The sequence below is a fragment of the Citrus sinensis genome, chromosome 8 (genome assembly GCF_022201045.2).
Source record: "Citrus sinensis cultivar Valencia sweet orange chromosome 8, DVS_A1.0, whole genome shotgun sequence".
Lineage (NCBI taxonomy): Eukaryota > Viridiplantae > Streptophyta > Magnoliopsida > Sapindales > Rutaceae > Citrus > Citrus sinensis.
Window position 1 is genome coordinate 18,815,126 of NC_068563.1, and position 60,948 is coordinate 18,876,073.

The following is a 60,948-nucleotide window of genomic DNA, read 5'->3' on the forward strand; positions in this document are numbered from 1 at the left end:
TTTTTTTTTTAAGTAAATGACTAAATAGTTATTTACAATGCTTTAAAAGAGAAAAAATTCCAAAACAATCATCTTCATTTTCGTCTCCAAGAGAAATGAATGGCTCTTCATCTTCATCTTCATCTTCGTCTTCAGAGGTGTCAGCCACTAATGACTTTGACCGGGAGGCGAGGAGCTGTTCCATGGCTTTGAAGTATTCTTCTTCTGTTTTGGCACCTGCCAATAGTGATTGAGCTTTGGATTTTTGGGTCAAAAAGGTTTGTTGGGCTTTGGAATGTGTCATGGTGGGTTGAAGAAGGCCTTTGGCAGAGAGCCAATCTCGGACCAAATTTTCAGTCAATTTTGACTGTTCGTCAAATTTGGACCACCATTTTACTTTAAAGGTTCTTTGAAGGATGAGTTGGGAATCTTGGGTATGAAGCCTAAGGTTCCACATCCATACCCATGGAAGGAAGAAATTTGTACAGAAACAGAGAAATGGGGGAAACCTTTTCTCGGAATCAGAAGGAGTATAGTGGGCTTTGAAGAGGTTTAAACAATGGGTGGCATTCTGGGTTAAAATTTGTGGTATTGGGCCAAAAGTATTCCACCAATGATGGAACCAGTTTGGAAGGCTTTGGACGGTTATTTTTGGGTTAAAGAAAAATAACCAAGAATGGGATTTTTTGGGATTTTGGATAAAAAAGGTGTTATACCAGGCTTGTTGGTAATCCCAGTAGGAATAAGTCCGACAATGAGGTAAACGTGTTTGAAAATTTAAAGGGAAAGTTTTAAAATTATGGAGTAGGTCACCCCATTGGTTTGGGCTCAAAACTTTTAAAATAGTAGCCGTGGAATAGGCTGGTTCTGAATGAGATTCACTGAGAAAGAAATGTTTGAACTTAACTGAATCAGTGATTTCTAAAATGCTTTGATAGTAGGACTGGGGTTTTGTTAAATCCCATGGTTTAAAAAACCAGCCCTTAGGGAAAAACTTTGAAATTGCTTGGAAAGGATCAGCATGGTAAAATCCATCTTCTAAAGAAAGAATATTTTGAAAATGGGTTTTATCAAACCAATCGGAGGTTTTCTTTGAAGCTGATGGTTGGGAAAGCACAATTTGGGAAGAAGAGCTTTCACCAGAGACAATCACATTTTGAGAAGAGGGTTTTGAGATTTCTTTGGAGATAGGGTTTTCTTTTTCCTCTTTTGAGAAAATCTGGCTTTGGGAAAGGTTTTGTAAGGCGAGCATAAGCTCAGGGGACTTTGTAATGGAACTCATCCATTGTTTTACTTGGTCATCAGAAGAAGTGGTTTTGTAATGGACACCATGTTCTTCAACCATTTCTATCCAAGATTTAATAGGCATGGCTGAGGAAAGTAATTTGTCTTTAGAAGGGGTAGCTTGGGGTTCTTTAGAGGTTGCTCTGGATTCATAATCTTTAAGAACAACTTTACCTTTGTCTTTCTTCTTTGGCGGCATTATCTGTTTTGAAGAAATTCCCGAGTTAGAAAATCAGGAATAAAATTTGTATCACCTTTAATATATTCAATATCAAAATAAAAAACACTTAAAATGGCTTGCCATCGTGCAAAAATCTGTTTTGATGCAATATTTTGAACATCTTTTTCCAAAACATGTTTTGCAGCTTTGCAATCAATCATAAGTAGAAATTTTTGATTTAATAAATCACTTTGAAATTTTGTAATGCATAAAACAATGGAAAGGATTTCTTTTTTGATAGTAGAATAATTTTTCTGGCAATCATTCCAATGTGCATAAACATATTGTACTATCTGTTTTTTATCATTTTCTTTTTGCTTTAATATGCCTCCATAACCTAAATCAGATGCATCAGTTTCAACAATTTTAGGTAATGCAGGATTAGCAAGATATAAACATGGGATGCTTTTCACAGAATTCTTTATAAGCTTTACAACCTTGGTATGTTCATCTGTCCAAGGAACAGGTTTTTTCTTTAATCTATCATGCGAGGGTTTAGACATCCTATTAATGTTAGGACAGAAATCAAGAACATAATTTAAACTTCCAAGAAATCTTTGTAATTGGGTTTTGTCAAGAATTTTATCAGGAAATTTATCAGCAAACAAAAGAGATCTCTCGATTTGAGTGATTGTTCCTTTAGAAATATGATGACCAAGGAATCTGACTTTTGTTTGAAATAAAGAAACTTTAGAACTGGAAATTACCAATCCAGCATTTCTGGTGGCAAAATAAAAAGTCTTTAAATGTTTGAAATGTTGATTGATAGAATTTAAAAGTATCAATACATCGTCAATGTAAACAATGCAAAAATCAGAATAAGGATTATAAATATCATTCATAATTCTTTGAAATTCTGAGGGTGCATTTTTTAAACCAAAGGGCATAACAGTCCACTCATACTGTCCAAATGGAATAGTAAAAGCAGTTTTGTAACGGTCATTAGGATGAATTTGAATTTGCCAAAAACCAGATTTCATGTCGAATTTTGAAAAAATAAGAGCAGAACATAGTTTTTGGAGTAAATCCTTTTTATTAGGTATTGGATACCTAATCCATTTTAGAGCGTTATTAAGAGGTTTGTAGTTTATAACTAATCTAGGAGTGCCTCTTTCAATTTCAGAATTTTTATTAACATAAAAAGCGGCACAAGACCATGGGGACCTTGACTTAACAATGAGTCCTTTTGACTCTAAATCCTTGATTTCATTTTTGCAATGTTGTTCCAATTCTATGTTCATCTAGATTGGACGTGCTTTAGTGGGGATTTGTCTTTCATTAAAAGAAGTTTCATAAGGTAGATCTACCATGTGTTGTTTTCTGTCCCAAAAAGCAGAAGGTAGATCAGCACAAATTTCTTTTTCAATGAGAGTTTTGAAATCAGAAATCTTTCTTTTAATGAAATCACTTTGTAATTGGCTTTCAATTCTTTGTAAGTTTAAATCCTTTTGTAAAAACATTAGATCACACTGTTTTGATTTAAGTAGGTTATTTATTCTGTTTTGATAAACAAAACAGGCTTTAACAATATTCAAATTCCTTGTTTTAGGTTTTTCAATAAAAGGGAAAACAAGTTTCTTGTTTTTTGCTTTGAAGGATATACTATCATAATTGACAGTATAAGGAGTTATAAGATTTATAAAAGGAGTTCCCAAAATGATGGCATGATGAATATCATTTGTGAGGACAAAAGAAGTTTTAAAATCAAAACCATTATTATGGATTGAGGCTTCAACCTTGGAACTGACATTCAGTTTTGAATTATTAGCGGCAGAAAGTATTTCTTTTATTTTTTCATGAAAAACCTGAGGAGTCTGAGTCTTCCTCTCGGTTTTTATACAAAGGTCTTTAAACTGTTCACTGTAGCGGGATTTTAAGTGCACAGTAAGCTCTGGAAATCTGCACTGTTCACTGTAGCGGAGCTTTAAGTGCACAGTAACATTTGGATCGTATCTTTGAATAGTTGATTCTTTGTACAAAAATTGAATTACGATACGGGTGAAGAGACATGTGCGCTCTCACTTGTGTCCAGAGGACCACCCGAATATACAGGAATTTTTTTTTTAAGTAAATAACTAAATAGTTATTTACAATGCTTTAAAGGAGAAAAAAATTCCAAAACAATCATCTTCATTTTCGTCTCCAAGAGAAATGAATGGTTTTTCATCTTCATCTTCATCTTCGTCTTCAGAGGTGTCAGCCACTGATGACTTTGACCGGGAGGCGAGGAGCTGTTCCATGGCTTTGAAGTATTCTTCTTCTGTTTTGGCACCTGCCAATAGTGATTGAGCTTTGGACTTTTGGGTTAAAAAGGTTTGTTGGGCTTTTGAATGTGTTATGGTGGGTTGAAGAAGGCCTTTGGCAGAGAGCCAATCTCGGACAAGATTTTCAGTCAATTTTGACTGTTCGTCAAATTTGGACCACCATTTTACTTTAAAGGTTCTTTGAAGGATGAGTTGGGAATCTTGGGTATGAAGCCGAAGGTTCCACATCCATACCCATGGAAGGAAGAAATTTGTACAGAAACAGAGAAATGGGGGAAACCTTTTCTCGGAATCAGAAGGAGTATAGTGGGCTTTGAAGAGGTTTAAACAATGGGTGGCATTCTGGGTTAAAATTTGTGGTATTGGGCCAAAAGTATTCCACCAATGATGGAACCAGTTTGGAAGGCTTTGAACGGTTATTTTTGGGTTAAAGAAAAATAACCAAGAATGAGATTTTTTGGGATTTTGGATAAAAAAGGTGTTATACCAGGCTTGTTGGTAATCCCAGTAGGAATAAGTCCTACAATGAGGTAAACGTGTTCGAAAATTTAAAGGGAAAGTTTTAAAATTATGGAATAGGTCACCCCATTGGTTTGGGCTCAAAACGTTTAAAATAGTAGCCGTGGAATAGGCTGGTTCTGAATGAGATTCACTGAGAAAGAAATGTTTGAACTTAACTGAATCAGTGATTTCTAAAATGCTTTGATAGTAGGACTAGGGTTTTGTTAAATCCCATGGTTTAAAAAACCAGCCCTTAGGGAAGAACTTTGAAATTGCTTGGAAAGGATCAGCATGGTAAAATCCATCTTCTAAAGAAAGAATATTTTGAAAATGGGTTTTATCAAACCAATCGGAGGTTTTCTTTGAAGCTGATGGTTGGGAAAGCACAATTTGGGAAGAAGAGCTTTCACCAGAGACAATCACATTTTGAGAAGAGGGTTTTGAGATTTCTTTGGAGATAGGGTTTTCCTTTTCTTCTTTTGAGAAAATCTGGCTTTGGGAAAGGTTTTGTAAGGCGAGCATAAGCTCAGGGGACCTTGTAATGGAACTCATCCATTGTTTTACTTGGTCATCAGAAGAAGTGGTTTTGTAATGGGCACCTTGTTCTTCAACCATTTCTATCCAAGATTTAATAGGCATGGCTGAGGAAAGTAATTTGTCTTTAGAAGGGGTAGCTTGGGGTTCTTTAGAGGTTGCTCTTGATTCAGAATCTTTAAGAACAGCTTTACCTTTGTCTTTCTTCTTTGGCGGCATTATCTGTTTTGAAGAAATTCCCAAGTTAGAAAATCAGGAATAAAATTTGTATCACATTTAATATATTCAATATCAAAATCAAAAACACTTAAGATGGCTTGCCATCGTGCAAAAATCTGTTTTGATGCAATATTTTGAACATCTTTCTCCAAAACATGTTTTGCAGCTTTGCAATCAATTCTAAGTAGAAATTTTTGATTTAATAAATCACTTTGAAATTTTGTAATGCATAAAACAATGGAAAGGATTTCTTTTTTGATAGTAGAATAATTTCTCTGGCAATCATTCCAATGTGCAGAAACATATTGTACTATCTGTTCTTTATCATTTTCTTTTTGCTTTAATATGCCTCCATAACCTAAATCAGATGCATCAGTTTCAACAATTTTAGGTAATGTAGGATTAGCAAGATATAAACATGGGATGCTTTTCACAGAATTCTTTATAAGCTTTACAACCTTGGTATGTTCATCTTTACAACCTAACATCCTATTAATGTTAGGACAGAAATCAAGAACATAATTTAAACTTCCAAGAAATCTTTGTAATTGGGTTTTGTCAAGAATTTTATCAGGAAATTTATCAGCAAACAAAAGAGATCTCTCGATTGGAGTGATTGTTCCTTTAGAAATATGATGACCAAGGAATCTGACTTTTGTTTGAAATAAAGAAACTTTAGAACTGGAATTTGCCAATCCAGCCTTTCTGGTGGCAAAATAAAAAGTCTTTAAATGTTTGAAATGTTGATCGATAGAATTTGAAAATATCAATACATCGTCACTGTAAACAATGCAAAAATCAGAATAAGGATTATAAATATCATTCATAATTCTTTGAAATTCTGAGGGTGCATTCTTTAAACCAAAGGGCATAACAGTCCACTCATACTGCCCAAATGGAACAGTAAAAGCAGTTTTGTAACGGTCATTAGGATGAATTTGAATTTGCCAAAACCCAGATTTCAAGTCGAATTTTGAAAAAATAAGAGCAGAACATAGTTTTTGGAGTAAATTCTTTTTATTAGGTATTGGATACCTAATCCATTTTAAAGCGTTATTAAGAGGTTTGTAGTTTATAACTAATTTAGGAGTGCCTCTTTCAATTTCAGAATTTTTATTAACATAAAAAGCGGCACAAGACCATGGGGACCTTGACTTAACAATGAGTCCTTTTGACTCTAAATCTTTGATTTCATTTTTGCAATGTTGTTCCAATTCCATGTTCATCTGGATTGGACGTGCTTTAGTGGGGATTTGTCTTTCATTAAAAGAAGTTTCATAAGGTAGATCTACCATGTGTTGTTTTCTGTCCCAAAAAGCAGAAGGTAGATCAGCACAAATTTCTTTTTCAATGAGAGTTTTGAAATCAGAAATCTTTCTTTTAATGAAATCACTTTGTAGTTGGCTTTCAATTCTTTGTAAGTTTAAATCCTTTTGTAAAAACATTAGATCACACTGTTTTGATTTAAATAGGTTATTTATTCTGTTTTGATAAACAGAACAGGCTTTAACAATATTCAAATTCCTTGTTTTAGGTTTTTCAATAAAAGGAAAAATAAGTTTCTTGTTTTTTGCTTTGAAGGATATACTATCATAATTGACAGTATATGGAGTTATGAGATTTATAAAAGGAGTTCCCAAAATGATGGCATGATGAATATCATTTGTGAGGACAAAAGAAGTTTTAAAATCAAAACCATTATTATGGATTGAGGCTTCAACCTTGGAACTGACATTCAGTTTTGAATTATTAGCGGCAGAAAGTCTTTCTTTTGTTTTTTCATGAAATCTTTTGGGGACGATGTGTTCTCTAATGCAATTTAAATCGGCGCCAGTATCAAAAAGGGCAATGGCGTCCATTGCAAAATCATCAGAAAAGATTAAAGTGACTTTAATCAAATACTTTCTTGTGGTGATTTGCTTTAAAACAAATAGAAAATCATTGGGTACTGACTCAATGTTTTCTACTTTAATATCATCACCATCATCAGGATTAAATTCATTGTCTGAATTATCCTGCAATTGTTTTTGTAAAAGAAGTTGGATAGTATCAGAATCACTTTTTTGTTTTTCTTTTAAATCTCTGATTTCACATTTGATTTCTTTTATCTCTTTCTGAAGATCTTGGATATTAGGAACTGTCTTTTTTGTTTTCTTCTTATCCAAAATTTGAGTAAGATCATAAGAATTCTTTTTAACAATTGGGACTTTAAAAGTATCGGCTTTATTAAAATCTAAAGTTTTCAAAAGTTTATCAAGATATTCTTTTTGAAGATTTGGATCAGAAATATGCTTTACAAGTTCAAGAAAAGTTTCTTGGTCTTTAGTCAAAACATTGATTTTCTTTAAATATGAATCAGATTCAGATTCACTACTGCTAGATACAGAGTCATCTGAGTCAAAAAGCTCATCAACTTGATATGGATCACTGTCTCCCGACATGGAAGATTCGGAATCAGAAGATTCGACAAGAAGGGGGGCTATTTTGGAAAGGATCTCTTCATCGAGGTCAAGTTCATGAAGCTTTTTGTTCATCCTGCAATAATTTGCAGTATGACCTTTCATGCCACATTTATGACATATAGCTTCTTTGTAATTGAAAGGAGTCTTTGGTTTGGCTCTAAACTATTTTCTTTTAGAGAATTTGGGTTTCTTATAAGGCCTCGAAGGTTTCTTATAAGGAAGTTCTCTAAAATTACGAAAGGGTTTCCTAAAATTTTTTGATTTGTAATGTTTCCTGCGGGTTTTAGTAGAACACTCGCCATTTCATAATTGAATTGTTTACAGAAACCGCCTAATTCTTGTTTAGACTTCTTAAGCTCCCACTTAAGTCGTTTCTGTAATTTCAAATCTTGACAAATCTTTAATCCTTCTTTATTGACAAAACTGACGAGTTCACCATAGGTGAGCTCATCATAAGGAATACGGTTATCATAAAGGGCTTTAATGGAATTTCTTACCTTTTCACCTAGAAGAGTAGGTAATCCAGCGAGAAATTTTTCTTTCCAAGTTATATGATTTGCATCATCCCTTAGAAATAGTCTGGTAAAAAATGAGGTTTTGTAACTTTGAAATTCACTAAGTTTCCTACATCTTAAATTATGTAGTAACTCAGCGTTTTTATCACGAAGGTGTGAAGGGTCACCAATGAAATGGAGGGAAATGGTTAAAATTAGAGTAGCAACAGCATCCTGAATTGGATTGTTGAACTCATCAAAAATAGGGGCTCCATTTTCATCGACTTGAATGGAATTTAGAATGTCTAATTGTTGCTGATTAGTGAGAAGATGATCCCACCAACCTTTTAATTGACCAGTAAAACCGGTAATGAGGATTTCTGATATGGCACGATCAGAAGTTCCTGCTTGGGTTTTATAGGCATTGGCTGCCATTGTCATTTATTGCAACAATCCTAGGATATTGTATTCGGACATGCCGTCAATATTCCACTCATAGACTGAAGATGCATTATATCGGGATTGATTTAATGCACTTGGTCTATTATCTATTGCTAGATCCGGTGGAGTGTTGACAGTGGGAAGGGCTAATTCCCAATGAATTTTGTTGGCTTTAGGAGTAGAAGGTTCTTCTTTGAATGCTTCTATATCAGAAGAGGCTATAGACATTTGGTCATGTTCTAATACTCCAATCTTGCTAGATTGAGGAGTATCAGGGGCTATCTGAACTTTGCTAGATGAGGAAGAAGCAGCTTCTATCCTATCTAATTGTTCTCTAATGGCTTTAGCAAAATCTGATTTCGACTCTTGAACAAGCTTTTGGCTAGTTTTCGAAACCTGAAAGGGTTTGAAAATAGGTTCCTTAAGCTTTTTGTCAGAATCCGATTTTGTTGGAATAGGAGAAATTGATGGAACAGTAATAGTTGACTTCTGAATTTGGTTTTCTATCCTAGTCAACTGCTTTTCGATAGTATTTAAGTTAGTATTACAGAAATTATTCTGTTGGATAATACTACTTAAATTTGCCTCTGAATCATTTGGTTTTGGAATTTTGTAAGGTGAAGCTCGAATTTGGACAGGAGGTTCACCGTGATCAACGGTTACACTCCGAAGAGGTGGGTGTTCAGACTCTATAGTTCTTTCACTATCAAGAAGTTTCCATTCAGGAACTTTCTTCCTAATAGTAATAGGGTTTGACTCTTTAAAAGGATAAGAGATGTTGTTATCAGAAGAATATATCTCAAACCAATCAAAAAACAATATATGAATTTTATGAAAATTCACAAATTCATAGTAAGTTTGTTGGATTTCTTTTCTTTGGTTTAAAAAGTGTTTGAAAAACCAAAGTCTTTTTTCTTTGTTTAAATCAGAATAAAAATCATTATGCAGAGAAGTTTTATCTAATTCAAATTCTTTTTCAATGACATTAATGACATTTTCTGTAACAGCAGAAAATGTAGGGGAAGTTGGAGGAGAAGGTTCATTCTCTTCCTGACTTTGTACATGTTGATTACTAGTGTAGATCGGATGAGGAACACTAGTTGTGTAATCAACTGATCGGATGGAGGTACTAGGTATATCTGAAGTAGAAAACCTAGGTTGACTTTTTATGGACTGAAAAGGGAGATTTATAACAGAGGGTATTTTTGTAAATTTCCTTTCTAATGAAGGAATGCCTGAGCACGAAGCTTTATCAGAAAATCTGGATGAGGTAGATCTCCTGAATGACAGTTTGACTTTACCATCAGAATACTGAGTCACATTTTGCAACTCTGTATTGGGCTCAAGTTGTTTCAGAATCGCCGGTGGAGCGGCTCCTTCAAGGATCCATTCCTCTGGAAGATTTACATCTTTCCATTGGATTGGTTTAGGAATGACCGTGTTTGCTTTGGACAAATTAGTCTGCAAGAGAAGGGTCTCATCTCTTTTCGACTGGTACTTATGCTGTGTGCTAAATGCAGAAATCATAGCTTTGTAAGAAATTTTAAAAATTAATGCAACTGGGATGGATCCCTTAATCATATAATAATTATGGGTTTTGATTTGTAAAATCATGCTCTTTAAAATATTTTTGTCTTTAAGAGAAATTATTATATTTGGATAACAATCAAAAGATATGGGACCTTTACATAGACTAGATTCGATACTACTTAGTAAAGAATCATCAAAAGAGATGAATCGCCCATCTCTAAGGACAGCAAGGATAGAAGTATCCAGGCCTTCTTTGGTCAAAGGTTTTATTCCTACTTGGATTAAACCAATGTGAATATATTTAAAATTCTTTTCTTTTAATTTCTTTAAAGATTTTTCTGAAAACAAATAAATTGTTTCAAAAGGCTCTGAAAGAGTTATATCACGTTCTTCAGTTTTTATAATATAATCATACTTTAGAAGATCAAGCATTTTTGTTTTGTAAATCTTTTCTTTGGAAATTTTTGGAAGTTCCCAACAATCAATTGCTTTATCAAAGTTCTCAATAATGAATTCTTCTGAACTCACAACATGCTTTGACTCACTAGTCTTCCCGGAAGAAGAGCTAGAAAAGGACGATGTTCTACAGATTGAAGGATCCATGGTCAAGACCTTATGGTCTATTTTTGGTTTGGTCAATATGGCTACAGGTATGGATTTACAGCCCTCAGCGGAATCCTTATCCTAAAACGGGACTTACAACCAGTAAAGATTCACCACAAAACAAAACTTCAAAATAAAACACAAGATCATTAAACACGAAACTCTAAACAACAAAACACTTTCCTCCCCTTGGCTCTGATACCAGTTTTATTAAAGCATTTGTAATTTTATTTAAAGCAATTTCATTTCCGCACTTTAAATTTCAGCAATTTAAATTTCTGCAATTTAATTTTATGTAACATTTAAATTTCCGCAATTTACATTTAAAGCATTTAAAATTTCAGTCTTTTAAAGCTTTCTATGCATGCTCTGCAGACTGATCTGTATCAGATCTGCCATATAAATTGTACGTTCCTCTGAGGCAAAGAGACCAGATCTCGATCCTCAGTTGTAAAATCTTCTTTTCTCCCTCCATTCCTTCAGAGCACCATTTCCGAGAACCGAATCTGGTACTGTGTTTGTACCCAAGCCTTTAGTTGTATGTGTTGCTAGGCTTGCTAAAGAATTTAATAAAGAATTGGTAAATTGTTTAAAACCTGACAACCACGTTTAAAGAACTTAATTATTATCTGGTAAAGCAAAAGTGATTTGGTATATCAGCTGGAATACTCGAGAGTGAGGGCTACTGGTCCAAAGGGTTATTAAAAATCGACTTTAAAATAACTAAGCCGGAACCATCTCTCAGATAACAACGCTACGTACCATATCAAGTTTAAAATTTTGACTAGCCGTGTTCCGTCCAAAGCAAAGCAATTGCATTTAAAGAATCTAAACATTATTCGGTAAAGCACTCTGTATAAAACGAATCAACTTCGCAATTCCATTTCATTTTAATCAAAGCAATCCATAAAGAATTATTTTGAAAGCACATCCATCCTTCAATCCTATTTCCTTCTGGTATCAGAGCCATCCAGGGTTCGAAACTCGGGGGGGAGGAATGGGCTTAATATATTATCCCAGTACTGGAACTGGGGCCCGCACCCTTGTGGTGACTCCTGTAAGGCCGATGTGGGGTCACGATGTCGTGGCATAACGTGGAGACGTTACCTGGTTTGGTCCGGGTGGTATATATATATATATATATATATATAAGTATATATATTGAAAGTTTTGGAAATATTATGGTTGGCTGGTAGGTCCATGATATAAGCATTGTTGTTGATTTTCTGTAGGATGTGAAATGGCCCTATCTTCTTTTGCTTAAGCTTGTTGTATTCTCCAATAGGAAATCTATGCTTTCATAGATGAACCATCACTTGATCTCTTATAGCAAAGGATTTGAAGCGCCTATGCTTATTTGCATCTGTGTTGTATTTAGTAGCAAATTTTTCTGATTTCTTTTTTACTTCCACATAACATTGATTACTTTGTCTATCATATGATCAGTAATGATGCTCATTTTATGTAATTTAGGCAAAGGAACCAAATCTAAATGATATAAGAGATGTCTAATGTAGAACAATCTTAAAAGATAGCTTATCACTTGATTGATTAGGCACATTATTATAAGTGAACTCTACTTAAGGTAAAACATAATCTCATTGGCAGGGATTTTCTTGAATCAAGCTTCTTAGAATATTGCTTAATGTACGATTAACAACTTCAGTTCGCCCATCTGTCTGTAGATGACAAGTACTACTATACTACAAGGAAGTATCTAGTATTCTCCATAAGGTTTTCCAAAAGTAACCTAGGAATTTACTATCTCGATTAGAGGCAATAGTCATAGGTAATCCATGCAAGCAAACAATCTCCCGAAAGAACAATTGGGCAATAATTCTTGCGACATAAGTCTTTTTACATGGAATGAAATGTGTCATTTAAGAAAATCAATCAACAACCACGAAGATAGAATCTATTCCTCATTGGGTTCGTAGAAGTCCCAAGATGAAATCCATAGACAAATCTTCCCAATGAACCTCAGGAATGGGGAGAAGAGTGCATAAACCCGTATTTTATGTATGGCCTTTAGTTGTCTTGCATGTGTAACAATGTTTAATGAACTTCTGAACATCTCTTTTAAGATACAACCAACTTTATCATCCTTCTACTAATGCAATGCTTTTATCTCCACCCATTTGTCAGAGACTATTTTATTCTTGTATCTATTGTTGTATACTTTAATTCGAAAACTAAAATCATCCTCTCATATAAGTAAATTCATTATTTTATACGTTTAATTTTAAAAGTAAATTGATTTTAATTTCTTTCTATTTTTAAGTAAACATGTAACAATACATGATTATATATCACTTTTATTTTGTTCCTGGATATGATGCTACCAAATTATTTAAAAGGTATTAATTTGGAATTTAAAATTTTCATGTTATAATAAATTTATATTTTATTTTGATAAGTTTAATTTCAAACTTTATATATTTTTATTTAGTTTTAAATTTTCAATTTACTTTCAACCCAATCAATGTAACCCAGTTCAATGATTGGGTTGGATTAAATATATTTATTTGATTGGGTTGGATTAATTTTATCTCAACCCATTTAACAATGGATTGGGTTGAATTTTCACAAATCCTATTCAACCCAACCCATGCACAACCCTTCTAGTTATCTAAGACTAATCCTTTTTCATGATGTAGGAAACTTAAGGGAGTTTGTGTTGCTGCTTATATGGCATTTTTTTTTCACTGAAACCAGTGTATCCAACGTATAAAGGCTCAATTTTTGTTAACATCACCCATAGCTACCCTATAAGTTTTCATTGAGTGGTGATTGACGAAAATGAGAAATAATAAGCACTCATTTAATGATGGTTAAGAATAACAACCATCATAAAAATTTAATGAAAAACTGTAATAAATTATCGTTGTTTAAATAACTATCGTTAAAGGTATTTTTTTTAATAACGGTTTTATTGAATTTTTTTTAAAACTTATGTAGATATTATAAATAATGGTTGTTTAGTAAAATAATCGTTGTCATAAATACACGTTTAATGATAGTTAATGAACCATCATAAAAAGAATAGCATTTTTAATGTTGCTGCCTAAGATGATGATTTTTATATAATTTAAAACTATTATTGTTGATCAATTTTGTCGTAGTTTAGAGGAATTGCTAGAATTTATCATATCATATTAACCTTTTTATTTTACATTAATGATTATAAAAGACTAAGATCATTTGCGCGCTGTGTCTGAGCTCACATGTACCCTATTGCACTAACTTCACGACAAACTTACTTTATTAGTTTAAAAAACTTGACAAAAATGTCCAATGGAGGTCCCTATTTGACTTTATTCGTAACCACTGCTCCAAATTGCATCACATTGGCGATAAATCTAGACCATTGGATTATATCATTAAAACTCATCTAAAGGTTCTAGTTGCAAGCTCTAGAGAATTACCATGCAAATGTTCACACTTAATAAAAAATCAGAATTTGCTTATATAAAAGGTAGGGTAGTTCAACCTTTGAGTATGGAGTTGAGGTACGTTAAAAAGTTTTTGTGTGAATTTTAGAGAAAAAGTGTAGTTAGTAACAAGAGATTTTTCTTTTCTATCTTTGCTTTCGGTTTCTTGGTGTTGCATTTTCACAATTTAACTTATCAAATAAACTGAGTGTTTGGCTTATAAACACGAGTGATTAATTTTCTAAGTTAAAGGAAAAGGTAAAACTTAAGGTTTTGAATTGTAGATTTAATTACTCTTTCAAGTGAGTTCAAAGTTTATTGGTTTTTCATTACATGTTTATAAGTTGTATTTTCTACCGTATTATTTTGACGACACATTTATTGTAGTTTTAGGCACCCTTAGATCTATGTGGGAGTTTATACCTTATGTCAACACTCTAATATGTTAGTGAGAACATTCCATATGACTGTGGCGCATTATGTACTTAACCTTTCATATTTCTTCATAGAGTGATTAATTAAGAACCAAGTCATATCACATCCAAACTAGTAAAAAATGAAAATTATAAATGTAAGAGAGTAGTATGTCCATGATTTGAATATCAAAAGTTGATTCCATAACCTTAACACTTCTTTTATTTAGATTTTTTTCTTAACTTCTTTTTGTTTAATTATTTTTATTTAGTCATTGACTACTGAATTTTTAAATTATCAATGGTTTAATCCTAAACTTACCAGGTTATATTATAATTAGACACTCTTATACTCATGAGTAATCAATCACTTTTTGAGTCATGTCAATATTCTTCCTTAGAATTATAAGAAGCTGAAACATGGCTTTTTTTTAGCTTGTTATAACTTCAAGAAGGATGTGGGCTCAATTTCCTGAATCCATTCAAGGGGACATATCAGTAATCACAAAAAAGCTCCTACAACTATTATGTTTTACTTGTAGTATTATTCACAATTAAATGTGGAATAATCACATTGTAAGGGTGATTTTAATTTGTAAAACAACACCACAATTTATGTAAATATCTTATAATAACACCAAAATTATATTTGATTAATAAGTAATATAAAGAGGGGTGTATTTAAAAATAATAATAATAAAGAAAATCATGTATTATTTTTAAATGTGAAAACCATATAAAAATAGACATAAGAAAAAAATATTCTAGTTCCACCATTGCTAGTTATATTAATGAATACAGTTCCAATAAATTGATAAAGTTTATAGAATTGATCGACTAATATAAGAAAGGTAATCATTATTTTAATTTATTACTGATAAAAAATGCCCTCAAGGGCTTAGTCTAGTGTTTTTTAACCAGCTTTATTTTATCAGCTAGTAGAGTGTCTCACTGAAGGTAGAGAGTTATAAAAATAACTTTACTTACCTTTCTACCATTTTTAAAAAGAAATGAATAAAATATAATTATAGTAAAACCACGATTAATTGATACTTGATAAAATGATAACCTTGATTAGATAATAATTTTTGCTGGTCTTAACAATCTGCTAAATTAAAAATTTGATAAATTTTTAAAATAATCAATTTTTTAAAAATTCATATTTACTATAAAAGCCATATCTATATAATAATAATAATAATAATTTCCTAATTTGAAACTAAATCTATATGACATATCTATATGGCTTTTGCAAAATATGTATATACATATTGGTCTTTAGCGACAATTTTTTTTAACAAGTGCCTTTTAGCCAGCAAACAAAAATTTTTGTTGCCAATTTCTTAGTAAAAAAAAAAAAATTAATTGTCATTTTTAGAAACAAAGTATTCATCAGTAAAGAGGACATACTGCGACGAAAAATTTTTTCATCATGAAAACATTTAAGTGGCAAAGACAATTTGGCCCCCAAAACTTTATTGACAAAATTTTATATATTATGACAAATATTTTTGTTGCAAAAAGTACCCATTCAACGACAAAAATTCACTAAATAGCAATGATTTATTTCATCACTAAAGATAACTATAGTGACCAAAAAAAAAAAAATGGTCGCAAAAGATGGTTTTAGTGACAACCTCTTTGTCACTGATTATGTATTTGAATTAAATTTTATAGCGACGAAGAAGAGTCATTGTAGAAGCACACTAGTAAAACAACTTTTTGTGGGAAAGTTTTTCATTGCAAAAAGAGTTTTGAAATAGACTCTTTTAGCGACGAAAATTAATTCATCGTAAAAAAGTTGTTTTATTGATAAATTATAGGTAATTTTACAACGAATATGTTTTCATCGTAAAAAATCTTTTTATCAACGAAAAGGATTTCGTTGCAAAAAGGAAGTTTTAGTGACGAATATGTTTTTGTCTCAAAAATGGCATATAGCAACAAAAATATATCATTGCGAAAAGGCAGTTTTAGCGGCAAATATGTTTTCATCACAAAAAAATCCTTTTGTGACAAAATGGATTTTGTTGCAAAAAGTAAGTTCTAGTGACGAATAATGAAAATTTTCTTTTAGCAGTGGAATAAATATGCTTCACATGCTAATTATCAATGGCAGTGAACTAATTTTCGTTGCTAATTGCTTTAGGAGGAACTGATATAATGGCGTCTTATTTTTAAATATTAGAAAAAAAAATTAGCGCCAATAGTTTCATCGCTCATGCTCATTTTTTGGCACAAAATTACTATTTCATCGCTAAAAATCTAGTAAATCAATACAATTTTACAAATTTCGAGTGTGTTTTCAATTAATTTAATAAGTGTTCGTGATTAGTCTTTTTATAATTAACAAGTAATATAATTTTCATTGTAATAACAAAAAAACTATCAATGTTATGAAAAATTGAGAAAAATAAAATGTGTTAGTTGTTAATTATTTTGTTTTAATTGTTATTGATTTGATTAATTTTTGTAAAATTAAGTAAATTGACGTACTATTACTCTCATTTTTTTTTATTAAAACTTACAAATATACTTTGATGAGAGGCTTGTGATTACTCATGTCATTGTACTTTTAACTATAAGTGATGAATATCTAATTTGACCGCACGCTTCTTAATTTTAATATAATAATTGAATGATAGGTAGTTCAATTTAACTGAAAGTTGAAATACTTGCATATGTTATGATTAAAATTATGAGCTTGTATATAGCATTGTATATCTTTTAAAGGTTAAAATTAAAATTGACCTGTAAGGTCGATACAATATATAGTTAAAAACATGAGCCATTATAATGTCACTAATTTTGCTTTGAAAACAAAATATAATTTAAAAGTTGAAATAAAAATATATTTTCACATACGATCCATCTAAAATATAATTTATTATGTAATTGTACTTCATCTATTCAATTTAATTGATTAATATAAAAAATGCAATTTAATTTTAAGAATCGATAAAAACGAAACAGAATTAACAAAACTAGGTTTTACATAAAAAAATAAAAAACTAAAAATCTAAACTGCCCTTTCAATCACTATAAGAAAAATGATATTTTATTACAAAAAATTTAGTCACTAAAGATAACAAATTAGTCACTTTATATTTTTTATGACAAAAAATAAATCGTCACTTGTTAGTCGTAAAAAGACCGTCTTAAAAGGTTCTAGTGACAAAAATTATTTTTGTCACTAAAAAATGAACTTTTTATGACTAAACATTTTGTATCAAATTAAAGTTTTAAGAGTCATAAATAATATTAAAAAACGAAAATTTACAACCGTCCACCTGTTTGTTTTATCTTTTTCAAAAGTACACAAACACTTTTTTTTTTTCAGCGTGCCACCTGAAGTTTACTTTTTGTTGCATTCTTCCACTTCCATCTAATTTCCGTTAGCAAATTTAACGGAATAACCTTTTTACCCCTCAAAATTACAATTTAACCCAAAATAAATAGAAATTGGAGATAAATTGGATGGATTTAATTTTTTTCAAAGGTGGATGCTAGAATTGAAGGAAAGTAATGTTTGTTGCTTGCTAAATTTAGAAAATTTGTATTTATTTTTTTGGAGGAAAATAGTGTTTGTTACTTGCTAGATTTAGAAAATTTGTATTTATTTTTTCTCTTTCAAAAAAATGAATACAAATTTTCTAAATTTAGCAAGCAACAAACACTATTTTCCTCCAATTTCTAGCATCCACCTTTGAAAAAAATTAAATCCATCCAATTTATCTCCAATTTCCATTTATTTTGGGTTAAATTGTAATTTTGAGGGGTAAAAAGGTCATTTCGTTAACATTCCGTTAAATCCACTAACGGAAATTAGACGGAAGTGGAAGAATGCAACAAAAAGCAAACTTCAGGTGGCGCGCTGAAAAAAAAAAGTGTTTGTGTATTTTTGAAAAAAGCAAAATAAACAGGTGGACGAGTGTAAATTTCCCATTAAAAAATGACAAAATAGTGATTTGAAATCATATCCATAACAATATTTCTTAGTCAATGAATGTTACTTTTGGTGATGAAAACTAATTGTCTCCAATTGTTAGAATTCGTGACTTTTTTCTTTGTTGTAGATTATAATCACTATAGTCTTGTATGCTTTACTAAAATTGTAGGTGACTAATCTTTTTTGTCATTAAAAAAAATCACTTGTGACTAAATTTGATAGTCACAAAAAGTTACATCAAATTAAATTTAATGACCAAAATTTTTATTTTAGCAATTATTTTCTCAATATTAATATAAAAAAAACTACAAACTTTCACAAGTAAGAATGTACGAATGAACAAATACTTATAAAATTAAATAAACAAAAGTTGATGAAAAATTATAATATAATCAAATAAATTCAACTACAAAAATTACAAATATCAATTATCTAAAATAAAATAATGAGAAAATTAAAAAGGATTACTAATTATCTTGGTCCTTGGTAATTATTGATGAATTTAAATACCGTTTCTAGTTGTCATGAAAATTGATTTGAAATTGTCTTTCATTGTCTTCTTCAAATGCTTCCAGGCTTGTAGATTATAGACATTGGCCTCAAAGTTATCCTACAATACATATTTTGACATGAATAACATTATATACGAAGAAATTTTTTCAAGTGAAAATTAAAATAACAAATAATTAATTTGTAACCAAAAAGTACAACCTTACAAATACTATAATAGCAAATTATATGTTATTCTTTAAGCCAATATATTTCTCTGTTACTTATCTGTACTTGAAATTTCACAAGTATCCGTTGGCCATAATAATTGAAATCAGGTGCATGCAACAAACTAGATAATAATGAAATTAAATAGAAAAAGAGAAAGTTTAAATAAAACTTTTGTCTTCTCTAATTTCTCAGCTATTACTTTCTTTTCAGCTTATATTTTCTTTTACCTCCTTTCTCTTCTCTCTTGTTCATGCTTGAAAGAAATCACATGAAATTTATGCACCTAAGAAACTTGACAAGCTGCCAATCTTAACAAGACACTAGAAGGTGGTCCACATAAATAAATATTCTCGCAATATTATTAAGGCTATATGGCTCACCAAATACAAGAGATGTTTGATCTCACAATTCAATTGAAGATTCAAATACTTCAATAGAAAATTAGCTCCAACTACAGTCTCTCGAACAAAAATCCACTCTCAATTTTCTATCCAATTAAAGCTCCAGTCATGGCTCCTATGAAGGTGCCCACTACATGCAATATACAAACGCCAAATAAAAACCTTACTTTTGGACAGAATTAAAGTAAAAAATAGAATGTCCAAAACCTTTTTTTAATATGCTCAATTGATTCCACAAAAATTAAAATTCTACAACAATGGCATTCATGATGCATAAATAAAATTTAAATTTCATTTACATACAATCAAACTAGCCATATTTATGAAATCCCAAATTAAGCAAAAAGCCACATCAAAGAACATAATCAAATATAAGAAAACATATACCAGTCAATAAAGAAAATTAACAACCATTAATGAGAATTCACAAAGCAATTACATAAATGAGAATTTTTTTTCATAAAAAAATATATATTGCGAAATTGCAAAATTCTTTAAGCCTTTCAAAAAAATTGTCACGCAAATACAAAGATGACATAAAAAATGAGATGGTCAAGCGTCATATTCCATTATTAATTTCTCCCAAAGCAAATAGTTGTAACAATTCAATTCTTTGTGCAAAAATAAAAGGCTCAAATGAAGCACTTTATTTATAAAGAAAAGAGATGAATTTTCATAAGGATACAAATACTTACAGTAAACCATATCTACAAACTCCCCTGTCCTGTACAGTGGCTTCAAGCCGTTTCTTGGCTATGGTGTAAATAACAGAATCAAAAACACATGTCGTTATGCGAAGCTTCCTTAATCCTTAGTCAATAATCACCAACTAACCACTGTTTGAATTTGGATCCAATGGTGCTGACTTTATTATTAAAAAAGCCGTTGTCCCGTTTAAACTCAATCACTCCCAGAAACTATCACTTTAATCAAAACTCTTTGTAACTTCACTAGATTTTCAACAACCATGTCCATAAATTTGCAAACCCAAACCTTTGTAGGCAATCCTATACGATCCAAGACCCCTAAATCAATTGACCCATTTTCTCCAACCTCGGCTCTTAGATATAGTGAGCGCGAGTTTTGCTTACCAAATACTACAACTCCTGATTGTGGCCACTGGAAATCAAATCAGTGTTGAGGTTGCTGGTTGGCTAGAGCAATTGGCTATTAAGCATCCAGGGTTTTTTATTTTTAAGCTATCCATCTCCTTTCTTTGTTTTTTTTTTTTTGGTTCTATTCTCCCTTTTTCTTTTTATTGTTTCTCACGATCTCTCTCTTTTTTTTTTTTTTGCTTTTTGGTTTTCTCTTTTTACTTTTTTTGTATTTTAATTACCGATGTTATTAAAAAAAATTTAAATGACTGATGTTATAAAAAAAAATTAGTTACTCGTTTCCAAATTTATTTTTCTTGTTTAGTCACTACAAGTAAGTATTTATGACAGCAAAAATGGTCTTTAAATTAGTGGAAATCAAAACTACTAGAGTGACTAATATGTTGTGTCCCAATAAACATTATTTAGTTACGAAATATAGTTGTTGCTTATAATTATATTTAGCAACCACATATTTTGTCACAAAAGGTTATGTAATGTCTCAAATTACTGAATTTTCAAAGCAATTATTTAGCGCTTAAAAAATTGCATCATTTTGTGACTAATCTATCATTTGTCATAAAAATATTAATTTAAAGACCAATTAATGCATCTAAAAAAGAGAATTACTGTTTGTAAAATACAACTTTAGTCAAGACGAGACTATTAGTGACGATTTCAAAAGTTTGTCACTATAATTACTATTCCATGACCAAATTTTCGAATGTCATAAAAAAATTGTCTTAATCATGATCCGTCTAAATTAAACCCTAACACCTAACCTCTCTCGTACAACTCATCTCTCTAATAACTTTCCCAACTGCTGTCATCCCTACGCAACCCCACTAGCCTCTATTTGTGCTGTTAAGGTCATTATTTATAGAGTTGGCATTTTATGGCAAGTCTAATTAAAGTGGAAGTTTATTTATTGCATATCTTGTAATAGAGATTAATTTATTAATTCCCTAATTTAGTATATTCCAATTTAGTAGGAATATTTGTTTCCTAATTTAATTAGATGTCTAATTTAACAAGTCAATTGATGGTGAGATTCTATAATTGGCGCATGAGATCTATTTAGAGCAAGAAGTTGGTTCAAACAGGAAGTTCATTAAATGTTCTAGATATTTCTTGGGAGACAAACAAGGCAAGAAGATAAGATTTATTCCTATTCAGATTCATGGGAATTATAAGAGAAAAGAAACTCTTATTTGGAAAGAATCCAAGTCTTTTAAGACTTGCTATTTTGGTGAAACCCTAGTGTCTATATAAAGAGAGGTATTTCACAACTGAAGTCGGATCACACAACACAGAGCATAAAGTAGAGAAGCAAAATTCGGCCTCCTCTCTAGAGAATCTAGATTTGGCGTATCATGTTGTGTTGATTTGTTTTCTTATTTTCTTTTCATCTCTGTGGAGAGTTTATGTGGATCTTGGATCACTAGACATTGAAGAATTGAAGAATTGAAGAATTGCTATTGATCACTTTGCGAAGTGCCTTAAGGATCGTGGATCAAGAGGGGTAGCAATTATTCAAGAGAAGCAGATTCATTCTAAGGTTGAGTAAACTGTTTGTTGATAAACTGTAAGTGAGAGTCTTAAGTTTGGTAAATCCATAGGTTGTAACATCTCAACTTAGTGAATTGTTTTTCATTGGGCGTGGCCTCGTGAATGTAGGATTGATTAATATGAACCACGTAAAAATCTATGTGTCATTTATTTTCTGCATTTTATTGTGCTTTTAGAAAATTAATATTTTTGATGCAGATGAACAGTAATTGTGAATAGTAAACGTGAACAATAACTGTGAACAGTTGTGGTGAACAATAACAGTGAACAGTACTTCCAAAAAAATTAATTAAGTAATTAATTTTTGGTTTTTAATTGTCTACATCTATTTTCGATAGATCTAAATTCCTTTCATGTGCCATGCAATGCTATGTCACCAGTCCACCACTGGCTGTCTCTCTCAGCGATAAGCCACTCGCCTTCTACTTAGGGGTGGGTATTTGGATCGAGTTAAATCGAATCGAACAAAACTTGAAATTTATTTTGGGTTTGATTTAGTTTGGTTTAACTTTAAAAACCCCAACCGAATTTAAATTTAAGAACTGATTAGTTTTTATTAATTTGAAGAGGACAAAGACCAATGTACTAACTTAGATGGTTATGTTGTCTTTATGTCGCAAAAGGATAATTTTGATGAACAATCGTTTGGTGGGGATGATGTTGCTGCAGATTTAATTGATGCCCAACTTGTGCAAAAATCTCTATGTGATGATGAAATTATTGCAAATTGTGAACTTGTACAAGATTTAGATGACTCTAATTTAGACCAAAACAAACCTGAAGTATATACGGTATATAATTTCGTACTTATTTTCATTGTTGAATTAATCTAATGTGGCTAATTAATTTTTTTCTTATAGCATTTTTTTTTTTAATTTTACTCTTCTCTTCTAATTTACTATAATCTAATTTATTTTTAAATGACATATGTTATCTTTCAAATGGCTTCGGGTTTGCATAAATATTCCTTGCATCTACTTCTTCTGCATATAGTACTCTAACTTTGCTTGATGACGCAATTCCTCTCACAATGGAGGATTCGCAAGATGTGCGGAGTAGTATAGATAATAAATTATAAACGTAAACTATAGGCTGTCTACCTTATTCTATTGATTAATCTGAATTTTCTATCTTGCTTTGATAGAGAACTTTGAGATTATTGATGTTGAAATTTGTTTTAATTGATTAATTTTCTACTAGCCATTGAGTTCAACCCACATTCTTGTTAATATTTCCTTAACTATTGTGTTTGTGTGATTGTAGTTTTGTTTTATTGTGTAATTTTTTCTTTTATATATGTTCACCTCCAGAAGTGCGAAGTTCTCGAGGATGTACACAAGGTCTTAATACAATTGCTATAGTGAGGTTAAAGGGTTGAATAGCTATCATTATCTTGCCAATTATATGGAAAAAAGAAGGAACATATTGTAAAAAATTGATTAGCAGCTGTGATACAATTGTTCAAACGCACGCTCCACTTGGTGTAGCCTCATGGTGGAAGGATCCTTGGGACGAGAGAGTGGATTTTTCAAATGTTTACTTTTGTTCAAAGTTTTTTAACAACAAGGTTATAGTTGACATATTTGTTACAACCACATCTTAATACAATGGCTATGGTGAGGTTAAAAGGTCGAATAGTTATACTATCTTGCCAATTATAGGGGAACATGAAGGAACACGTTGTAAAGAACTAATTAGCAACTGCGATTCAAACTCGCGCTCCATTTGGCATGGCCTCATGGTCAAAGATTCCTTAGAATGAGAGGGTGGATTTATTCAAATGTTTACTTATATGCAAACTTTCTTAACAACAATGTTATAGTTGACATATTTGTTACTATTACATCGTAATAATCTTATACAGGAGTGGTTTGATTTAGACCTAAATAAACTGCATGTTTTGTGCTATTTGAATAAAATAATGGGTGAACAATATTTGATTATCGATGCAAAACATTAAAGAAGGCCTATAAAAAATTATTCACCAAGTGAGGCATGTAGACATCCACTAAAATATGTCAAACAAGGGGATTGAGACAAATTATGTGATCTTTTGAAGAATGAGACTCATGAGGTATGTACTCAAACCAAAGTTATTTATCATATATTTTTAGTACTTTTAAGTTATATTTTTTTTTTCAAAAGAAGAGAAAGAATATAATATTTGATGGCAGGAAACTTTTGGAAGTTTGTGTTGTGGAGAAAGTTAAAAAATATTATTTGTATTGAACAAAAAGTAGAATGAAAAATACTTTCATGTTGGTTTTATTGTAGAAGAGAAAAATAATATAGGCATGTTATTTCTTGTAACACCTTTAGTTTCTTAACTAGAAGTTGTGTTATTCTTTTTTTAATCAAATTTATTTTCCTTATTGCTTTAACAACAGCGACTACTAACCTTTTGTTGGGAAAATATGCTCTTTAAAAGCATATGTGTTTATTTAATTGTAATAAACAATTTTTCTGATTAATAAAATAAATGAGGTATTTTATTCAAATATCTTAGTTGCATTAATATTTGTATTAAAGTCCATTTAATCATATTATATGTATTTATGTGATCACCATGTGGATTCACAGAAGACATAAATACAAGTTATCTTATGATTAAATAAATTTAGTTCGCAGTTGATAAATAAAGTTGGGCACTTTATTTAGGTATAGACTGTAATAAATTTATTGAATGATTTGTCTTAATCATGTATGAATTTATTGATGTAGTGCGACTACATTGAACAGGATCACATATGAGATTTAATTAACTTTGTAATAACTGTCAGACTTATTAAATCTCATAGGCATTGATTTTACTGTAATCTTAATCTTGAGTTAATTATGATTTCATGATTGTAATTGTTATTCCATTTGAGTTACCAATGGGCACGACACATACTTGTGGTCAAGATTATCCGGTATCTTGGTGGGAGCAATTATGAATATTGGAGTTATGGATTAACAATATAGAATTTGTACAACACATCTCTTGATGGGTTTTCGGCACTTGATCATAGAATTCTCTGGCCAGAGTGTGTCAACATATTTAGTATGTTGAAAATGATCATTAGAGAAAACCAGTAAGTATCAAGGAATAAGATGTTATTAAATTGATTGGACAGTTGAGATATCAATTTAATTAACGATGTGGTACAAAGGACTGTGCAGTAAAGAAATCAATGTGGGTTGGGACGAATTATTATTCGAGCATACAATTATGGAAGTCAGTTCCAATCTTTTAGTGGAGTAGATTTGGAATTAAATAATTGGGCTAGTTTAATTACAGACCTAATTATTGTAGCCACTATTGTATGTTCCCAAATGATCCCCGGGTTAGCTCATTTAATTGACTGCACCACTACTGGACTAATAACTAAGATAACTAGCTATTTGTGTCAAAAGTCTAAATATATCATTTAGTGGGAGGCTCCATTTAATTAGCTTTTGTATAAGGGGCCTTATGTTATTTTACAAGGTGGGTTCCCTATTGAAAAAGAAAATAACGTGAGTTTTATTTAGGGCATTATTTGGAGCCTAGGGTTTTCACTAAAGAGAGATATAAAAGGCTTATTTTCTCAAAAGAAAAGTGAGAAGCCACTTTATACAAATCGGAGAATAAGATTTTTCTCTCTATTGTTGAGAGAAAAATTTTCTCGTGCTAGTTGCTTTGGTAGTGATAAAGGCACCCACACGTCAAGTGCAGATCGAACCTGAGTCATAACTTGGAAGATCATTGGTGACAGTTCGTAATCTAACAAGCGTGGTGGTGACGGATCGTGATCTAACAGGAGTGGTGGTGGCGGATCGTGATCTAGGAGCCTAAATCACTTCAGCGGAAAAAGCCAACTCGGATTTTCAAGGTACAATTTCTGAATTACAAATTCTTATATATTATATGAGAGCGATCTTCAAAAGATTTTATAAAAAATTTAAAAACCTAAATTTTCCCCAACAATTGGTATCAGAGCCATCTCATATTAATATATAAGAATTTCGTATGAAATCATTCTTGAAATTTATGTATTATAGTGGCACAATTTATTCAGATATATATTATTTGTTTAATATATGAATAAAGCATGTTTTGGTTTGTCTTAATTCATGGTTAGATTTTCTGTTGTATTTTTTCTTTGGATCTGTAACAGGAGGGGTGGTTTTTTATCACCATGTTTCCCTCTTGATTTATTTTACTGTTATAGAATTTTTGTAAGCCAAAATTGGCCTAGGAAATTTGTAAATTAATCTCGGATTTTCAAGATCGGAGCGACGGAGGCTAGAAATTTTGACAGCCGCAACCAGCAGCAAGCAGCGCGCGGCCAGCAGCACATGCTGCCAGCAAGCGCACGCTGCACGCGCAGCGGCAGCAGCGCGCGGCTCGCAGCACACGCTGCCAGCAGCAGCACGCAGCAGCCAGCGCTCGCGGGAAGCGTGGCTTGTGCGCGCAGCACGCACTGGCACAGGCTGCTCGCGCAGCAAATAGCGTGCGCGGCCAGCGTGGCCAGTAGCGCGAGCTGCACGAGCAGCAAGTTGCGTGCGCGAGTTTAGAGCGTTTCCGGCGACATGGCGGCGGGTGGTTCGGCGTCGGAGATGGCTGGAAATTGTGAACAGTGGCTGCCCTGGTGATGGCGGCTGGGGAAGAAGAAAGAAAGAAAAATATGATTTTAGGGTTTCATGGTTTTTATCATGGAGGGCCCTATGGTTTCATAATTTTTTCTTTAGGTAGATACGTTTTAATTTTTTGCATTTAAGTCTAAAAACAGTTTTGGGCTTAAAGAATCCTAGTTTTAGGCCCAATTGTAATTTGAGCTTAATGGATTAAAATGCATAGATAAAATTGAACACATTAAATTTATTCTTGGGTCCAAAAGTTTTATTTTAATAAAAAAAATTTTTTATTTATTTATTTCCTTCCAAAAATTAAAATTGGACCAATTATAAATTTAAAAGCCCAATTTCCCCTAGTCCATTAACAAAGACAAGATTATGAAAAGATGGACATTGACAAGAAGCCAAATGAAGATTAGGCTTAAGTTAATGTATTTTTTCATTATTAGGAAAGCCATGAATTAAGATTATTTAATTGTTTTTCTATATGTTTTGTTATGGATGATTACATGCTATGATAACATGTCATATAGAATAGGTAGTGCCACTCTATGCATAATGATACATGTCATTCATTAATTATGAATTTCATTATATTGTTTGAAATTTGCCTATGCTTAATAATATTGGATATCATCTAGATAATATTATAGGAAGCATGCAATTAACAATATGTATGTTTTAAAAAGGAAAAATCAATTTTAAAATATTGAGTGGGAGAGGGAAAATTCAAGATAATTTTTCCCACGGGCTCCATTGTTAGTTCAATAATAAAATTATATATATCCCTCGACTTCATGATACGGTGATGCTCCCTACGGAGGGTATATATATTAGATATTTTATTTGATGAACTTCTTCAAAGATAAAATTGAAATATTTTTTCAATCGATTGTTCGCCCCAACGGTGACTATTGATATGAAAAATACGTAGATTGAAACAATGGTTATACACTCAACTAAAATTTGTTATTAACCTTCCCAACGAAGCTCTGTTAACAAATTTAAACCCAAAAGGATAACGATAATTATTTATCATGTTTTTACATGAAAGTAAATAATCTAATGGATAATTGGGTCTAGTAAGTGTAGACATGACTTCCCCAACGGATAGCTTGTCGAAGCGGTACTACATTATCGTTACAATAAATTAAAATGTATTTATGATTTTTTGCATTTTTGTCATTTATTGTGAATATTGTTTCAAAGTATTTATGCATGTGTATTTTGTTTTTTTTCAGAAAATGTCTTCCATCAACCCATTATTAATTATCCTTGTTAAAAATGAACTCATTGGCGAAAATTATTTAGATTGGAAACGCAATCTATTTAATATTCTCACTGTTAAGGGAAGCAAATATGTGTTGACCCAGCCTTGCCCTCCTGAACCATCGTTATACGATTATAGAAATCAGAGGGAGCCTTACGAGAAATGGTGCGAAGCTAACAAAATGGCTAAGCGCTATATATTGGCTTTGATTTTTGTGGAACTGCATAAGAAACATCGGAGCATGGAAACAGCCACTGAAATAATGGCTAGTTTTCATCAGATGTTTGGGCAAAATACCCATTTTGCCAGAGAAGCAGCATTGAAACGTATTATAGATACTAAGATGGAAGAGGGCACAAAAGTTCGTGATCATGTCCTCAAAATGATGGACTATTTGAATGAGGTAGAGATTCATGGTGTTCAAATCAATGATAAATCAAAGATTAACATGGTGATTGAATCTTTACCTGATACATTCAAAGAGTTTAAGGTCAGTTATATCTTAAACAATAAAGATATGACCTTAATTGAATTAATGCGCGAACTACATGCTATAGAAGAATTTTATCATAGCAGAAAACTTCCTGAAAAAGGATTCTCTTCAAGGCTTAAGTCAAAAGACAAGAATGAGCAAGCAAGAGTTGGGATCGGCAAACTGTCCACTAAAAGAAGTGGCAAGCCAAAAGGCAAGTGTTACAAATGTGGACAGAAGGGTCACTGGAAGAAAGATTGTCCTAAGATTATTAAAATCAGATATAGGAAATCTTTAAGCTTCCTAATTAGTTCAGATTTCTATTGCATTATACAATAATGAATTCTGAGATAACTAATCTTATTTGTAATTCATTTATTTGGTTTTCAGGAAACCAAGAGATTAAGTGAAAAAAGCATCAAACAGCAGTTGAGGACATGCTAGTTTATATCAATTGAAAGACTAGATCAATTTTACAAGACTTTAGTTTTGATATTTATCTTTATTTTTTGAATTATTAGAGGAATTTAATTTTGGTGGCTTGTTTTAATAAACAGGAGTACATTGTTATTTTTGGATCCTCTGTTTATTACTTATTTTGGTTATTTATAAAGACAATTTATATCATAAAAGTATATTGATCTATTCAAAGTAAGATATAATGATAAAAAGTATATGCATTTATCTAAGAAAAGAAATGTTTCTTCTAACCAAAAATCACCTATGATATTTATGCTTAAGTCATATAAACTATAATAAGATTTTAAGAAAATGATTAATGATAGACTTGTTGGCCTATTAAGATTGATCATTGTAACTCTATAAATCTTATTTAGAAAAGTAATATGACAAGGATGCTCTTTTTGAGCTAAAAAAAGCATAACATTGTATTTGATGATTTAGCGCATGCAAATGTATACGGACTAATCAGTTTACATGTTATAAAAGGTTATGAGTATTCTATCAATCTTGTTGATGAATATTCATTTTATTTATGTTTGTCTAAATGCGTCATAATTCCATTGCTTTTGAAATTCAAAAGAGTACGTGGATAAGACAGAAGCAATTAGACAGGAACATAAAAGAACTTCGATATGATCGAAACAAAGAATATCTCTATGGAGAATTTAAGCATTATTTGGTTGTCAATGAACACTATGATACGATAGTGTAATTAAATGGAGAAACAAGATTCTTTTGGATAAGACAAGACATATACTAAGTGGTTTATCATTTACCTTTTTTATTCCAGATACTAGTATTTGAAACTACAAAGTTTTGTTGAACTTAGTTTCATCTATCTCGGTGTCTACTACTCCAAGAAATTATGAAAAAGTCACAAACATGGTTTGAGACACATTCGTATTTGGAGTTTACTAGTATTTCTACTAGAATCAGAGCTAGAGAAGATGGATTCGTGTTCAGAAGCTTGCATGTTTTAGGTATCTTAAAGGAATAAGGGAAAGTTTGAATTATAGTCCTCAAGATAGGAATGTATTTATAGAAATATTCTTTACTTTCTTTGAGGAAGACTATATAATGACTTATAACCTAAGAGTAAGGTAAAACTAGAGAAATAAAAAAGATCAGGTTGATGCTCAGCTTTCAACACCTGTTATAGAACAGGAAGAACAGCAACAACCAGCTTATCAGCACAGGATTATCCTTGAACAACCATCACTTTTAGAACCTCGTCGTAGTGGGAAGGTAACTAGGTTACCTGCGAGATACATGTTTTTGGGAGAAACCTATACGGCTATCTCAGATGAACATGTACAAGATCCCATTAGTTACAACGAAGCTCCAATAGATAGAGATGTTGAATTTTAAAAAAGGCCATGAATCAAGAAATGGAATCTATGTATTCCAATAAAGTTTGGGAACTTGTAGAGGCACCAAATGGGGTAAAACCTATAGGGTGTAAGTGGATCTACAAGAGAAATAGAGGAGTAGACGGAAGAGTGGAAACATTTAAAGCAAGATTAGTAGCCGAAGGATTTACTCAGAAAGAAGGAATCAATTACGAGGAAACCTTTTCTTTGGTTGCTATGCTTAAATCCATCAGGATTCTGCTCTCCATTGCTGTAGTGCTAGATTATGAAATTTAGCAAATGGATGTCAAGACTGCCTTTCTTAACAGGCATCTTGAAGAAAACATCTACATGCAGTAACTAGATGAATTTATACAAAAAAGCCCAAGAACACATGGTATGTAAGTTGCAGAGATCCATTTATGGATTGAAGCAAGCATCCCGGTCATGGAACATCAGATTTGATCAAGCGATTAAATCGCTTGGATTCATTCAGAACATTGATGAACCATGTGTGTACAAGAAAATTCAGGGAAAATTTGTAGCCTTCCTAGTTCTTTGTGTGGACAATATTCTCCTGATTGAAACGATATAGGAGTATTGACTACAATAAAGATTTAGTTAGCAAAATCAAGTTACTACGAGACCGGAAGAATAAAACTTCAGCCTTGTCTCAAGCGGTCTATATCGATAAGATATTGGCTAGATTTAGCATGGAAAATTCCAAGACTGGTTTATTACCATTCAGACATGGAATTACATTCTCTAAGGATCAATCACCTAAAACATCTGAAGAGATAGAGAGAATGAGACAAGTTCCCTATGCAGAAGTTGTGGGAAGTCTCATGTATGCCATGCTTTGCACTAGGCCAGACATCTGTTTTGCGGTAGGGATGGTTAGCAGATATCAATTTAATCCTGGACCTCAAATACTGGACTGCAGTCAAGCATATAATGAAGTATCTGAAAAGAACTAAAAATTATATGCTTGTGTATTCCAGTGATTGTTGTGAAAATTTTAATGTACTCGCAAGCGCACGAATCTATTGTAGTATAGATCAATGGTGTTGAGTGTCGATCCCACGAGGAGGTGGATTTTAATTGTGTATCGAATTAATTTTGTGAATGAGTGGTTGGATTTATGGTGGAAATGATTTGGAATATGTTAAGACTTAAATTAAAATGGCGAGAATAAATTCTAAAATTGGAATTGCAATGACGAGAATAAATTGAAGCGAAATCTATTGAAATGACGTACTTGGGTATCTGGATCCGTATCAACATGCATCATGGGCTAAATAATCCGTATTAATGCCAATTAAATCATGAGGGGGGAATCCACACCTCATGAACCACGCTCTAATCAATATGGTGCTAAGGGCTTATCGTGCCAAATAATAATAACCTTACACTAGAGAGCCGGTGTAACCAAGGCGGTATCTAGACAAGATTATTATTATTTGTCGACGAGAAGTCAAAACATCCACAAAAAATAGAGGGGAAGAGAAAATAAATTTACCAAATTAAGCCCATGACACATGTTGAGACTTCACCTTCAACCTAAGCTTGAAAGAAAATTAGCCACTCATAGTTGAACTAGGGGCAAAATGGGAATTTATTAAAATACGAAGAAAATACAAGATGGAGAAGGAATTACAGAAAATGGATCCCAAAAATGGATTCAGAGATATCAAATTAGGGGGGAGAGGCCCCCTTTTTATAGATACATGGAGTAAATCATGGCCATCAGATTAAAAACAGTTTGGACGCTCAGGATTGCGCCACGTCATCAGTCAACAGTCCACGGTTTGACCACGCGGATGAACAGTAACACGGTTTGACCCGACTTTGAATAGTAACGCGGTTTGACCCGGATGAACAGTAACGCGGTTTGGTTGAAAATAATCCTGTGTGATGCATGCACCGTACGCGAGATTTTTCGTCCACTGATATGCTGCCACGTCACCATCAACAGTACATAAGAATTTTAGTCCAACAGGATCGTGACACCTCATCAGTCAATGCCACATCATCGGTCAATGCCACGTCATCGATCCGTCTATGTGAACAATGCCGTGAACAGTAACGTATACAGTCCCGTATACGTGAATAGTACCGTACATGTGAATAGTGTCATTTTTCCTTTTATACTCCTCCTAAGGTTTTCGACCGTCCTGAGTTCAAAAGTGATGTCCGTTTTGCCGTCTGATCTCTCTTTTATTGTGAAATGACTATAATACCCCTAAAATACATAAATTACTTAATTAAAATAAAACACACGTAATTAAATCACAAGAATGTTAAATACATAAAAGTAAGGGTTGTTAGTAAGACTTGAAATGTAAAATGACGGTTTTCTCCTTTATAAATATGCATTTTCTAACACTCAACACACCCCCCAACCAGCTTATTGCTAGTCCCTAGCAAATAAAGCGAAAACAAAATTCAAATTCAAAATGATTTTTTTTTTTTTTTTATAGAAACACTTGTGTTTATTCAATCAGATTAATGATAGCAATCAAATAAAAGTATAAGCATTATCTCTAGTCTAAAGCAACATCACACCCACATCAACCATCCACATGAATCAGCCCAGTAGACTTTGTTATAGTTACTTTCAAGAATGACATGTCAAACCCCAAAATCTCACTGGAAGTAGTGACACTCTTACAAATAAATTAAACCCAATAAAAATAGTCACTCCAATGAATGGTAATTGAGAGAAAATAATGAAGAAGTGATATCACATGTTCTCACCAAAATGAAATAAATATGCCCTCAGCTTAAAAATAATACGATCTCAAGTCAAATAAAAACTGTTAGTCAACCCAATTTATTTATTTATTTTTTTTTATGCACCACTACATCTTTTTAGCCCATATAACTAGCTTCTACTTCAGATTATAGTTCCCTAAAATCAGGAAGGACTTTTATTAGGATGTAACGTAGGCTAGGGACATGGTTAACAAAGAAAGGAAATAAGGAAAACAAAGTGTATGTTTGAGAAAAATGCAGAGAATTTTTTTATTTTTTTATTTTTTGGAAGTTGCAAGGTGGATTTCACCTATTATTGTTATTTTTATTCTTTTGAAACAACAACTTTTGTTTTGTTGTTTTTTTTTTGTTGGTATAACTTCACTGAACAACATAATTATTTACATTTTCTCAAACATAAATAGGTGATGGAACTTATAAGATATCGGATAATACTCCAAATCGGAGTGGGTCAAGATGATAAGTTGACAAAGAAAATGTTTTTTTTTTTTTTTAAAGGCTCAAAAGGGTTAACTATGGATATTTAATAAAAGGGATGGCTAGAAAGGCTCAAACGGATCAAAGATGACCTTTCCATCGTCTTTTAGGGCTCTAAATAACCTTCCATATCTACTAGTTAGATGGGCCTCCAAATGTAACAACACACTTTTTTTTTTAATTTTTTTATTAAGGGTTAACTCAAAAGAAATCTAGAGATCGTGTATACAATAATAAACTGTTAAGCTGTATAAAGAATGGGCAAAAGGGTTACTCTCCAAGAAAAATGATAGGCTCAAAAACTCACTTGGTACTTATTATGACATGTTCATTCCTTCAAGCAACGCATATTTGTCTCCGACATCAACATGTAGAGTAGCAAACATAATGTAACATCACTTAAGACCAAAGATAATACAAATACTAAAATTTGAAATTAATCATGTCATCTAATGTTAAAACAAATCACATAATTTTTTTTTTTAAACAACATTCTACCCCCCAACCTATTCTAAACATGAAAGGAAAATATGTATGCAGAGATATGAAAATGATGCATAAAAACTAATTAGAAAAGTTACACTTAAAATGATAGAAAACGAAAATGGTTTTTTTTTTTTTTTAACTTAGAAGATGCGTTTCTAGAGGCACTACTCTCCATATTCAGCCATCTTCGACTCAAAAGTTGGAAAATGTATATTTATAGAGGAGAAAATAAAAAGAAGAAGAAAAATGAACATCAAAACTTAATAAAGAAAAAGAAAATTTTTTTTTTCGAACAATGAAGATGCATTTCTAGAGTAACTACACTCCATATTCAGCCATCTTCAACACAAAAATTTAGCAACAGTTAGTTTCTACAACAAAAAATTAGTAAAAACTTAACCAAGATTCCACAATTGTCGACTATTCCCTCCCCCCAACCAGAACGAAACATTGTCCTCAATGTTGTAAAGGAAAAAAGTAGAGTTTAGAAGACATCACCTGGGTGGTGCAACACAGAAGAAAATATTTACAGGCGGAGAGTTAAATCTAATTTGTACTTCTTACTGCGACTACTGTTACCATCATTATTTGGTCGCTCCAACACAAAGGTCCAAGGGTCTGGCTCCGGTTTATAAGCTTGTAACATATCAAGTAGCTCAGTAGCAGTGTGAGCACAAATAAAGAGTTTTTTCACATTAGAAGGAATGAAATAGTTTTTATTGCATGGTTAAGAAATGCGATAAAGCCATCATAAAAGTTATTGACATTTAACAAACCGATGGGTTTCTGGTGAATGTGTAGATGGGCCCAAGATGCTAGTGTCATAAGTGCCTCTAGTGTTGCAAGATCTCCTGGAAGGAAAATAAAAGCATCAGCATAATTAAGCATTTCAGTTATTCTTTCTTGCATACCTAAGACGACTAACTCTTCTCCAGTTGATGAGTCAGACGAACTGCCCAATGGTTTTAGGACTCTTGGGATGATGCCTAACACTTGACTTCCTCTGAGAAAAGCTGCTTCTGAGACCATTTTTGATAACCCTCGATTACCTCCTCCATACACCAAGTGTAATTTTCTCGCTGCTATACTTTGACCAAGATCGATGGCTGCCTCAACGAACTCTTTATGTTTGCCATATGTAAATCCAGAAAGCACACAAATGTTCTTGAATTGTCTATTGGGAGTAGCTGCCATTGCGATACTTCTCAAAAATAATTTGTGAGTGCTTGACAAAAGATATCACATTTAAGAGTCTTGGTGATAGTGGGTCATGGTTGTGTATGAGGTAATATGTCAGTGTCAAATAACGCGTAAAGCACGTGGCTCGCAAGTAAAAAAGAAAACAGTAAAAAGGAAAAAGCAAACAATAATAAAATTATTAAAGACAATAATACAAACAATAAGACAATAGTGAAATAAAATAACAATAAAGTAAAAGGATATTTACAGGTAGTTGCGACTGTGGCTCACATCTTCCTCTGGTTTTACGTCCAGAAACGGCTTGAACGCCCTCTATGGGTCGAGGATAGGCTTCCTATCCAGTTTTCTTATAAACTGGCAAACAGGGTCGTTTATAGTCAGATTCCCGAGACTATATCGTGCATGCTCTTTCTGGAATAATGGCCATAACTGGAGAATCGCTCCTTGCACATATCCACTGGGATGTGTTTCAAGAGACAAAAGGATATCATCCAATGACTCCTTATTCAAGCCATCCCTAATGAATTGAATCTTATCTTCCCTGTTATCAGACACCATTCCTAAAGAACATGGGTTTTTATTGCAACTCATTCTGGCACACTTATGACAAGCAACAGAAATTCTTCGAGCTCGTCGTTTTCTTGCATAATTTCCTTTACCACAACCAGGCATGTATGCAATAAATTTTGGAGGTAACTCACTTGCCGATTGTACTTTCGCTTCGATTAACCAACGGATGTCAGCAGGTATGTTATTCCTCATGAGTAATCGCATGCGTTCGGACCGAGCTTTATAAATCGTAAGGAGGGCATTCTGAGGAAGTGAAGGGAATCGCTTGTGAAGCTTCGCTAGAATCTCGTTTCTGTCCATACCTTCGCCTCAGAATATCAGTTATTATGGGAAACTGAAGTAACCGACTTGATTGTCACGGAGTACCGTTATCCGCCACTTCACCGGGGTAACAAACTAAAGCACACAAACAGAAAAACAAATTAAAACACACAAAGAAAATTAAAATCGTCCTCTTATTGAATTTACCTCAAGCTCCAACTGGATGTCGTAAACACTTCTCTCAATGTCTCTGAGTTGGCTTTCTAAACCCTCAACATAGGCTACTAACTCTGGTGGTTGTAGAGCCCAAATGCGTTGTGTTTTACAAAATTGAATCTGCCTTTTGAGATGAGTTTTGACACGTTGAAGTGGTTTAAGAATGTTCAGGAGGAACGGTCTAAGTATGAGACTCATGATTAACAATGATAAGAGAAAACTTAATGGTAAAATAAACACACTTATGCAAAAACAATTTCAATTAGCAAAAAAAATAATATAAAGAAAGAAAACAAAATCAAATCAACGAAAAGAAAGAAAAAAAATCAATTCAAATCTGGTGGGTCACTCAAATTTATTTCGGTGTCTTCTCCACGTGGTTGGTATTTTAGATATGGCTTTAATCTTTGACCATTAACTTTAAACGTGACACCATTCTTTGGGTCCTTAATTTCAATTGCCTCATGTGGAAAAACAGTATGAACAATAAAGGGACCAGACCAACGAGAGCGTAACTTACCTGGGAATAGGTGCAAGCGAGAATTGAACAAAAGCACTTTCTGACCTGGAGTGAACGATTTTCTCATAATTTGCTTATCATGGAAGACTTTCATTCGTTGCTTGTAAATCTTGGTATTTTCGTATGCATCATTGCGAATTTCTTCAAGTTCTGCCAGCTGTAATCTTCTTTCTGAGCTGGCTTGCTGCATGTCAAAATTGAATTTCTTGATGGCCCAATATGCACGATGCTCGAGTTCCACAGGTAGGTGGCAAGCTTTTCCATATACTAGCCTGTAGGGTGACATCCCAATCGGGGTCTTGAAAGCCGTTCTATATGCCCATAAGGCATCATCAAGTCTTAATGACCAATCTTTTCTGTCTGGCCTCACCGTCTTTTCTAATATGTGCTTTATTTCTCGATTGGAGATCTCAACTTGGCCACTGGTTTGCGGATGATACGGGGTCGCCACTTTGTGTGTGATTGAATACTTTGTCAAAAGAGCTTGAATGCTTTGTTACAAAAGTGGGCACCACCATCACTGATTATTGCTCGTGGGAATCCAAAGCGTGAAACAATGTTGCTTTTCAAAAATGCTATCACCACCTTGTGATCATTAGTCCTACATGGAATTGCTTCTACCTATTTCGATACGTAGTCAACAGCAACCAATATGTATTGATGGCCAAAAGACGGGGGAAAGGGTCCCATGAAGTCGATACCCCATACGTCAAAAATCTCAACCACTAAAATTGGATTTAGTGGCATCATGTTCCTTCGTGTAATGCTCCCCATTCGTTGACACCTATCACATGAAGAACAGAAAGTGTAAGTGTCTCGAAATATAGATGGCCAATAGAAACCACATTGTAAAACTTTAGTCGCTGTTTTCTTAGCGCTGAAATGGCCTCCACAAGCTTGTTCATAGAAGAATGAAAGGATATTCTGAATTTCACTTTCTAGGACACATCGTCTAACAATTTGATCCGCACAATACTTGAACAAATACGGGTCATCCCAAAAGAAATTCTTTATTTCTGCAAAGAATTTAGCCTTGTCTTGCTTGGTCCAATGCTCTGGAAGTTTACCTGTAACAAGATAATTAACTATATCAGCATACCAAGGTAATACTTCCACATTCCTTAATTGTTCATCTGGAAATGACTCATTCAATATTAATGGCTCTGTAATTGTGTCAAAATGGAGACGAGAGAGGTGGTCCGCCACAACATTTTCTGTCCCTTTCTTATCTTTGAATTCCAAGTCAAACTCCTACAAAAGTAACACCCAACGAATTAGTCTGGCTTTTGCATCTTTCTTTGTGAGAAGATATTTAAGAGCAGCATGATCTGTGAATATAATTATTTTACAACCAATGAGATAAGATCGAAATTTCTCTAATGCAAACACTACTGCTAGCATTTCTTTTTCAGTAGTTGAATAGTTCAACTGTGCATCATTTAATGTCATACTAGCATAGTAAATAACATGGGGAATTCGATCAACTCTTTGTCCTAATACTACTCCTACTGCATAATCAGATGCATCACATATTAGCTCAAATGGTAAGCTCCAATTTAGGGCCTGAATGATGGGTGATGATGTCAACAACTGTTTTAATTTTTCAAACGCCATAAGACATGAATCATTAAAGATAAAATGTACATCTTTAGCAAGTAAATTGCATAAGGGTCTAGAAACTTTGCTAAAATCTTTAATGAAACGTCTATAGAAACCAGCATGCCCAAGGAAAGATCTTACTTCTCTGACTGTTTTGGGTGGAGGAAGATTAGAAATGAGATCTACCTTGGCTTTGTCAACCTCAATACCTTTGCTCGAAATGATGTGACCGAGAACAATACCTTGTTTTACCATAAAATGGCATTTCTCCCAATTTAAGACCAAGTTCTTCTCGATACATCTCTGCAGAACTAGTGTTAGATGATGTAAACATTGATCAAACGAATCACCAAAGACAGAAAAGTCATCTATAAAGACTTCAAGGAATCGTTCAACCATATCAGAAAAAATGCTTAACATGCATCGTTGAAATGTAGCAGGTGCATTACATAATCCAAATGTCATTCTCCTATATGCAAATGTGCCAAAAGGGCAAGTGAAAGTAGTTTTCTCTTGATCTTTTGGTGCTATGGGAATCTGATTATATCCTGAGTAGCCATCTAGAAAGCAATAAAATTCATGGCCTGCTAATCTATCAAGCATTTGATCAATAAATGGTAAAGGAAAATGGTCTTTACGTGTGACAGAATTCAATTTTCTATAATCAATGCATACACGCCATCCTGTAGTTACCCTAGTTGGTATCAATTCATTATCAGCATTGGTAACTACTGTGACTCCTGACTTTTTGGGGACGACTTGTACAGGACTGACCCATGAACTATTAGAAATTGGGTAAATGATACCTGCATCTAATAGCTTAAGGACTTCAATTCTAACAACTTCTTTCATATTAGGATTTAACCGACGTTGCATTTCCCTAGTAGATTTAGCATTTTCATCGAGGTGAATGTAATGCATGCAGTCTACTGGATTTATACCTTTTATATCTGCTATGGTCCATCCTAATGCTTCTTTGTGCTCTTTTAAAACATCCAACAACTTACCTTTTTGTTCGTCATTTAGGGATGATGAGATGATTACCGGCAGAGTACTTTCTTCTCCAAAAAACGCATATTCCAAAGTGTTGGGCAATGGTTTGAGCTCGAGTTTCGGTGGTGATTCTGATGATGGAATGAGTTGCTTCTCTGATGGTGCTAGTTGCTCAACTCTTGACTTCCATTTATTAGTGTCCATAGATGGTGCTGAGTCAAGCAGGGCGTTGACCTCATCGACCGATCTGTCAATATCAAAATCCAAACCAAAGTGAGTTAAACATGTTTGTAAAGGATCACTAAGGTTTGAAACAAAAGTATCATCAACTAATGCTTCAATTAAATCCACATCAACAATTCCATCATCTGCACTGTGAGGTTGTTTGGCAATGTTGAAAATGTTTAGCTCCATAGTCATGTTGCCGAAGGACAACTGCATATTTCCAGTCCTGCATTGAATGTGAGCATCCGCAGTTGCCAAGAAAGGTCGGCCTAGAATAATGGGGATGTGCTTCCTTGAATCCTGTATTGGTTGAGTGTCAATTACAATGAAATCAACAGGAAAATAAAAATTGTCTACCTGGATAAGCACGTCCTCCACAATACCACGAGGTATTTTCGTGGACCGATCTGCAAGCTGTAACACCACTGGAGTTGGGTGTAATTCTCCAAGTCCAAGTTTCACAAACACTGAATAAGGTAACAGATTTACACTAGCTCCTAAATCCAACAAAGCATTCTCAATTGTGTGGTTCCCTATGCTACATGAGATAGTGGGGGAGCCTGGGTCTTTGCATTTTAGAGGAATTTTATGTTGGAGGATAGAACTAACGTTTTCTGTTAAAAATGCCTTCTTTTAAACATGCATGTTTCTCTTTTTAGTACAAAGGTCTTTAAGAAACTTGGCATAAGATGGAACTTGCTTAATAGCATCAAGTAAAGGGATGTTAACACTTACCTGTTTGAAGATTTCAAGAATCTCACCTGTGGATTTTCCCTTTTTTCCTTTAGCTAACCTCTGAGGAAATGGAGCCTTGGGAACATATTCTTGTGGGTTGGTTTCTTCTTTCTCCTCCGGTGATGAGTCATCAACATTCACAGGTACAATTTGATTTTCTTTTGTCACCGGCATCTCCACTTTGTTGTCGACTTCCTTTCCTTTTCGCAAGGTCATTACTGCTTTGACTTCTCCATGCTGCTGTGGTGAACTGGTACTTGCTTCATGCACTCCTTTAGGGTTAGGCACTGGTTGACTTGGGAACTTACCTTTCTCAACGGTCATTGCCAAGGTCTGAACTGAAGAAGCAAGTTGTCTCACCATCTTTTCGAGGCTTGAAACTGATTGGGCTTGTGAGTTGAAGCCCGCTCTCAATTCATTTCGTAGTCCATCAATGGTGCGGTTCTGTTGCTCAAATTAGCTAAGGGACTGAAGTAGTCCTTAAATGGCCTCTCTTGTGGTTGCAAATCCATTTCAAATTTATTTTTAATGTGTTTTTGTGTGCGAAGTGTTTTTTCTAATTCAAGGTCTATAGGTTCAAGATTAGGTAATAATGACCTACGACCATGCATGCAAAACAAATAAAATGAAAATAAAGATGGGAACAAAACAAATAAAAATAAAGAAGAGGGATAAATTACGATACTAACCTTATTGCGCTATTACAACCTTACTATAAAAATATACAAAAACAAATATGTGAAATAAATTAACTAAAAATAAATTAATAAGATAAACAAAAAAAATACAAAGAAAAATAAATTGAAAATTAAATTACAGAATTTTACAGAAGAGAAAAAGAAAAGAAATACTAACCTTTAAATGCAGATTCACTTTTTTTTCTTTTTTTTTTTAATAAAAAAAAATTACAAGAAAATAATTAAAAGAAATTGTTCACAAAAATTAATTCTATGAATTAAAATTACTTACCTCCCCGGCAACGGCGCCAAAAACTTGTTGTGAAAATTTTAATGTACTCGCAAGCGCACGAATCTATTGTAGTATAGATCAATGGTGTTGAGTGTCGATCCCACGAGGAGGTGGATTTTAATTGTGTATCGAATTAATTTTGTGAATGAGTGGTTGGATTTATGGTGGAAATGATTTGGAATATGTTAAGACTTAAATTAAAATGGCGAGAATAAATTCTAAAATTGGAATTGCAATGACGAGAATAAATTGAAGCGAAATCTATTGAAATGACGTACTTGGGTATCTGGATCCGTATCAACATGCATCATGGGCTAAATAATCCGTATTAATGCCAATTAAATCATGAGGGGGGAATCCACACCTCATGAACCACGCTCTAATCAATATGGTGCTAAGGGCTTATCGTGCCAAATAATAATAACCTTACACTAGAGAGCCGGTGTAACCAAGGCGGTATCTAGACAAGATTATTATTATTTGTCGACGAGAAGTCAAAACATCCACAAAAAATAGAGGGGAAGAGAAAATAAATTTACCAAATTAAGCCCATGACACATGTTGAGACTTCACCTTCAACCCAAGCTTGAAAGAAAATTAGCCACTCATAGTTGAACTAGGGGCAAAATGGGAATTTATTAAAATACGAAGAAAATACAAGATGGAGAAGGAATTACAGAAAATGGATCCCAAAAATGGATTCAGAGATATCAAATTAGGGGGGAGAGGCCCCCTTTTTATAGATACATGGAGTAAATCATGGCCATCGGATTAAAAACAGTTTGGACGCTCAGGATTGCGCCACGTCATCAGTCAACAGTCCACGGTTTGACCACGCGGATGAACAGTAACACGGTTTGACCCGACTTTGAATAGTAACGCGGTTTGACCTGGATGAACAGTAACGCGGTTTGGTTGAAAATAATCCTATGTGATGCATGCACCGTACGCGAGATTTTTCGTCCACTGATATGCTGCCACGTCACCATCAACAGTACATAAGAATTTTAGTCCAACAGGATCGTGACACCTCATCAGTCAATGCCACATCATCGGTCAATGCCACGTCATCGATCCGTCTATGTGAACAATGTCGTGAACAGTCACGTATACAGTCCCGTATACGTGAATAGTACCGTACATGTGAATAGTGTCATTTTTCCTTTTATGCTCTTCCTAAGGTTTTCGACCGTCCTGAGTTCAAAAGTGATGTCCGTTTTGCCGTCTGATCTCTCCTTTATTGTGAAATGACTATAATACCCCTAAAATACATAAATTACTTAATTAAAATAAAACACACGTAATTAAATCACAAGAATGTTAAATACATAAAAGTAAGGGTTGTTAGTAAGACTTGAAATGTAAAATGACGGTTTTCTCCTTTATAAATATGCATTTTCTAACACTCAACAGTGATGATCTCATTCCAGTGGGTCATACTGATTCTGACTTTATGTCAGATAAGGATTCCAGAAAATCAACTTCCGGCTATGTGTTTACATTGGAAAGTGGAGCTATTAGTTGGATGAGTGTGAAACAGTCTTGTATCACAGACTCAACAACTAAAGCTGAATATGTGGCTACATCTGAAGCTGCAAAAGAAGCTATATGGCTCCGCAAGTTCCTACGAAATCTTGAGGTGGTACCTGTTGTAACTGCACCCCTTAAACTATTTTGTGATAATGGTGGTGCGGTAGCTCAATCTAAGGAACCAAGGAACCACAAGAAACAAAACATACTGATGGGAAGTATCATCTTATAAGGGAATAGTGTAGAAAGGTTATATGACAGTACCCCAAATGGCATTAGATGCTAAATGGCAGATCTTATTACAATGGCCATTAGTGGGAAACCTTTATAACCTGCACTTAGAGCCCTAGAGCATGTACAATATGCTAGATATGCATTGAGAGCTAGTGAGAGATTGTTGGGAAAATATACTCTTTAAAAGCATATGTGTTTATTTAATTGTAATAAACAATTTTTCTGATTAATAAAATAAATGAGGTATTTTATTCAAATATCTTAATTGCATTAATATTTGTATTAAAGTCCATTTAATCATATTATATGTATTTATGTGATCACCATGTGGATTCACAGAAGACATAAATACAAGTTATCTTATGATTAAATAAATTTAGTTCGCAGTTGATAAATAAAGTTAGGCACTTTATTTAGGTATAGACTGTAATAAATTCATTGAATGATTTATCTTAATCATGTATGAATTTATTGATGTAGTGCGACTACATTGAACAGGATCACATATGAGATTTAATTAACTTTGTAATAACTGTCAGACTTATTAAATCTCATAGGCATTGATTTTACTGTAATCTTAATCTTGAGTTAATTATGATTTCATGATTGTAATTGTTATTCCATTTGAGTTACCAATGGGCACGACACATACTTGTGGTCAAGATTACCCGGTATCTTGGTGGGAGCAATTATGAGTATTGGAGTTGTGGATTAACAATATAGAATTTGTACAACACATCTCTTGATGGGTTTTCGGCACTTGATCATAGAATTCTCTGGCCAGAGTGTGTCAACATATTTAGTATGTTGAAAATGATCATTAGAGAAAACCAGTAAGTATCAAGGAATAAGATGTTATTAAATTGATTGGACAGTTGAGATATCAATTTAATTAACGATGTGGTACAAAGGATTGTGCAGTAAAGAAATCAATGTGGGTTGGGACGAATTATTATTCGAGCATACAATTATGGAAGTCAGTTCCAATCTTTTAGTGGAGTAGATTTGGAATTAAATAATTGGGCTAGTTTAATTACAGGCCTAATTATTGTAGCCACTATTGTATGTTCCCAAATGATCCCCGGGTTAGCTCATTTAATTGACTGCACCACTACTGGACTAATAAGTAAGATAACTAGCTATTTGGGTCAAAAGTCTAAATATATCATTTAGTGGGAGGCTCCATTTAATTAGCTTTTGTATAAGGGGCCTTATGTTATTTTACAAGGTGGGTCCCCTATTGAAAAAGAAAATAACGTGAGTTTTATTTAGGGCATTATTTGGAGCCTAGGGTTTTCACTAAAGGGAGATATAAAAGGCTTATTTTCTCAAAAGAAAAGTGAGAAGCCACTTTATACAAATCGGAAAATAAGATTTTTCTCTCTATTGTTGAGAGAAAAATTTTCTCGTGCTAGTTGCTTTGGTAGTGATAAAGGCGCCCACACGTCAAGTGCAGATCGAACCTGAGTCATAACTTGGAAGATCTTTGGTGACAGTTCGTGATCTAACAAGCGTGGTGGTGACGGATCGTGATCTAACAGGAGTAGTGGTGGCGGATCGTGATCTAGGAGCCTAAATCACTTCAGCAGAAAAAGCCAACTCGGATTTTCAAGGTACGATTTCTGGATTACGTATTCTTATATATTATATGAGAACGGTCCTTAAAAGGTTTTATAAAATTTTAAAAACCTGATTTTTCCCCAACACCTTTATTGTTATGAACAAAGCTTGTGTTACAAGTTACTGGTAAGCTAATTAAGTGATACTTTTTTTTTAGATGGTAATTAAGTAATACTTAATTGAGTAGTGAAAGGGTGAAAGGGTGCCTGAGGCCCTGAATATGATTTTGTCAAGTTGAGGTGAAGTAGTTCATTTTAAAACTTTTTATTTGAAGTGCAAAAATTGTATACTATATTTTGGTAGGTTTGGATAAATTGATACTTCTTATATTTAGGGGAAGTCATGCCAAAAGAAATTCATGATATCTTGCATATCAATCTTATTAATTCATTCACTTGTTAATTTTGATCTAACATATTTTATGTAGTTCTATATGATGCATTTGTTGATATATTGAGGTTGAATACATCCAAGAAAATAAGGGATATTATGTTAAAATTTTATAAATATACTTTTTAGATTTTAATTTTCACTTATTTAACATGAAAATTCTTATTTTACGCTATTCTTTTTAGAAAAAGTGCAAAATAAATGCAAAAAAATAAGAGTAAACCTCCTTTCAATCACACTACAAGAAAACAGGCAATAAATGATAGACAGTTTACGACATATTCAACTTATATCATAGTAATATGACAGACGCGTGATAGAATTTTCAATCTATCATAAATTAATGATGTTTTTGTGACAATATTATTTTCTATCACAAATTTATGATGGTTTTGTGATATAATTATTGTTTATCACAAATTTATGATAGAATCGTAATAAAAATTTTCTCTGAAATTATGATAAAAAATTTACTTTGACTATATTTGACCTAAAGTTTAATATATTATTTTATTTAAAAAAATACAAGGGTGCATTTTAATAATTCAAAAATGAAAAAAAGAGAAAAGAAAAATACTACTTTCTTAACCCACCAAGCCCCAAAATCACTAACACTCACACCCAAACACTCATCACTCTCTCACGACCAAACCTTAGAAATCAACCTGGCACTCAATCGATCGAGCAAAACACCATCCTTTCACCGCCATTCAAGTATATTATAACTATGTCGGCCATGTTGTTTAAAAATTGTAGCCCGTTGCTGTCGGCACCATTTTGCTAGTAGTATTAAAATGCTGGGTTTGTTGCTGCTGTGTCGCACGGGGTTCGAGTGGCTGCTTCTACGTCACATGGGAGTGGTTTCTGCTACGTCGCGCTGTTGATGCTGTTGGGTTGCTACTGCATCACGTGCTACTGGGTTGTTAATGGGTGATGGCTGTAATTGTTGTTTGGGTGTGTGAGGCAGTGAAGGTGTGGTTGTCGGCTGCTGTTTATTGTTGCTTCACGGATGGTAGGGTGAGTGATTTTGGGGATTTAGGTTTTTGGTTGTTGCTTCGCGTGAGAGAGAGGGTGGTTGAGGGAGGCAATTTGGTTATTTGGGGATTTAGGTTTTTGGTTGTTTTATTTTGCTTTGTTTTTCATTTTCTAGTTTTTTTCTATTTCAATTTTTTTTATATATTATAAAGCCTCTTTGTAAAAAAAAAACCAGTAATATATGTCATCAACTGCAGTGGTATTCTTCTGCACCATTTTTTTGACAATCGAATTCCTTTTTTCATCTTGGCTTCCACTTGTGAATTTCTATCTAGTTCATGCTTTTCTTGTTACCTGTGCTAGGTGGTGAAATTTTTGGTAGAATAGATGTGAAAGAACGTGCTGATGTGGTTTCGTCTGTAGTTGCTCTTATTGGGGTTGGTAAGAAACTTTGTTTAATAAGCATGTAGTTTTGTGTAAAGACTAGTAATATTTTAGTGTCTACTTTTGTAGCCAACTAGGATAATGCTTTTTCAAAATAAAAAATACTTCCAGCCGTACTATTGTAACCTTAAAATGATAAAAATTAGTTGAAAATGTTAAATTTGACTTCAACTCTTCTCACAATGGTCAAAAGTGTCCAAATGAATATCCTATAAGCAGCAGTTACTGCACTTCAGAGACAATCATATGCGTGCTGTCTCCTGTCAACCTATTTGTCAACTTAGGATGGTGCTCTTAATTTCTAGTTATACAAGATTGAGCATGTTCCTAAAAACTTGGTTGTACAACATCGAGCATGTCCCTGAAAACTACCTCTCCCACGGTTTGTTTATTTATTCCTTGTTGGTTTTACTTAAACTATTTAATGCTTTGCAATCCTGTTAATATAGACGAACTACATATTGTCAACATGTTTTAGGAGGTTCTATTCTTGGAGTTAAGTTTCTAGATCCCCTTGTCGGTCTAGTTGTCTCAGGCATAATCCTAAAAGATGGACTTGAGAAGGGTTATCAGAGGTACATTATCTGTTTTCCTTTATATATGTACCATCTAATTTGTTGCCCACTCTGTACCTTCTTTGTTTTCTGTTTATACTCGTGATAGTTTCTAAAAATTATAGTTGTTTAGCCCCTGAAGAGGCCAAATTGCATCCAGTCTTGAGTTTCCACTTCCTTTCCTTTTCTTTTACCTGTTTTCTTTGACATTAGCTGTGGTTCTTTTGGTTTGTCCATAAGATTATAGCAATCTGACTTATATTAAAGTCTTTATGAGTGGATTTCAAAGCTCAATCAGCTCTCATAAAAAGGCATTTCCCTAGTTTTCTTGATTGGATTTTGTTTTGAACTAATATGCACTTATGTTTATTCTTTGGTTAGTTCTTTGATTCAATTTTATTGTACAAGAACATACTTTTGTCCCCTGTAGACCAATTGTATTCCTTTTTTCTATTTATGGGGTGATAATCCTTCAATTATAACTTTTTTCAAAACAACATCCATCTTTGTTTCATAATTTTAAGTGCTAAAGTGAAACTTTTTTTTTAACTAAAAAAAAAAGAGTTCTTGAATGACATTAGAGAAATTGTCTTTTGTGATTTTACGATGTAGCTCCTTGTTTAACGTGTTCTTTTGGGATTATTGTTAGTGTCTTGGAACTGGTGGATGCTGCAATCCTAGCAGAAAATTTGATGCCTATACAAGAAACAATACTAAAAGTTAAAGGAGTCAAGGTATGTACTAGACTTTTTTGTTAATTTAAAATATAAATTGTTTGATTTCTACCTGTGGGATTCCATAATTTTAATTTAGCACTATACTTTCTTCGTCAGTTTTAGCATTCACTGCTGATGAAGTTAAGAATTTTTGTCATTGTTATTGCATTCTTGACAAATGAGCCTTTCTCTGCAGGGGTGCCACCGTTTGAGGGGAAGGAGGGCAGGTTCACCTCTGTACCTTGATGTGCATATTGTGGTAGGTTCTTTAGATTATTACATGCTTTATATTTAATATAGAAGTTTGGGCTGGACCGTGAAACTTCATCCATATAAGAGTACTGAATCTTAAATATGATGCCCACATGTATTGCAGCCTCTTAATTTTCCTTATTCTGCTTGGTGTTTGAATCAATTTTGTTCACAGGAAGCTTGCAGGTTGCTTTGTAAGTTTCAATTTTCGTTTAGAGTGCTATCGGAAGATGATATTGTTGCTGGAATTTTTACAGGAAGTCTTGCTAGAAATCTTATTGTTGGAGTATTTGCATTAATTTTTGGAAGTGTTGTTGGGTAACTTGGCTTGGTGGCCGGAATTCTTATTGCTTTTCTTAGAGTTTGATTGGGATTTGACTGCAATTTTATACTTTGGGATAGCTTTTTCAATTTGGGATGTTTTATTATGTATTGGTGGAGATCACATTGGATATTAAATGTATTTCTTTTTAAATTAATTTTTGGATTGAATGAATGTTAATTGATATTTATTTTTTATGATATTTGTTTTATCAATTAATTAAATTTGTAAACAGGAATTCATCAATAAGTTATAATTATAATATAATTTTAGAAAAAATCAAAACTTTATGAGGGAAAAGCTATCATATATTCTATCATAAATAATTTCCCGCCAAAATTGAATAATAAATTTTCAAATAATAATTGAATTTCTCACTAAAAAAATTAAAAAAATGGTGCGAAAATTTAAATAAATTTAATTATTTTTTTACATTAAAATATTATGTGACAAATATATGACTATGAAATGCTATCGTAAATTCATGACGGAAAATATTCTGTCATAAATTAATGACAGTGACATAGATGATGGATGAACTGTCTGTCATACACCCCCTTTTATGACAGTTATTTCCTATCATCTATTGTCTGTTTTCTTGTAGTGTCATCCTAGGGATCAAAACCATTTAAGGTTCATCGCCAAAAGGTATAATGCATTATAATTTATGTTACATCATAATTTTGAGGTGTGAACATTCTAATGTTATATATATTTCTATTTATAGTCTTCTGTGTGTGTCAGGTGAAGTGCAAAGTTTTTTAGATTTTTTTCTTTCTACTCATTACAATGAAAAAAAAAACGTGTTGATCAATTCTTAAGCACAATCTGCACATGTAAGATTTTTATTCTTATTGAATTCAAGGTTGTTTACATAATTTAATTTATTTTAAAGTGATTATTTTTCTTTACAGGAAAAAGGGCAATTATGCAACAACCACCTGTTTTTTCATGCTTTTTCAAAAATATATAATTTTTTTTTAGCTGAATTCCACATGAAGTTACAATTTTTTTTGCACTCGTCCACTTTCATATGCAGACTGTTATAATGTTACTGACGTTATAGGGACAAATTGGTCATTTCACTTGTGCAGCAAAAACAATGTTATTTACACCTCTGATTAAGGGCAAAAAAGGCACAGCGGTCCAGAGCAGAGCAAGCAATGAAAACAACCATTTTTTGTTTGGGTGACCCACCATCATGCATGAAGAAGCAATAAATTCCTGCCATTTTTTCTGCAATTTCCATCCATTTTCATCAACAAACTACACTTGTGTTTCAAAATTTTGGTTAAATCAAAGATTCAGAGGTATTGAGGAAAGCCGTGAGCTGTTTCAAAATCTTGATACTTAGGTTTTCTAGGGTTTAAGGCTAGTATCAAGTAATGCTGCGTTTACTAAATAGGAATCGAAATGGGCTGGAATGAGAATGAGAAATAGGAATCAGAATAAGTTGTTTATTTAAGCTGTTGGAATCGGAATCGAAATCGAAATCAAAATGAACTCGATTCCTATTTATGTGTTTACTTTATTCTGGAATCGGAATGGACTGTTTCGAATTACTAAAATACCCCTTATTGCTTATAATGATAAAATAGATTAAGGATAATAATAAAAAAATTAATAAAATATTATTATTATTCATAATAAATTAATTAATTATAAAAAATAATAATTTATAGTAATATATTATTGTTCTTTGTTAAAAAAATTATTATGATTTTTTTATTGTTAATAAAAATAATATTAAACTACTAAAAATAATAACAACAATTATAATATTTTTTATTGATATATATTACTATTACTAATTATATATTTTTATAATTGATTTTTCTATTATTAGTAATGAATCATAATAACAATATTATTGTTGTTGTTGTTGTTATTATTATTATTGATTAATTTTATTATTATTATTACAAAATTTGTATGGTCCAAAATCAACAAATGGAAACTTTTCCAACAAGTTGCCATCCGTCCAATTTTAAATTAGGAATAAGCTAATAACTTGAAACTAAAATAATAATAAGTAAACATAAAATGCATATTTAGATCCAAAATAATTCTCAACACAACATATGTTTTAAGATTAATTAAGTCACATAAAGTCCCACCAACATAAAATGCATATTTAGATCCAAAATAATTCTTAACACAACATATGTTCCACCAACATAAGATTGATTAAGTCACATAAAGTCCCACCAACATAAAATGCATATTTAGATCCAAAATAATTCTTAACACAACATATGTTCCACCAACATAAGATTGATTAAGTCACATAAAGTCCCACCAACATAAAATGCATATTTAGATCCAAAATAATTCTTACAACAACATATGTTCCACCAACATAAGATTAATTAAGTCACATAAAGTCCCATCACATAGTTAAATAAGTCACATAGTTATAAGTTTAAAATCTCAAAAGTAGCATAAATACAAAGCTTCAACATCATAACTAACATCGGACTACACCCCATGACGAAGCATTTGCAACACATATCCTTTCTTGAGGTGATCGGGTAAAGTAAAGAACACATGGAGCAAATCATGTTTCGAGGCGAACATACTAGTTTGCAACACATTTCTTGAGGTGATCGAGTAAGGTAAAGAACACACAGAGCAAATCATGTTTTGAGGCGAACATACTAGTGGCGTCATATATTTCCTCATCAACCAAGCTTCAATTTTGCTCATTTCTCTATATAACTTACCTTGTAAATCAGTTCTTTCCCTATCGCTAGAAAGTGCAGTAATCAAACCATCTATATTACGGACCATTGCTGCTACCGAGTTGGCCGTTGTCCCAATCCTTCAGCACAAGTGATCAAATAATTTATTTTTATTCTTCATTTTCCTAGACCTATTCCCTGAACTACTTGGAGCATAATCAACTTGTTCATGAGAAGTAGCATTTGTTTGAGGAGTGTATAACATATCATCATTAAAATCATCCATAATCGACTGATTATTTGACTCACCTCTGAAATCGACATTATTTGACTCAACTCCTAAATTGACACTAACGTTGTCATCTAATCGAACTTCTTCCTCATCATCATTTGCATTCCTAACATTAGTCCTAGTTGCCCGATCTCGACCATAAATCTCACCCAAGACATAAATGTATAAGTAACATAATTAAAGAAGTATAAATTACACTATAAAATTTAAAACTTTACCTTAACATTCTCTTAAAAAATATCCCTTTCACGCGTTATCATCATCTTGTTATTGTTCTACCCAAAACCGCTAAGAGATAACATATCACTCATAACATAATATTTTTGCTTCAACCATTTGACTCTAGATTCGATGTGAGGAGAAGCTTTCAAACCACAACCCAACAATTTCGCTTCAAGCTTGTTCTCTAATTGTTATAAGTACCCATTCTTAAAACCACAATCCGACCTCCACATAGGATTTTAACTAAATTCCAACAAGTCAACTAATGCATTATCCTTAGCCGTTGTCCAAAAATGTTTGTTCATGCCCCGACCTCTAGGAGCTAGAATGGGAAGAGAATTTATTCTATATGTTCAAATATAATATGAATAGTCAAACAACAACACAATTTTCAATATAAAGGAACAATATGATATCAAAATTTAAAAAACAATAGAATATCTAATCTAAAAAAGTAATACAATATGCAATAACAAAGCACAATATAACATCCACTCTCAAATAAATAAAACAATATCCAAACCGAAAGAACAATACAATATTCAAACTCAAACAATATAACATCCAATGCCAACAAACAATACAACAATAAATGTAAAATAATAGTACAACTCAATGACAAACAACTCGAATTCCGCAAAGTCCTACACAAACTCTTCATGCTTGTCTACTTACATGCCATGTGTTCCACATCTCTTGGGCCATATTTTGTCTCCATAAAGTCCACTAATTAGAGGGCTCAATGTTATTAATAATCTCCGAGTTAGTGTCAATACTCGGAGGTGGCTCATTATCCATTTTCATTTCCATATCATCGAAAGGCATTTCTTTTCTAATCAAATTATGTAGCATACAAACAAATATTATACGCCTTTGTGTTTTTACATCATAAAAGGCAGGACTTCGTAGTATAGCCCATCTCTTTTTCAACAATCCAAAACATCATTCAATCACATTTCGAGTACTTGAGTGCTTCATATTAAACAACTCTTCCGGGGTAGTACGTTGGTATATATCCCTACAATCACTCAAATGGTAGCGTTGTCTTCTAAATGGTGAAAGAAAACCCATCCCATTGGTATATCCACCATCAACCAAGTAATAATAACCTAATAAATAAAATAAAATACAATTACAAAAAGTTGTCATAATTTAATCAATCTTAAAATCTAAAAATAATGATGGTTAGATGTATTACCATGCGGAACTTTTAGACAATTTCTTCTAGACACAACATCTTTTAACACCTGCATATCATGACTTGAACCTTCTCATCCCGGTAATACATAAATAAATTGCATATCTTGTGAACAAACCCCCAAGACATTTGTTGCAATTTCGTTTTAATTCTATATCTTGGTTTATCGGCCTCTAGAACGTGAGCCTTTATATATGTACCATCTAATGCTCCCAAGAAATTCTACATTATTAAGAGGAAAAAATTTTAAATTAATTAGGAAGAAAAAGTTTTGAAGTTATTATACACAAGTGTATATTTAAAAGCAATATCTATTATAATACTATATGTACCTTAAACCATTTCCATTTTGAGTCCATTGAATTCTCCAACACCGGCTCGGGTTTTTTCCAAAATTCTTTTTGGTATCTAATCATTGCCTTTAAACACTCATGAAAGCATTTACTAACTGCTCGTCCAGATCTTTTAAAATTGAACCCAATCACCCGATTCTTTGTATGGTGTGCTAAAATATTCAAAAACATTGCAAACATTTCCTCGGGTGACAATTTCCTACTACCTACCAAACCCCCCTTTCTCATGAAGTAGCTTACATAATTTGTAAAAAGTTTGTCTATTAATTCTTAATTGTGACAAACATTTCACACCACTTTCATAAATCAATTCATACAAAACATTCATTTGTTGGGAAAGTCTATAAGATGACCTCAAAATCAATCTTCGTTCATCATGTAACTGAAGTTGGACACACATAGCAGAGCACACAGCCACAATCATTTGCAACATCATCACCAAATTTTGTATAATTATAACGACTCTTTTCTTTCTAGCTAATAACTGAGTCATTCCTATATGTTCAATCACAAACAAACACAATCATATTAATTAACTCTATCCAATATACATACGCTCAAAACCAACATATGTAAGCTCAAAATTTAGCTGCAGCCACCATTCATCACATAACAAAAAATTAATCATCAAAATAGTCATTAATCAAGCATAGCATAAAATTCTATATTTAATTTTTTTTTTGTGAATTAATCAAGCATAGCTCAAATTTTAATTCTATATTTAATTAATCTAAACATAATAATTTAATCAACCAAGTCTCGGACAAACATATTAATAAATTTTTGTCCTAGGTAGATATCAATTTTGTTCATATTAATCTTCAATTCATGCTACAATTTAGTGTTAAAAAAATTATTTAATAATAAATCAAATAAATTAATCTAATAATTAAATAAATAATCATGTAATTAACTCAAAAAATAAAAATGATGAAGAATGGAATAGGCTGAGCTCACTGATACTTGTAGCGGTGACGATGGTGACTGAAAGCTTTTGGTCGGCGGTGAACGAGAGGCAAAGACGAGCAACGAAGCTCAAAATCGGCAACGACAAAACCCACGACGAGATCAACAACCACGAGCCGGATTTAAGAGCCAACGATAGGAACTAGCTGCGACGACGACGGGCGGTGATTCAGAACTAACGACAATGGCGTGTGATTTCAGAACCGACGAGTGATCAACCACGATCAGGCTATGGCATCCAGCTTCGAAGAGAAGAAGAATGGGTTCTAGGGATTTTGCTTTTTTTTTAAATTTTTGATATTTATATTTTTTGATTTAAATGAGGGTAGTTTAGGAATATTTGAATATGATTAGGGGTAAAATGGGAATTCCCGGGAATAGGAGACTGATTCTCACCACCCCTCATGGGAATCAATCTCTCATTCTCCATTCCTAAATAGTTGTGGGGCCCACCATTCTTATTCTAATTCCTGCTTCATTTTTGCGAAGTAAACGCCGTCAATCATTCTGATTCCAGATTCCGATTCTGATTTCTCAATCGGGAAGTAAACGCACCATAAGTTTTTATTTATTTATTTATTTTCATTTAATTTTCATGTGAAACAATGTGATTTAAGATTTGTATCAAGAATGTTGTTAATTGTTGTTTCTTGAAACTCTAGAATATAGATTATGTTGATTTCTAGTAAATTTTTGGGGATAATGATAAATTGGGGAGTAATATGGTGTTTTAAGGCTGTTAAGATGCATATGCATGAAAGATTGAATGGTTGAATGTATGTTTATCCCTTGTGTACTTATATATCTCTACATGTGGTTTACAAAATTTGGGGTTTTTGAAAATTTTTAGTTACTAAACTATGGGTTGTGGTTTATATGATAGATTGTATAACCAGGTTTATAAGGCTGGTTGTGAGTAGCTTATATGGCTGGGTATGAGTAGCTTGTTTATTGGTTGAATGACTTGCTCATGCATGTTGGTTCTTATGTTTATATACCCCAAATTGTTGAGAACTAAAAGCTACAATATCAAATTTGATGATGGATAATTGTCCTAGAAAAAAATAGTCGAGTTACATCAATTGTCTCAATCTGAAGGATCTCAACCAATTAAGAATGAAGAGATGTCTCGATAAGTATTTGGAGAAAAGTCAAACTATTACAAGGGACTTGCAAAATGAAGGCAGGCTCATCATAATTCTCAATTCCATTCAATGAGGAGGCATTTCACAATAAATTAGAAACCACTAGATTGAGTTACAACCAACTTAACCTGAGCTGTAAACAACTCAAGATCGGTTGCAAACAATTGAGCATGAGTAGCAGAATACAAAAGATCAGTTACAATCACAGCATTTTAAGATCGATAACTTGTCTAAGGAGTTGAAAAATATTACATCACTTTTAAAAACATTGGCGCCAAACCAATTTGGCTCCTCGTCACAGTTTCTTGTGAGGTGCTTTCGTGACTTTACTTGGGTTTATGAGAGTTAATAAAATTAACATTGTCTTTTTTAAATCTTGTATTTATTTGATTAATAATCTTATATTTTAAAAATTCAATCTATTTGATTAATAGAAAAATATATAAAATATTTATTCAAATATAAAAAACATGGATAATAATGTATATAAAATTTATTTCCAACCACATTTGCCGACCAAAATTATATTATAAAAAAAATAATGACGAAGCGTTTTTGTCACCAAAATTATGTTTCCCCAGTGAAAGATAATTCTTCGCCAAAACTATGTTTCTACGACGAAAGAGAATCCGTCACCAAAATTGGATTTGGCGGCAAAACATGATTCGTCACTAAAAACATTTTTTTGCAATGAATAGAAGTCGTCCCAAAAAACGAATGTTGCGACGAAACATGTTCGTTGCCAAAACCTTATTTTGAGACGAAAAAGTTCTATTGCCAAAAGTATATTTTGTGACGAAATATTTCGTCGTAAAAATAGACTTTAGCGATGCCTCACAAAAAAGGTATAAACAAGTGTTCTAGTCTGTTCATTAATAGTAGCATCATTCTTTCTTATCCTTGTTAATTTGAATGAGGTCAAGGTATATGCATTTGCCAAGTCAAGGGCTAAAGCATCTCTTTGAACAGAAGATTCACTTCCTTTTTAATGTGAGACACTCGGCTATTTGCGATGAGGTCAGGGACAACTTTCACCATCGCTTTGATCATTTTTTTTCGTTACTAAAAGTGTTTGTGACGAATTCATTTTTTGTCGCCGAATACCTAGCACAAAGTTGCTATTGTCGCGAGGCGGTTACAAAAATTTTTTCGTCACTATAGCCTTTAGTGACAAACATTCTCATCGCTACAACCCTTTTTTCTTGTAGTGAATTATATACAATGTTGCTTACTTTTTCTTGAAATTGATTTGATTTAAATTTTTCTCTAACTTTTTATAATGTGAAATTATAATTGATATTGTCATTTTATCAATGTTAATATCACTTTGAGTGCTCCTTAGAGTGAGATGGTTTATCATTTTTTTAAAAAAATAAAAAACTATATAGTAATCTTATACTACCAATGTAATGCAACTAATTAATATTAAGAATATATATTAAGATCATATGTTTTCAAATATGGAACATCTTCATAAATTATTAATTTATTAGTTAATTAATATTTGTTAAATTAATAGATTTTTATCTCAAGACTATTAATTTATCAAGGTTTTATTGTATTAATTATTAAAAAAAAAATATGCTATTTAATTTTTTTAGGTAATTAATATTCTAATGGTGTGTTTTACCAATGGATAATCGTTATGAGTAGGGTTGGCAAAACCCCAACCCGGGTCCGGGTATTGCAATGCCCAGACCCAGCTCGGATACAATTTTTAAATGCCTGGGCCGAGTTTTTTAAGCCCGGCACCGGGCCGGTTTTAATCCGAGTATCCAGATTTCATGTTTTTTAATATTATATGTGTAAATTTTTTTTTGATAATTTTATAAGTTTTAAATTTATTTCAATAAAATTTGACATGAAAATATAAACTTTAAGTTTTTAAAACTTTATTTATCTGTAATAAATGAGTCAAATAAATATAAATATTTAAAATAATATATATTTTATAATATTTTTTTAATAAAATTTGGGTTTCGGGCCAGGCTCCGTGTTTATCAAGTGATGCCGAAGACCAGCAGCTTCATACCCAAGCCGGGTAATTCCTAGCCCACAATGCTCGAGTGCTGTTCGGGTCCAGACTGGGGGGGTATTCTTGCCACCCTTAGTTATGAGCTATAATGAGAATGGGATGGAATAGAAAAGATGATGGAAACAGAATGAAAATGTATTATATTATCATTGATGTGTTTACTTTAACTTAGAATTAGAATGAATTATTTCAGAATTAACATGCTCTTACATATTATTAACATTATTATTGTGTATTACAATAATCGTTATTATTATTATTTTTTAGAGAGTTTTTGTTATTATTATTATTATAAAAATACGTGTTGTTATTATTATTATTATTATGAAAATAAGTGTTGATACGTCCTCTCCACATAGAAAGCTTACCCTCTTCGACATATTACCGGTGGATGCTAGAGCCGATATCACTTAGACTACAGGAGGGGAATGGTTAAGTGAAACCCCGACTGGTATGGTATTGGAAGTTGTTTACCCGTATTCAAAAATCATTTGGCCAGAAATACCTTTGTATGGTACAACAAGTTGTTTAATATATTGATTTGCCACAGTGTGGTTAAATACATCCCTTGGCAACCCCAGTTAAGTAGGATGAGAATGAGAGAAGGGTAATCTTGTTAGGCTTGACCAAAGGGAGAGGAAAAAAAGAGTTAGCTATGCACTGAATGAGCTGAAGGCATGGAATAAGGATAAATGTATCAAAGATCAGGTATTTTGGGAAATGCTGTTGTCCCGCTCTCCTGACTATCGAAGACTCGAGCTGACGAAACCATTCGACCAGGTAAGAGGGGGGGCTAAAAAAGAGAAAAAAAGAGATTAGTAAGTAGTTGAGCCTTTTTCCTTCTTTTTCGCGGTGAATTGACCCCCGGGCATGGTTTAGGGCGGGTTTTGCTTTAAAATGGCGGGCCGTCATTTTCGTTCTTTTTCTTTATTTGGCGCTCTTTTAGGCTGGTGGTGGAGTGAATTGAGGGACCGACGGATCGTTGTGATAGCCGTGGTGAGTCGAATAGTAATATTCCTTCATAATGTCATAGATAGATTCAACTTGAAAGACTTTTTTTCTTGTTTAGTGAATCGATCAAGGTTGTTGTAATAAAAGTATGAAGTAATTATTGGTAATAACAAGAACAACAATACCACCACCACCACCAACAACAACGACAATAATAATAATAACATTCTAGAACTATGCATATTGATTCTTTCATTCATGACTTAATTGATAGCAAGATTATATCTCTAGAGTACATTAAAACTGAAAATTGGTTTGTAAATTTCTTTACCAAAGCTTTGCATGGATTTGGATTTGATTCCTTTTAAAAAAAAAGCAATAGATATTAGTTCTATTTAGTTGCTCAACTATATCTTATATATCTCATATTAGTTTGCATCTCATGACATGTTTATTCCATTATCTACATGAGTTTTTGCATGATGTGTTCTTTAATCGAATCACTATCTCATAAAAATCTTGATTTGAGGGCTTGAAAGCTTGCTACAATTTTTTATTGGTTTAATTTAAACTTATTGTTATGAACTTATATCTTCAAGGTCTTGATTCTAACTTGATTTTCGATTTGGGATTAATGGATATTGACTATTTACTTTTGACTTTTATCTCAACTATAGATTTTAAGATGTGTAAGTTCCTTAGTCAGAAATAGTTATTACTTATAACTCTTAAAAGTAAAGTTATTCTTGAGTAATCTAACTCTTAAAAGTATTCAACATATCACAAATATGACAAAGAATAAACCATCATGAGAAGAAAATTACTTTAAAAGGCACAACGAAAGCTATTGACAGTGGTTACTTAAAAAAAAAAGAAAAGAAAAGTGATACAAGTATTAAAAATAAAAATCTTGAAAAACATATATACAGTGGAAAGAAAAAATTTATTACTACAATCTTCATACACTACTTGTTACATTTCGTCTTCAAATAACAGCTTTTTGTTCTTGGATCAATTAGTCATTTGATCAGTTTCTTCTTCTTCACCATCATCACGATTAATTTCTTCTTCGTCTTCATCATCGCAATCACATCATCAATAATCATGATCATGAGCAGTTTAATCAATCATCATCACTAGAGATGATCTGAGAGGCTGACCGTGATAGCAAGATAGTGGCATGATAGCGCTTCATTCTTTAACGAAGAGCTTGGTTCTTTAGTGACGTTGTTGCCCAACCGATGATCGTTGGCTTTAGTTCGAGGTGCTGGGCTTATGGGTGAGAGAGTTAGGTATTTGCAGATTTTCGTTATTTCACACACACACACACACATATCAGGAATATTGTAAATTAAGTGGGTACTTTTTTAATATTGGGAATGAGAGTTTGATTTCTAACCCCCTTGGGAATTAGATTTCCATTCCCTAGTACCAAATTTTCGTGAGCTCCACAATATTGAACTTCCTATCCACCCATAAAATGTGAAGTAAACACTGTTAGAATTCTGATTTGTGGAACTTAAAAGTAAACACACCATAAATTTCTTTTACTTTATGAAATGTAATTTAAAAATATTAATAATTTTTAGGGTAAAAGTTCGTTTCATCCCTATATTTTAAGATTAGTTCACATTTAGTTCTTATATTTTTTAAAATACCTCAAAACATCCCTGTTCTTAAATTATCGACATCCCTTCTGTTACTTTTTGTTTCTTTTGACTTGCTTTTATAATATTACCCTCTTACAATAATGTTTCTTTTTATGAAATTAATAAAAAGAAAAAAATTAAATTATCAATTTAACCCCAAAAATAAAATAAAAACAAAAAGAATATTTATTAATTTTTGTGAAAGCTTACATGTGTCCAAAAAAAATTTATTGTAAAAATAATTAAATTACCTATTTTTTTGGACATTATTAAAAAATTAATATATTAACTCCTCAGCAGTGTGTTTCAAAAAAGTAACATATATTAATTTTGTTTCTATTTTATTTTTTGAGATTAAATTGATAATTAATTTTTTTCTTTTTCCTAATGCCCAAAAAAATTATTGTAAGAGGGTAATATTGTAAAAATTAAGCCAAAAGCAACAATAAGTAAGAGGAAATGTGCTAATAATTTAATGTCGGAGATGTTTTGAGATATTTTTAAAACTTTAGGGAGTAAACGGGTACTAATCTCAAAATATAGGGACTAAACGAGATTTTACCCAATTTTTTATTTTTAGATAATTGGTTTTATATAAGAAAAAAAATAGCTTTCAAGTGACTGAAAAATATTACTAATTGTATATGAGAAATTTTGAAAGTTGAAACTTAAATAATCCATTCAACACAGTGTTAAGTTAAACTTTTTAATTTAATTTTATTTCGATAAAAAATCACTTACTTTAAGTATTACACGGAGAATACGTTTTTTTTTTTTAATGGAGAACATAGACATGTAAATCCTAAAAATAAATCATATAGATTATTTAGTAATAAGCACAAACAACTCATTAATTCGAACAACGAGATCCTAGGATCGTCTTAATTTGTTGTTATAGGCTTATAGCATGACCTAAAGGTCATGACTATTTGAATTTTACAAGATCCTAAATTAGTTGTAGGCCATGGTTATCTTGGAGTTGCTTCAAATTAGAGCACGAATTATAACCACATACGCAAAGTGATAAATAATAATAAAAAATATTATAATTTTGATCACATGGTTATGATTCGTGCTTTACCTTAGAGTAATTCCAAAGTAGTTTGATCCTTAAATTATCGAAAATTAATGGT

At 32.6% G+C, this 60,948-nt stretch overlaps 2 protein-coding genes across 4 annotated transcripts in view; one reads left to right on the forward strand and one right to left on the reverse strand.

Annotated features, from left to right (window-relative positions):
* LOC127899374 (uncharacterized) overlaps positions 1-5,001 on the reverse strand; it is a 5,605-nt gene extending 604 nt beyond the window's left edge. The window contains exons 1-3 of the mRNA XM_052432733.1: positions 4,659-5,001; positions 3,606-3,755; positions 67-216 (exon numbers count right to left, since the gene is read on the reverse strand). Coding sequence (XP_052288693.1) covers positions 67-216; positions 3,606-3,755; positions 4,659-5,001 — 643 coding nt within the window. The remainder of the gene's footprint in view (positions 1-66; positions 217-3,605; positions 3,756-4,658) is intronic.
* Positions 5,002-45,611: 40,610 nt separating this feature from the next.
* LOC127899044 (metal tolerance protein 2-like) lies at positions 45,612-48,497 on the forward strand. Of its 3 annotated transcripts, none has more exons than XM_052431746.1 (5): positions 45,612-46,861; positions 46,958-47,054; positions 47,683-47,767; positions 47,946-48,008; positions 48,181-48,497. In XM_052431746.1, exons 1-5 carry the CDS (start codon positions 46,726-46,728, stop codon positions 48,298-48,300), a joined length of 501 nt encoding a protein of 166 aa, XP_052287706.1. In that variant the 5' UTR covers positions 45,612-46,725; the 3' UTR covers positions 48,301-48,497. The 3 variants fall into 3 exon arrangements, with proteins under 3 accessions (XP_052287706.1, XP_052287705.1, XP_052287707.1); XM_052431745.1 differs by having other exon boundaries at positions 45,621-46,861; positions 48,177-48,497; XM_052431747.1 differs by having other exon boundaries at positions 45,621-46,476; positions 48,177-48,497.
* Positions 48,498-60,948: the final 12,451 nt, after the last annotated feature.

Coding starts and splice junctions, on each gene's coding strand:
- LOC127899044 (XM_052431745.1), top strand. CDS start 46,726: ATGCGTGCTGTCTCCTGTCAACCTATTTGTCAACTTAGGATGGTGCTC. Junction 47,768..47,945: donor TAAAAGTTAAAGGAGTCAAG/GTATGTACTAGA, acceptor CTTTCTCTGCAG/GGGTGCCACCGTTTGAGGGG. Junction 48,009..48,176: donor ACCTTGATGTGCATATTGTG/GTAGGTTCTTTA, acceptor TTTTGTTCACAG/GAAGCTTGCAGGTTGCTTTG.